The 72,089-nt window shown below is 37.9% G+C and overlaps 1 long non-coding RNA gene, 4 other non-coding genes and 6 pseudogenes across 5 annotated transcripts; 7 read left to right on the forward strand and 4 right to left on the reverse strand.

Moving 5' to 3' along the window:
- The first annotated feature begins 8,332 nt into the window (after positions 1 to 8,332).
- Positions 8,333 to 9,794, forward strand: LOC131364827 (uncharacterized). The gene is made up of 3 exons (XR_009206530.1): positions 8,333 to 8,394; positions 8,516 to 8,602; positions 9,155 to 9,794. It is a non-coding gene; the product is annotated as an uncharacterized LOC131364827 (long non-coding RNA).
- An 8,768-nt stretch (positions 9,795 to 18,562) lies between these two features.
- LOC131365359 (U2 spliceosomal RNA) lies at positions 18,563 to 18,726 on the forward strand (annotated as a pseudogene).
- Positions 18,727 to 18,989: 263 nt separating this feature from the next.
- On the forward strand, positions 18,990 to 19,104 carry LOC131365312 (U5 spliceosomal RNA). Its single transcript, XR_009206618.1, has one exon. It is a non-coding gene; the product is annotated as a U5 spliceosomal RNA (small nuclear RNA).
- Positions 19,105 to 19,456: 352 nt separating this feature from the next.
- On the forward strand, positions 19,457 to 19,620 carry LOC131365362 (U2 spliceosomal RNA; annotated as a pseudogene).
- A 303-nt stretch (positions 19,621 to 19,923) lies between these two features.
- Positions 19,924 to 20,038, forward strand: LOC131365313 (U5 spliceosomal RNA). Its single transcript, XR_009206619.1, has one exon. It is a non-coding gene; the product is annotated as a U5 spliceosomal RNA (small nuclear RNA).
- A 544-nt stretch (positions 20,039 to 20,582) lies between these two features.
- LOC131365310 (U5 spliceosomal RNA) lies at positions 20,583 to 20,697 on the reverse strand. Its single transcript, XR_009206616.1, has one exon. It is a non-coding gene; the product is annotated as a U5 spliceosomal RNA (small nuclear RNA).
- Positions 20,698 to 20,947: 250 nt separating this feature from the next.
- LOC131365364 (U2 spliceosomal RNA) lies at positions 20,948 to 21,112 on the reverse strand (annotated as a pseudogene).
- A 478-nt stretch (positions 21,113 to 21,590) lies between these two features.
- On the forward strand, positions 21,591 to 21,803 carry LOC131365361 (U2 spliceosomal RNA; annotated as a pseudogene).
- A 3,703-nt stretch (positions 21,804 to 25,506) lies between these two features.
- On the reverse strand, positions 25,507 to 25,622 carry LOC131365315 (U5 spliceosomal RNA). Its single transcript, XR_009206621.1, has one exon. It is a non-coding gene; the product is annotated as a U5 spliceosomal RNA (small nuclear RNA).
- Positions 25,623 to 25,880: 258 nt separating this feature from the next.
- LOC131365363 (U2 spliceosomal RNA) lies at positions 25,881 to 26,046 on the reverse strand (annotated as a pseudogene).
- Positions 26,047 to 26,570: 524 nt separating this feature from the next.
- Positions 26,571 to 26,736, forward strand: LOC131365360 (U2 spliceosomal RNA; annotated as a pseudogene).
- The last annotated feature ends 45,353 nt before the right edge of the window (positions 26,737 to 72,089 follow it).

Raw genomic sequence — 72,089 nt, forward strand, 5'->3', positions numbered from 1 at the left:
CATCGACCCCTTGTCTTTATGCTGATTGCCCTTGTTCATTTAAAACATTTAATGCTCTTTGAATACATTTGTCCCAACACCACACAGAATCAGACAAACCAACAGAGGTGCTTTCATTTAGTTGTCTTGTATGCAGTTCATTTTCATTCTCTTCAGAGAAGCAATATTTTGAGCACCTTAGCAACCATCTGAGGAGGTATGAGGTCGTTACTTGTGTATTCAAAAACTGCAGCTTCAGCACAAGCATTTATTCAACCTTTGCTACCCATAAACACAGGAAGCACAATAAACACTCCCTTGAAGATTTTAAAACGGAAGTCTTGAAAAAATTCCAAAATCCCACTGTTTTGCAAAATGACTCAGAGGTCTCTGATAATGACACAGAACTGGATGAAACTTTGGTTGAAGCACAAGATAATTTGTCTGAAGTTATAAAGAAGTTTGGTCAGCTTTTTCTAAAGTTGGAAAGTAATTTTAACATGTCAAACATGTGCACTGATCAAATTGTTCATGAGCTTCAGTCCATATCCTCCTCTGCATCTGCTCCAGTTTTGAAAGATGATGTTGAGTTCACTTTAAAGAGCCATAACTGTGACACAGACCCAACAGTTATCTCAGATTTGGTGAAAAATCTGTCTGAATCAAACCCTGTCAGTTCAGCTTTAGGGAAAGATGGACCTTTTTCAACAGCGTATAAGAGGAGAGAATTTATGAAAGCACATTTTTCAGTTGTTGAACCAGTAGAATACATACTGGACAATAAAGACAGCAGAACATTCTAGTATGTTCCGGTACTCCAGTCTTTGTTGCAAGTCTTGAAGAATATTCAAGAAAAGGACCTAGTCACTCAAAAAAATACTGGATGGGCATCACAATACAAGTCATTCCATGATGGATCTCGCTTTCAAGTAAATGATTTTTTCGCAGGAGATGTAGAGAGGTTAAGTCTTATTCTGTACATTGACGACTTCGAAGTGTGCAATCCCTTAGGAACTTCTCGCAAGATTCACAAAATCACCGCTGTCTACTGGGTGTTAGGAAACTTTCCGGCACATGCACGATCAACATTGGCATCTATCAGTTTAGCCATTCTTTGTAAGGCAGATGACCCAAAGCAATTTGGATTTCAGAAAGTTATAGAGCCACTGTTAACTGATCTTCAAAGCTTGGAAAAAGATGGCATTTTTATTCCAAGTTTAGGAAAAGTCATGAAAGGCACTATAGTGAGCGTGGTGGCTGATAATTTGGGAGCCCATTCTGTGGGAGGATTCATTGAAAACTTCACGGGATCTCATGTCTGCCGATTTTGTCTTGCAGACAGGTTCCAGTTTCAGACCACAGAAGTAAGATCTGGACTTTTTCAGAGGAGAGATAAAGAGCAGCACACTCTGCATGTTGAGACAGTTTTGTCAAGTTCTACTCCTACTCCTTGCTATGGTGTGAAAAAACAGTGTGCACAGTCTGAAAAACTTCATCATTTTCATGTAACATCTGGTTACCCACCAGATGACCTTCTTGAAGGGCTTGTTCCAGTGGAACTGGCATTGTCATTTCAAGCCTTTATCAAGAAGAAATATTTTTCTCTTGAGGACCTTAATAATTGCATTCAGCTGTTCCCTTATAAGTGGAGTGACCAAACAAATCGTCCACATTTGATTCCTGCTCATTTTGCCACAAAAAGATCTGTAGGAGGTAATGCACATGAAAATTGGTGTCTGTTACCTCTCATGATGGGCTTGAAAGTACCTGAGGAAGATGAAGTGTGGCAGATGTTAATGACCTTAAACGATATTGTGGAACTTGTGATGGCACCAGTTCATACAGAGTAGAGCATTTGCTACCTTGACTCTTTGATTTCTGAGCACCGACGCAGATTTCTGGAAGCTTTTCTTCAAGAAAGACTTCTTCCCAAACACCACTTTCTCGAGCACTACCCTGAACTCATTCAGGAATTTGGTCCTCTGGCAGCCTTGTGGACAATGAGATTTGAAGATAAACATGACTTTTTCAAAAAAGCTGTCAGACAAACAGGCTGTTTCAGGAACATACTGCTGTCACTTGCAAAAAAACACCAGCTCATGATTGCATTGCATCTCCATGAATCAAATGTGAACAGGTCATCACTTTCGGTCACAACAACTTCACAAGTCTGTGTGGATGTCTTGAAGGATGACAAAAGATTTGGTGCAACATGGGTATCCACATGTCACAGTGGTACATGTTTTAAACAATGTATGCGTATTAGGCACCAGTTACAAACCTGGAATGTTGCTATGTCATGGTTTCACTGCAGACTTGCCAGACTTTTGTGAGGTGTTCCAGTATATCTTGGTTTGTAATGAACTGGTATTAGTAGTGAGACTACTAAGTTTTGTAGTGAGACTACTAAGCTGTAGTGAGACAATGAGCACCTTAGATTAGATTAGATTAGATTAGGTTAGATTAGATTAGGTTAGAGTCAACTTTGTCACTGCACATGTGGGTACAAGGCAATGAAATACAGTTAGCATCTAACCAGAAGTGCATTTTCGCAGTGCAGATAATTGGCGTATATAATAAGTAGGGATGCCACAATGCTCAATATAATATTGAACCGTTCGGTATGACCTCCACGGTTCAATACACATATGTGAACCACGGTTTTTCGTATTTTCCTTAAAATAATAATAACCAGGCGTTTTATTACTCTCTGAACTGCCTGTTTGTGTTTGCCTGTACTGTATATCTACGCGCTGAGACAGACACTCCTCCCCGCAAGTAAATATCCAATCGGTGAGCGCTAAAGTTAGGAGCGGTAACCATGCTAGCGGTGCTGGTGTCAGATTTCCATGGAGAGCGGTGAAGTGTGACAGAAACACGAGGAAGCAGTGCTGTCTTTCAGACCTGTGGTGTGGGAACATTTTGGATTTGTTGTTGACTATGATGCCCATGAAACAAAAATGCTAAACAAAAAATAATGACTGTGTTTAAGCACTGTTACACACGAGTTACCCACTGACATGGAAATACTTCCAACATGACCACACATCTGCAGCTCCATCACCCAGAGATATCACTGTGTGGAAGCAGGATGGCAGAGCAAGTAACACAGGCATCCAAAAAGCAACAGTCCCTAACTGATTCCTTCCAGCATTCAGACCCAACTGGTTCCCAGAGACACAAAAAATAATTATAATATAATAATTGCTAAAGATTTGCAGCCATTTTCTGTGATCGGTGATGTGGGCTTTCGGCAACTTATGAAAGTGCTTGAACCGCGTTACACACTACCGACACATCCTTTTTTCCCGACCTCTACAAAAAAAACGCGCAAAAAATCGGAACCGAATCGGGCTAAAGCACAAAGCCTTGCTCTAATAACAGATAGTTGGACCTCGCAGATAAGAGTTCTCACTCTTACTGTTCATTACATAGCAGATTGGGAAAAAAGAGCGCCATACTCCAAACCCTTCCCCTGTAATAGTCATACAAGTGCTAATATTTATCTCTCATTATTTTCTTTACACTGAATGTGTACAAGTTGATTTTTGCATTTAAGTAAAATAAAGAGAATTGCAACTAAAACCAGTTTTTTCTTCTTAACAAACTTACTGTTCCTATCACCTAAGCAAAGAATAATGGGAAAAAAACTTTTTTGCCAAGCCATCCGAACCGAACCGAAAACTGTGGTTAAAAACCACGGTACGTATTGAACCGTGGGTTAAGTTTGGTGACTAACTTGGAAGGGATGACGGTGTTAAACTGTAAAGTAAACTGAACTAAAGTCCAGGAAAAGCATTCTGGCATAGGTGTCTTTATTGTCCACGTGAGAGAGGACCGAGTGCAGCGCTGTGGAAACTGCGTCCTCCGTGCTCCTGTTCTGACGGTAAGCAAATTGATGAGGGTCAAGGGTGGCAGGAAGACAGGTTTTGAGGTGTGCCAGGACCAGCTGCTCAAAGCACTTAGTGATGATGGGGGTGAGCGCTACTGGGTGGTAGTCATTAAGGCAGGATGCAGTGGAGTTTTTTGGTACAGGCACAATGGAGGTGGTTTTAAGGTAGGTGGGCACAATAGCTTGGGCTAGAGACAGGTTGAATAAGTCTGTTAGGACCCCCGCCAGCTCCCCAGCACATGCTCTGAGGACACGCCCAGGGATACCGTCAGGCCCTGCTGCTTTCCTTGCATTGATCCTGCTTAGTACTGCACTGACATCATTAGTGGAGAATGTGAGTGGCTGGGAGTCTGCCGGGAGCTCGATTTTGATTGCTGGCAGATTATCCCTTTCAAAGCAAGCATAGAAGTTGTTTAGCTCATTGAGAAAGGAGATATCCGTAGACGGGGGTGAAGGGTTGATGGGCCTGTAGTTGCTAATGGCCTGAATGCCCTGCCACATCTGCTGGGGATTGGAGTTGGAGAAGTGTTCTTCAATACTCAGCTTTAGCAGTACTTGGCCATCTTAATGCCCCACTTTAGATTGGCCCTGGCTGTACTGTAGGCCTGTGCATCACCAGATCTAAAGGCAGCGTTGCTGGCCTTCAGTAAGAGGCGAAACTCTTTGTTCATCCAAGGCTTCTGATTTGGGTACATGGTGATCTGTTTCTGGGAGGTGACGCTGTCTGTCGTGGTGTTAATGTAATCCAGTATAGAGGAAGCGTAGCCTTCAATATCCAAGTGGGAACCACAGGTTGTCTGAGTGGCAAACATGCTTCAGTCGGTGTGTTGAAACCGGTCCTGAAGTTCAGTGTCTGCCCCCACTGGCCACACTTTGATTGTCTTTACTGTTGGCCCCACACGTTGGATGAGTGGTAAATATGCAGGGGAGAGGAACAAAGAGAGGTGATCCGATTGTCCCAGGTGGGGGAGGGGGGTAGCCTTGTAAGCTCCAGGTATGTTGGAATAAACATGGTCCAGGGTTTTATTTCCTCTGGTGTGGAAGGAAACGTGCTGGTGAAATCTAGGGAGCACTGTTTTTAAGCTGGAGTGGTTAAAGTCACCCGCAACAATAAAAGCAGCATCTGGATGAGTTGACTGTTGTGTGCTAATGGCTGCATGTAGTTCTTTGTAGTTCATGTAGTTCTTTGTTTCTCCAGGTCGGCTGACTTGCTCATGGGGTCTGTTGCATCCTTCTCAAAAACTCAATTAACCATTACATAGTTCACAACTGACCTATTTCGCTTATAGTTATTTCATTTTGACTCAACCGACATACTGTAACTCATGGGAGCCAGGCTCCGGGATGTCTGATGGCTCTGGATAACCAATGACCCCCCCAATGAGACTGGAGACAAAGGAGGAATCCTGCCTCCATGAATGTTGTAGTTCTGCAGACCATCAGTACTGATAGCCCAGCCTCACACCCCTGGAACTCCCCATCAACTTGTGACCTGAACATGCAAATCACCCTGCGCCTAGCAGTTTTACTGCCACTAAAAGTCAACAAGAATTCCCTAATCTAAACTGAATCAATGCCTTGACCGGGGGATGAGCAAAGTTCTGACTAAAGATACACACACACACACACACCCACCCACACACACACACACACCCCCAAAATAGCTGGAAACGTTCATCCTGACCCTCATACATACACACATAAGGAGAGTTCCTTTATTCAAGTTTCAATAAAACAATAGTAAAACCCTACCTGACCCATGCCTAACACACCTGTGTATATGTATTCCCCTTTTGCCTTTATATTTTTGTTGTTGTATTACCACTTATGACCTGTTCTGTGTTTTGCATGAAACAGAACATGTTTTATAAGATAAGATTATATGTTTAACTGCCTATACCCAGTTTCCTCTCCTCTCATACTGTCTCTTTCGTGTCTACTATCAAAATGATCCGCTTTTACTTTTATAAGCAATAGTGTATGCCATGTGGTCATTCAAGTACATAACATGAGCCTACTATACATTAATTTAAACTTTATCTATTCCCTGACTTCACCATAAAGTATGCAAATGAGTGCCTGAGCAGAGACGAAGAAACTTTTTCCCAAAAGTTTTGTGTCATTAAATGCATTTTATTCACGAGTGATTGTCTCTGTGCTTTGCTCACAATTTCGGGGTCCCTGAACATTGACCTTGCTACATGCTAAATTACAGCTAGTACTTTATAAAGTAGTTATTCTTTCTTGGCCAGGAAGGTAACTTTCCCTGGAATTAATAAACAATTATACTGCCTGTTTGGTGGACGAACAAATCAAATAATTGTTATTGATTCTCTGACAGTTAGTTCTAAAACCCCCATTTGAATATTTATAATTAATTATAACCAGTTATAATTACACTTAAATATTTAAATTTTGAGCTAATTTCGTTACATCTTTCATTGCAATCTTGGCATTAGCATCTGGTGGAATGTACGCTGTGTATCAATGGTAACAATGGTTACCACCTCTGGTCTTACCGGTGTCCTCTGCTGTCCTTTCTGCCCGTAAAACATAGCGTTCGGCTAGCTCAATAGTGCTATCCGGAATGCCGCTATTCAACCATGTTTCTGTGAAAATCATGATGTTTGAGTCCATAATCCTCTTATTGCTGAAGATGTGCAGTCGTAGCTCGTCCATTTTGTTGACCAGTGACCGAACATTAGCGAGGGAAATGCTGGGTAAAGAGAGCCGATGCAGCGTAAGCTTTAGCTTAGCCCTTAGCCTGCCACGCTTCCCCCGCCTTTGTTTACGGTCTCGACGCCGCCTGCGAGCACTTCCACCTGGCCGGGCAGAGTGAGCAGCTTCCGGTGTTCTGGAGATCTCTGGGATGAGTCGGAGATCAGCGATAGAAGTAACAGAATGGCGTAATCCAATGTCTAAAAGTTCTTGCCTGCTGTAGGATGTTAAAGCAAGGCTATTCTTAGTGAACAAACCAGCAAGGAATAAAAAAATAACTGCTAAAACGCAAAAACTGGTGAGATGCTGAGCCTCGCGTTGTGCACGCGCTGCCATCTTAGTCCACTTAGGAGCTATGAGTTAGAACACACAGCCAACATTCAGTTACTTGAGCAGAGAGAAATGGTTGACTACTATTCCCTGGCTGCTTACACTGTTGGTGGAAGACGACAGACACAACTGATAAATCTGATGAGGAGGACACTGGTGCTGAAGCTGCTCCCGCTCCTGCTGAAACATTCAAATCCAAAAGTTGTAACATCTGTTGGAGCTCAGTACTTTCTGGCTTACATGGAAGGGCAACTGATGCAAATGTCATCAAAACTGACCCAAGTTTTGCTCTGACGAGAGTAAGTGACATCAAGACATGTTTTGGTCTGTTTATGCCATTGTCACTAAAAAAAAATCATCATTGCTATGATAAATCTTGAAGGGAAAAAAGTCCATGGTGACATCTGGAATGACATTGATGAGGAATATCTAGATGCTTATATTGGTGTTCTTTTTGCTGGAGTGTACAGATCCAGCAATGAAGCCACTGATGGTCTCTGATCGACAGGCAGAAATATTTTCCGGGCAACAATGTCACTTCAGACCTTTCAAATGATATCAAGAATCTTCAGATTTGACAATGGAGATACTAGAGCAAAATCTGACTAGCTTGCTCCCATCAGGTATGTCTGGGAGAAATGGGTACAGCTCCTTCCACTGATGTTCAACCCAGGGCCAGAGGTGAGAGTAGATGAATGTTTTGTCCCTTTCCATGGAAAATGCCCTTTTCGGCAATACATCCCCAGTAAGCCAGGCAAATATGGCAGCCTTTGATGCAAAAACCAGTTATGCATGAAATCATACACAAGCAAACCTACGAGTGGCATTACTGAGAAAAATCAAGGAAAACGTGTAGTCCTCAGTATGATTACTGGACTGCGGGGTCACATCACCACATGTGACCATTTTTTTTACAAGCTATGACCTTGTACAAGAACTTCTCAGGAGTAAAGAACAAAAAAAAAAAAAGAATTTTTGCCTTTTTCTTGAAGTAAATATATATGGGTCAAAATTGACCCGTAACACCATAGATGTTACTATAGTTAATATTATTAAAATTAAAATAAAATAAAACAAATTTGTTTTAGAGATGTGTTCTAATACCTCTCAGTAATAGTCAGGTAAAATAACCTTTTATTAATTTATATAATTCTCTTGAGGTTCATTTTACCATTATTTTTTCAGTTGAAAGCGACAGGTATGCTGTGAAAAGAAAGGCCCAGAGGGCACACCAAAATTCTTAAAACAAATCTTTTCATGGATAAGGAAGCCTAACAAGGTAACCAAGAGGTAGAAAACAAATTGGATGCTAAATCATTGTTTTGATTGTATTTTATGACTGATTTAAGACACGGGTCAAAACCAACCCGTTATCATAAGGGATGGTAACAGAAAGCTAACACAATAGGAAGGTTAAAATGAAGGGTGGGGATGCAGGCATAAAAATTCGAAGTGTGCTAGATTCACTCAGCCAGGTAAATGTATATATTACACATCTGATATCTTGCTGCTTCCTGACTTTATAGATATGCAGTTGAATGTAGATAGAAGTGCACAGTTTTAATGTCCGCTGCAATTTACTTTTGTTTTTAACAGCAAGTTGAAGATCAGCGAGATGCTGTGATTCTCTGCCTGCTTTCCTACCTGGGAGAATCATCTGAGGAGCTCATTGAATCCTACCAGGTACATTAGTAGATAAACTCAAATTTTGATTTGACTTCGGATATGTACAGTACATGTATACCGTATATGTTTGTGCTGTAGTTTGTCATTATGAAGTATCAGTTCACATTCCTAAACATTCATTTTGCCATTATTTGTAATAATCCAGTGAGATTTTTGTATGCACAGAGAGTCTGATAACAGTTGGTGCTTCACAGAAGATCTGGTCTCACAGTCATTGAGACTATCTATTATAATGTGAAGGAAGAGAAAACTGATTTATGAGTCAGTTTATGAAAGCATTTTGAAGGCATCTCCACTTTACATAATTTTTACACAAGTGCCTAAAACTTTTTACAGTACTGTAGCTTTACAGGTAGTTTTTTTAAGCGTCTTGCAGTCACAGTTCTTCTGTATTTAGTCTGTTTTTATTTCTTCGTGTAAAAACATATTTTATAGATGGCGACACCAAATCTCTGTGTGGGGCACTTATCACATAAAATTAAAGAGAATGTGCAACTAATTTACTGTACAGTATTGTAACCACTTTGCACTTATTTGTGTATTTGACAGGATGTCAGCAGAGACATGATTAAAGATCTTTAAAGAAGATTAAAGCTTCACCAATCATGTAATGAAGATCATTGTACTGGGCAGCACTGCAGGAGAGAAAGATGCCAACATAGCTGACGTCATCATCGTCATTGAGGGAACTGAGGTGCTGTTGGGATGTAAGAATCTCACAAATGCGATCCTTCTGCTCATGGGCTTCATTTACTCCCTGAACTTAAGCTATCCCCCAAAGCTGAGAAACACTTCTGAAGTCTTTCAGAAAACCTTTCTTGGGCTGGATGCTTTAAAATTTTCTCCAAAAGTTAGCTCTTTGCATAGAAAGCTACAAAAGTAGTTACTTTTTGTATTTGTTCATTTGCTTAGCAAGTGAGAATGTTCTTAAAAAGCTTGTTAATGTAACTTAGAGCAAAGTTTGTACTATACTGTGCTGTTTAACAGAAACATTGTAATGCAGTGTTATGTAAGTAATGCAGTGCTGCTAAAGAAAACAGAACCAGAGGTTTATTTGTTTTATCACAGTGTTGTATGTGCTCTGTTTTTATACAAAAATACAATGAAGCATCTGTGAAAGGATAAAGATGTTGAACCATTTTGGCCAAGAGCATTTAATCTCAATTCATGTTTGTCCATGTGTTTTAGCATTCCCTTTGTTTTTTTTCATAAGTTTAATTCAAATTAAAATGAATGTCTGTCAGTGTTTTGTTATTGAAAACATCAGTAGTAATACAACACAAATTATATTAAGTAATGTTTAAGTAATATTTAAAGTAAAGGTTACTCAGGATAAAACGATAACTAGGACTCCTATGTAAAAAATGGCAATAAATCATAATATATTTATAAGCATTATTTAAGTAAAATTTACAAACAAATGTCAATAATTTTTACTGGGAATTCCCAAGTAAACTTAACTTAAAAAATTTTTAAAGTTAGTAAAAATTAAGTTAAAAAAATTAAGCTTTTACTTGGCAAATTTTTGTAAATTTACTTGCCTTTTCTGAGTGAAAATTGTTTCCAAGCTTTTTTCAAGTAAATCCTACTCCAAATCCTACTCCAAAGTGTACATAGAGATGCTTGAGATGATTTTACTTTCAATTAAGGCAATATTTCTTACTGTCTTTGTTTAGCATTCTGTAAAGTGGTGAACAGTGTCACCATACAATTTACAGTAAAATTCTGGCAACCCAGCTGCCAGTATTTTACCGTAAAATATACAGGGGTTTTTTTTTTTTACAGTGCGGTTATTTTAAATTTAAACACCTAATAAATTGACAAAACAAAAAAAAATACAACAGTATAAATCCCGTGAAAATCAAAGACAGGAAAAAATGAACATTATAGAACAATGACTAAATAAAATATCACAATTCAAATTCCATTAAATATATACACAGTTCTGAAATAATTATCCAGGAGGAAAGACAAAAACAATTCAACACAAGGAATCCGCTGAAATCCGTTGTTTTAGTAACTCGCTGGGTGGCTTGCCATCACAGGACACACGGTGGTATCTGTCAGTGTTGTTGCCGAATCCAAGGTCAAAACACTGAAAACCCGCTCAATATCACCAGTGAAACAGAGGACTGTATTACCCGTATGTCATGATCCCTGCTCCACTGCCTCACCCAGATCCTGCTACTCCAGTTCCTGGGTTTCACCTGCTCTCTTTCCCCCTCCCTCTCCTGTCTCCTCACTCTGCCACTCTAATTACCTGATGACTTTTACCTGTGCTCCTTTCTCTGTCCTATGTAAACAGCTACTCTGGGCCTGTTTCTCTGCCAGATTGTGCCTTTGTGCCTGAGAGCCAACACCTTCCAGGAACTGGAACTGGAACTGGAACCTAATCGGAGACTTGGACCTGATCTGTTATCCTGTGAGCTTCTGAATCCTGCTATATTTCTGACCTATCTTCTGCCTGATCTCTGCCAGCCATGAGTACCTGATTTGACTCTGGAACTGTTCCTGGATTAAGCCTTGGACCCTGTTTACTATCTGAAAGCCTGTTCTGTCTGATAACTGGATCTGACCCCTGCCTGTATTATTAGACCTGACCTTATTAGGTCTGCCTGCCTGAATCTGTCTGGAGCCTTCGGGAGCCCTCAGCTCTCTCCGGTTCTCAGCCCCAGTGCGCTTCACTCAAGAAACTGACGAGCCGCTGCCGTTACCACCTGCACGCTGAAGAACCCTCACCCTGAAGACTGTCCAGTTAATAACTCGTTGTTCAATAAACCTTTTTTAATTTCACCCCTGGTGTTATCACTGAGTTTTTTTAAGAGTCCTCAAACCACTGCTACAAGCGTTACACCGTATCTATATCGACTTTTAACTAAACTTTCCGTCTAGTTATAACTATAGATTGCGATTGTTTTCGCAAATCCTATATCAAAACCAACTGCGCTTCTCTCTCTTCTTCTGTCTCCCTTCTTCTTCTGCTCACCTGACATCGTGTGACTCTTTTTCCTTTTGTTGATTCCTCAACACTTGAATAAAAGGAACTTACAACAAAACATTTCTTGTAATTTCAACATGAAAAAGAAAAATACAACATACCATTCTTATATTTACACCTAAAGTAAAAACACTAATTGAATGACAAATATATTAATGTATTCATTTTAATTCTCCCTAACTCTATTTATTCCTATTTATTTTCTATTTATGTAAACCCTGGGTTACAAATGAATAAGAAACTTTTTGATCTATACCACTCCTGGACCGTCATTTAAGTATGACCTGGTAGTGATGGATAAATCGATATCACACTGACTAGAGTGATTGATGAAACAGAAACAGCCTTTATTTGTCACATATACATTACAGCACAGTGAAATTCTTTCTTCGCATATCCCATCATTGGAGGTTGGGGTCAGAGCGCAGGGTCAGCCATGATACGGCACCCCTGGAGCAGAGAGGGTTAAGGGCCTTACTCAAGGGCCCAACAGTGGCAACTTGGCGGTGCTGGGGCTTGAACCCCTGATCGTCTGGTCAATGACCCAGAGCCTTAACCACTTGAGCCACCACTTGAGCTCCATAAATAAGGAGACAAAGTGTGAATGAGATATAAGTTCCAAATAAGGTGATTGAAGAGCTCTGTAGAAGGAGACAATGTATGAATAATGAGCTCCAAAGCTAATTTGGAGACAATCTGATTGCATGGTTGCATTAATTAAACTTGTTTTCTTGACTTGCTTTTAAATAAGAATAATATTCCAAGTGAGAGTGGCAGTAATAGGTGTAAGCCATAATAGTTCTGTCAACTGTTGCTGGGTAGAATGTGGAACTTTGAGATTATTTATCGTGCCCCACGTGTACTTGTATAGCGCACACACATTCATCCATCATGCACCTCGTTCATCCCACACACATAAAGACAGCAGTAGTGCCCCCTAGGGGAAATAGCAACAATTCTGGTGGTGCAATAATATTAAGTAGTTATTGCGGTTATTGAATGGAAAGAGTATACTGAATTAAAGTATTGATTCCTGATTCCTATTGTATTGATTCCTGCTTGTTGATTGATTCCTTATTAAATCCTGTATGATTTTTTTCCTTTTTGTTTTATTAACCAGCTTTTGATTTATTGATTTTATTATTGTCTCTTGGAAGGGATGCATTGCATTGATTTGAGTGCTGTTGATTACTGCTGATTCATTGCATTGGTTTGATTACTGCTGATTTATTGCATTAGATTCATCGCTGGTGATGCACTGCATGGGTTACTGATATTTCTATTCCTACTTCTATTTCTATTCTATTACACTATTATATTTTGTTTGTCATTTGTTTGCTTGTAAGTATATACCATACACTATTATGTGATACATGAGCTGCTGAACTGCTGGTTGGTGAATTAGCATTGAATTATTGATTTAATTATAGAAGTATGATTAACTGTTGATTACTGAATTATTAATTGATTGGGGTTTTTTTTATAATTTTGTTATAATTTTTGTATTTCAGTGAATTTTAATGGCTCTACTTGATTGACCTTTTGACTCTTTGTGGATTTGCTGCACATAAAGCTTACATTTTCTAAGCTTTTTTAGCCTTTTTCTAATGCTTAAGATTGTGGTGATAAATTGACTACTAGTGTTAAAGCATTATAACATTGTAGTGTACTTGTGTTGTAATACAGTATTTTATTATAGTACCTGGCAATATTATTAGCATTATTTTTATATTATATTATTTTGTGATATTCTACTATATTGATAAACCTGCTAAGTATAAGGGCAGTTAAAAAGTGCTCAGAAAAACCAGTAAGGCGGATAAACACACCCATCAAACGTGGTCCATCATAAACAAAAACCCAGGTCTAATATTTAGTGATAAGAAGATCTAAACCCAATAAAACATTACATCTCCAACATCATGGAGACAGGAACGAGTGTTTTCACACCTGCTGGAGTTGTAATGGCAAAACACATGGATGCAAGCATGGATGCAAACATGCAAGACATCAAAAAATACAAGAGGAAATGGCATGATCGGACAAGAGGAGAGTTGCAGTGGCCTGCAGAGGGAACATTTGATGTGATCAAGTGCATGAAAATAAATCCAGAATAGAGTGCTGCGGAAGAGCTAAAAAAGGAAATAGAGATTATACAGTGGTTTGAGAGCAAAGGACAAGAATGAAAGGAAAGGAAAGGAAAAGAGAAATTGAAAAAACTGAAAAAGAAGAGTGGAACTTGGACAGAAATATGGACAGTTATGGACAAAACATTCAGCAGATGTAACGAATTTAGCTCAAAATTTAAATATTTAAGTGTAATTATAACTGGTTATAATTAAGTATAAATATTCAAATGGGGGGTTAGAACTAACTCTCAGAGAATCAATAACAATTATTTGATTTGTTCGTCCACCGAACAGACAGTATAATTATGTATTAATTCCAGGGAAAGTTATCTTCCTGGCCACAAAAGAATAACTACTTTATGAAGTACTAGCTGTAATTTAGCACGTAGCAAGGTCAGTGTTCAGGGACCCCGAAATTGTGAGCAAAGCACAGAGACAATCACTCGTGAATAAAATGCATTTAATAAAACAGAAACACACAACACATACTAACTACGACACACATATATAAAAGACAGGATAAGGATCATAGAGAGGGGATAAGTAGGCAAAGAGAGATAGAGATTAAGGAAGGGAATACGGAGGAAATCAGAACGAGAGAGAGAGAGAGAGAGAGAGAGAGATAAGCAACTAGAGAAGAGATCAAATATGGCAAGTTTCAAATCGAGTTTTGATTACACCCGTGTGAGAATCGTCAGGGTAATTAGGATTCGCCTTAATAAAGGGGCTTCAGCTTAAAATTGCGGATCTAAAATAATTAGTAACTTTTACTTGCATTGGTTCGTTGATAAGAGTCCTGATGTAGTGGATTCAAGGAGGTTCGGAGATTCGAAGTCCTCGGAGTAAGCAAGAGATTCTGCTGGATCGAAAAAGGTTTCGGTGGTGCAAACAAAAGTTCTTCGATTGAAGCTGCCGGCAAAGTCTCAGAAGAAAGTGAAAGTCTTGTCCCGCAGAAAGATCGGAGTCGAGTCGGACGATAGAACAGGTCGTGCCGGGAAGAAAAGGCGCACGGGGGCCCCCCGACCGCAGAGCGGAGAGGGGGTTGCCACCCATGGGGCCGAGCTGAGCTGAGCCGAGCAGAGCAAAAAGCTGAGCAACGATAGATGGGTGCTTAGGGTTTTTATTGATCCCTTGGTCGCGCCCAGTTTTTCAGCGTGACCAATCCAACACCTGAAACTTTTGGAGGGAAAGAATTTCTTTGTCTCCGCTCGGTCACTCATTTGCATACTTTATGGTGAAGTCGGGGAATGGATAAAGTTTCAATTAAAGTATCGTAGGCTCATGTTATGTAATTGAATGACCACCTGGCCTACACTATATATATATATATATATATATATATATATATATATATATATATATACACTATTTATTGCTTATAAAAGTAAAAGCGGATCATTTTGATAGTAGACACGAAAGAGACAGTATGAGAGGAGATGAAACTGGGTATAGGCAATTAAACATATAATCTTATCTTATAAAACATGTTCTGTTTCATGCAAAACACAGAACAACAGGTCATGAGTGGTAATACAACCATTACCACACGTGTGTGTGTGTGTGTGTGTGTGTGTGTGTGTCTTTAGTCAGAACTTTGGTCATCCCGCGGTCAAGGCATTGATTCGGTTTAGATTAGGGAATTCTTGTTGACTTTTAGTGGCAGTAAAACTGCTAGGCGCAGGGTGATTTGCATGTTCAGGTCACAAGTTGATGGGGAGTTCCAGGGGTGTGAGGCTGGGCTATCAGTACTGATGGTCTGCAGAACTACAACATTCATGGAGGCAGGATTCCTCCTTTGTCTCCAGTCTCACTGGGGGGGTCATTGGTTATCCAGAGCCATCAGACATCCCGGAGCCTGGCTCCCATGAGTTACAGCATGTCGGTTGAGTCAAAATGAAATAACTATAAGCGAAATAGCTCAGTTGTGAGCTGCATAATGGTTAATTGAGTTTTTGAGAAGGATGCATCTGACCCCATGAGCAAGTGAGCCAACCTGGAGACGCTACACAGATGTAGAATTAGTAAAATCATCAGTATTAGTAGATTCAATTCAAACCAAACATTCAGCTACCATATCAGTGGCAGTACCCACTGCCACAGCAAGCTATAGAAGGAATACAATCTACGATAGAAGGACTAGTGGCAGTGGTATTTCAAGTGGTTAAGGCTCTGAGTCGTTGACCGGAAGATCGGGATTCAAGCCCCAGCACCGCCAAGCTGCCACTGTTGGGCCCTTGAGCAAGGCCCTTAACCCACCCTGCTCCATGGGCACTGTATCATGCAAAGAAAGAATTTCACTGTACAGTAATGTATGTGTGACAAGTAAAGGCAACTTAACAAGACTTAACTTAACTTATTTAGTGTCCACAAGTCTTTCTGTTTTGCTCTTTGTTAAAGCAGTGTTGTTGTTGGGCAGTCATACAGCTACAGCTACAATTGTGTACCTGGGTTTTAAAGCTTAAAATGATTTTCCTTATACCTGTCTTCTTTGTCAAATCGATCATTTAATTGCTATAGGTTTTGTAACATTCTAAAAGCTCTTAATTAACATTTGTAAGCATTTACAGTTACGGTACAGTTAGTTTATTTCTTGCCAAGTACTATACTCCTATGCTTTTACTTAAGGAAAAATCTGCCGTTATAATTCTTACTTGTAATGGAGTATTGCTGAATAAGCAGTATTTGTACTTACACTCAAGTAGGGAAGTGGTGTACTTTGAGCCAGTAGTGGAGATTGTTTAGACCAGAGTAAGTAGTGTTAGTGGATTAAAGGCTGCTGTTACGGTCGAACCCAGGGTGGTAGTAGTGCTGTGCATTATTGATTGATATAATTGAATAAATTTGTTGGAAGAACAATCTAGACTAAATCCAGTAAAGCTGTGTGTGACTGAAGGCAAAATTTATGTGCAGTTGTCCTGGATACAGCTAAATAGTAACCTAGGTCATAAAAGTGAAGCCCATAGGGCTGGACAAGGGTGTGTCAGGAGTAAAGAAGAGATACCAACCATGCCCCTAGGCGTAATTATATTAAAGCACAAGGAAGCAGAGAAAGAGATTAAAAAGTATATAAAAAAATGGAATGCCTGGACAAATGGAGAGTTGCAGTAGCCACTAGAGGGCACATTCAATAATGACAGGTGTCAAAAAATGAAGGCAAGACTAGAATGTTGGGGAGAGACAAAGAAAGAAAATAGTGAAAAAACAAACAGGAAGAAAGAAATTGTAAAATGGTTCCAATTGGAAGGAGAACGGTAGAGAGCGCTCAGAGAGCTCAGAGATGACAGGGAAAAAAAGGCTACAGCCCCACCGGCAGAGGAGCTTGTGGAGCAGGAGAAACCACCACCCCCATACAGAGAAATGCCCACCACACAGACAGCAGGACTCTATCCTCTCCTAGAGGAAGATAGTGTGTAGTAATTTGGAGATAGTGGAAGGCTAATTCGAGGGCAAAGTAATATATAGGCCAAGTGAAGATGCAGCAGCCGCACAGAGCTCAAAGAGAGAGGGGATCTGGAAAAGGGGGAACCTGGAAGGAAGTGAGGAAAGTCTGACGTGGGAGCCAGAACCCTACAAGAGACTGGATACGGAAAACGGGATATGGAAAGAATATCAGACGAATTTGGCATTTTAAAGTAAACAATCACATTTCATATCATAGTCGACCCCAAACGTGTGAAAAAAAGTCAAAGAAAACTGCCCCATTCAGCTGCACACATGCGTTTGTCTGAAAAACCGCTTTCCCTTGCTCGTAGAGCGCTGAGAGTTGCGGAATCGCATTTTCAGCACCAGAGAAGCACATTGCAGAGAGCACACCGCGCTGAAGCAGGAAACGAGCCAGTTCGATGAAAAATTATGAAAGTTGACTTTGTTAAGTGAATTTTCATGGAATATCACTGTTTCCATGTTTCTTATGAATTTTTGCACTTTAATGTAGAAAATCATATTTCATGAAAATTCATATTTTTTATCACTTTCCCATATTTCTTTTGAATTTTGGCATTTTAATGTAAACAATCACATTTCATATCATAGTTGACCCCAAACATGTGAAAAAAGTCAAAGAAAACTGCCCCATTCAACTGCAAACATGCGTTTATCTGAAAAACCGCTTTCCCTTGCTCGTAGAGCGCTGAGAGTTGCGGAATCGCATTTTCAGCGCCAGAGAAGCACAATGCAGAGAGCACACTGCACCGAGGCAGGAAACAAGCCAGTTCGATGAAAAATGATGAAAGTTGACTTTGTTAAGTGAATTTTCATGGAATATCACCGTTTCCATGTTTCTTATTAACTTTATGCATGCCTGTATAGGTGTGGCCTGGGGCTGTCCGTTAAGCAGAGGAGATAAAAGTTTATTGCTTCTTGGCCTTTTGGCTATGATCAAGTTTTCTCTGGTCTGGCTTTGGGCTGTGACTGTATTCACATTTCACTTCTTAGTCTGGCTTTGAGAAGGCAAGTGTGACAGAAAGGATATACAAAAAAAAAAATTCTTTCGGCTTTTACTAAAGTTTTCCGTGGAGAGGAACATCAATGAGTTTGATGTATTTTTGTGAGCTTTGCTCTGGCAAAGCTGTGTATGCTTCAATGTTAAATGGGTAGTTTCCAGGAGTTGTGTCTTATTTGGCTGTGTGATTTTATGCATGCCTGTATAGGCGTGGCCTGAGCTGGGTTTGAGAAGGAGAATAGATGGAATGGGGTTTGTGTAGGATCGCTTCTCAGGCTTTTTGCTAGGATCTATTGTGTTCACTGGTCTGGCTTTTTGGCCTTGGTCTGGGTTCATGTTACAATCCTTGGTCTGGCCTTCAGAAGGTGAATGGTTAGGAATGGATATGGGTAGGATTTGGATTGGAAAAACAATCTGTTCTCATCAGTTTAATATCTCATACATCCTTTATATTAACCAGATTTTTAGAGCTGGGAGCCGGAAAAGGGGCTTGCTACGTCCGCTCCATGGATTGGCCTGGTATTGCAGTATGTCCAGGCTTGGTGCACCGTCTTCTGATGTACAATGAAGGAGAAAAAATTACTGACTTACTGACTTACTTACTTACTTACTTATCAAATTATGTCTGCATTCAACCTGCCCTGTTCACTAGCCTATCTTCACCTCTTTCTGCTCACCACTGTCAGTTGTTGCTCCTCAACCTTTCCCCACCCTTTTTCCACTCAACCAAACCAAAGGGGCCGGCCTTACCCTCATCGGGCATTGTGTTTCTCTGACAAGGGTTTCCCGGTGCTGCTTGGTTTTTTTTTTTCTTTATAGCTCTGGTTTCTCTTCAGTCACACATCAATCTTTCACCTTTTACTAAAGATTTTCATGGAGAGGATCATCAATGAGTTTGATGTATTTTTATGAGCTTTGCTCTGACAAAGCTGTGTATGCTTTAATGTTAAATGGGTAGTTTCCAGAAATTGGGTCTTATTTGGTCATGTGATTTTATGCATGCCTGTATAGGTGTGTCCTGAGGCTGTCCGTTAAGCAGAGGAGATAAAAGTTTATTGCTTCTTGGTCTTTTGGCTAAGATCAAGTGTTCTCTGCTCTGGCTTTGGGCTTTGACTGGGTTCCAGAAGGAGAATAGATGGAATGGGGTTTGTGTAGGATCGCTTCTCAGGCTTTTTAGCTAGGATGTATTGTGTTCACTGGTCTGGCTTTTTGGCCTTGGTCTGGGTTCATGTTACAATCCTTGGTCTGGCCTTCAGAAGGTGAATGGTTAGGAATGGATATGGGTAGGATTTGGATTGGAAAAACAATCTGTTCTCATCAGTTTAATATCTCATACATCCTTTATATTAACCAGATTTTTAGAGCTGGGAGCCGGAAAAGGGGCTTGCTACGTCCGCTCCGCGGATCGGCATGGTATTGCAGTACGTCCAGGCATGGTGCACCGTTTTCTGATGTAAAATGAAGGAGAAAAAATTACTAACTTTCTGATTTTCTTACTTACTTACTTACTTACTTATTTACTTATTTACTTACTTACTTACTTACTTACTTATCAAACTATGTCTGCATTCAACCCGACCTGTTCCCTAGCCTATCTTCGCCTCCTTCTGCTCACCACTGTCAGTTGTTGCTCGTCAACCTTTCCCCACCCTTTCTCCACTCAACCAACCCAAGGGGCCGGCCTTACCCTCATCGAGCATTGTGTTTCTCCGACAAGGGTTTCCTGGTGCTGCTCGCCATTTTTTCTTTATAGCTCTGGTTTCTATTAAGTCATGCGTTAATCTTTTGCCTTTTATTAAAGATTTCTGTGGAGAGGAGCATCAATGAGCTTGATGTATTTTCATGAGCTTTGCTCTGGCAAAGCTGTGTATGCTTCAATGTTAAATGGGTAGCTCCCAGGAGTTGGGTCTCATTTGGTTATGTGACACACCTATACAGGCATGCATAAAGTCACATAAGCAAATAAGACCCAACTCCTGGAAACTACCCATTTAACATTGAAGCATACACAGCTTTGCCAGAGCAGAGTTCATAAAAATACATTAAACTCATTGATGTACCTCTCCAAAGAAAACTTTACCAAAAGGCGAAAGATTAATGCATGACTTAAGAGAAACAAGAACTAAAAAGGAAAAAAAGGCAAGCAGCACCAGGAAACCCTTGTTGGAGAAACACGATGCTCGATGAGGGTAAAGCCGGCCCCTTTTATTTTTTTTTATATCCTTTCCGTCACGCTCGCCTTCTCAAAGGCAGACTAAGAAGTGCAATGTGAATACAGTCACAGCCCAAAGCCAGACCAGAGAACACTTGATCTTAGCCTCAGGCCACACCTATACCAGCATGCATAAAGTCAAATAAGCAAATAAGACCAAATTCTGGAAACTACCCATTTAACATTGAAGCATACACAGCTTTGTTAGAGCAAAGCTCATAAAAATACATCACGCTCATTGATGTTCCACTCCATAGAAATCTTTAATAAAAGGCGAAAGATTTATGCGTGACTTAAAAGAAACCAGAGCTATGAAGAAAAAAAGCCAAGCAGCACCAGGAAACCCTTGTCGGACAAAATGCTCAATAAGGGTAAGGCCGGCCCTTGGGTTGGATGAGTGGAGAAAGGGCGGGGAAAGGTTGACGAGCAACAACTGACAGTGGTGAGCAGAAGGAGGTGAAGATAGGCTAGGGAACAGGGCGGGTTAAATGCAGACAAAATTTGGTAAGTAAGTAAGTCAGTCAGTAATTCAGTAATTGATTTTCCTTCATTTTACATCAGAAAATGGTGCAGCAAGCTTGGACATACTGCAATACCTGGCCGAGCCGCGGAGCGGATGTAGCAAGCCCCTATTCCGACTCCCAGCTCTAAAAATCTGTTTAATATAGAGGACGTATGAGATATTTAACTTATTAGAACAGATTTTTTTTTCCAATCCAAATCCTATCTATTCCTAATCATTCACCTTCTCAAGGCCAGACTAAGGATTGTAACGTGAACCCAGACCAAGGCCAAAAAGCCAGACCAGTGAACACAATAGATCCTAGCTAAAAAGCCTCAGAAGCGATCCTACACAACATCAATGAGTTTGATGTATTTTTTTGAGCTTTGCTCTGGCAAAGCTGTGTATGGTTCAATGTTAAATGGGTAGTTTTCAGTACTTGGGTCTTATTTGGTTATGTGACTGCATGCCTGTATAGGTGTGGCCTGGGGCTGTCCGTTAAGCAGAAGAGATAAAATTTTATTGCTTCTCGGCCTTTTGGCCAAGATCAAGTGTTCTCTGGTCTGGTTTTGGGCTGTGACTGGGTTTGAGAAGGAGAATAGATGGAATGGGGTTTGTGTAGGATCGCTTCTCAGGCTTTTTAGCTAGGATCTATTGTGTTCAGTGGTCTGGCTTTTTGGCCTTGGTCTGGGTTCACGTTACAATCCTTAGTCTGGCCTTGAGAAGGTGAATGGTTAGATATGGATATGGGTAGGATTTGGATTGGAAAAAAAAAATCTGTTCTTATTAGCGTAATATCTCATACGTCCTCTATATTAAACAGAGTTTTAGAGCAGGGAGCCCGAAAAGGGGCTTGCTACATCCGCTCCGCAGATCGGCCTGGTATTGCAGTACATCCAGGCTTGGTTCACCATTTTCTGATGTAAAATGAAGGGGAAAAAATTACTAGCTTACTGATTTACTGATTTACTGACTTACTTACTTATTTACTTACTTATCAAATTATGTCTGCATTCAACCCGACCTGTTCCCTAGCCTATCTTCGCCTCCTTCTGCTCACCACTGTCAGTTGTTACTCGTCAACCTTTGCCCACCCTTTCTCCACTCAACCAACCCAAGGGGCCAGCCTTACCCTCATCGAGCATTGTGTTCCTCCGACAAGGGTTTCCTGGTGCTAATCAGTTTTTTTTTTTCCTTCTAGCTCTGGTTTCTATTAAGTCACACATAAATCTTTTGCCTTTTATTGAAGCTTTTCATGGAAAGGAACATCAATGAGTTTTGTTCTGGTAAAGCTGTGTATGTTTCCAGGAGTTGGGTCTTATGTGCTTATGTGACTTTATGCATGCCTGTATACAGGGGTTGGACACTGAAACTGAAATGCCTGGTTTTAGACCACAATATTTCATTAGTATGGTGTAGGGCCTCCTTTTGGGGCCAATACAGCATCAATTCATCTTGGGAATGACAGATACAAGTCCTGCACAGTGGCCAGAGGGATTTTGAGCCATTCTTCTTGCAGAATAGTGGCCAGGTCACTAAGTGATTCTGGTGGAGGAAAACGTTTCCTGACTAGCTCCTCCAAAACACCCCAAAGTGGCTCAATAATATTTAGATCAGGTGACTGTGCAGGCCATGGGAGATGTTCAACTTCACTTTCATGTTCATCAAACCACTCTGTCACCAGTCTTGCTGTTTGTATTGGTGCATTATCATCCTGATACACAGCACTGCCTTCATGATACAATATTTGAACCATTGGGTGCACATGGTCCTCCAGAATGGTTATGTAGTCCTTGGCAGTGACGTGCCCATCTAGCACAAGTATTGGGCCTAGGGAATGCCATGATATTGCAGCCCAAACCGTCACTGCTCCACCCCCATGCTTCACTCTGGGCATGCAACAGTCTGGGTGGTATGCTTCTTTGGGGCTTCTCCACACTGTAACTCTCCCGGATGTGGGAAAGACAGTGAAGGTGGACTCATCAGAGAACAATACATGTTTCACATTGTCCACAGCCCAAGATTTTCGCTGCTGGCACCATTGAAACCGACGTTTAGCATTGGCACGAGTGACCAAAGGTTTGGCTATAGCAGCCCAGCCATGTACATTGACCCTGTGGAGCTTCCGATGGACAGTTTTGGTGGAAACAGGAGAGTTGAGGTGCACATTTAATACTGCAGTGAGTTGGGCAGCTGTGGTTTTATGTTTTTTTGGATACAATCCGGGTTAGCACCCGGACATCCCTTTCAGACAGCTTCCTCTTGCATCCACAGTTACTCCTGTTGGATGTGGTCCGTCCTTCTTGGTGGTATGCTGACATTACCCTGGATACCGTGGCTCTTGAAACATCACAAAGACTTGCTGTCTTAGTCACAGATGCACCAGCGAGATGTGCACCAACAATTTGTCCTCTTTTGAGCTCTGATATGTCACCCATAATGTTGTGTGCATTGCAATATTTTAAGCAAAACTGTGCTGTTACACTGCTAATTAAACCTTCACACTCTGCTCTTACTGGTGGAATGTGCAATCAATGAAGATTGGCCACCAGGCTGGTCAAATTTAGCCATGAACCCTCCAACACTAAATTGGCCAGTGTTTCAGTTTCATCGTCCAACCCCTGTAGGTGTAGCCTGAGTCTGTCCGTTAAGCCAAAGAGATAAAAGTATATTGCTTCTCGGCCTTTTGGCTAAGATCAAGTGTTCTCTGGTCTGGCTTTGGGCTGTGACTGTATTCACATTGCACTTCTTAGTCTGGCTTTGAGAAGGCGAGTGTGACGGAAAGAATATAAAAAAAAAAAGAACGGGGCGGCCTTACCCTCATCGAGCATCGTGTTTCACCGACAAGGGTTTCCTGATGCTACTCACCTTTTTTTTTTTCTTTATAACTCTGGTTTCTCTTAAGTCATGTATAAATTGTTTGCTTTTTCCTAAAGTATTCTGCGTAAAGGAACAACAATGAGCTTGATGTATTTTCATGAGCTTTGCTCAGGCAAAGATGTGTATGCTTCAATGTCAAATGGGTAGTTTCTAGGAGTTGGGTCTCATTCGCTTACGTGTCTTTATGCATGCCTGTGTAGGTGTGGCCTGAGGCTGTCCGTTAAGCAGAAGAGATAAAAGTTTATTGCTTCTTGGTCTTTTGGCTAAGATCAAGTGTTCTCTGGTCTGGTTTTGGGCTTTGACTGGGTTTGAGAAGGAGAATAGATGGAATGGGGTTTGTGTAGAATCGCTTCTCAGGCTATTTAGCTAGGATCTATTGTGTTCACTGCTCTGGCTTTTTGGCCTTGGTCTGGGTTCACGTTACAATCCTTAGTCTGGCCTTGAGAAGACTAAAAATACCAAAATTCATATTTATATCACTTTCCTATGTTTCTCATGAATTTTGGTATTTTAAAGTTGGTATTTGAAATCACATATCATTTCAAAGTTCACCCCAAACATGTGAAATAAATCAAAGAAAACTGCCCCATTCAGTGTTTGTCTGAAAAACAGCTGGCCCTTGCTCGTAAAGCGCTGAGACATGCGGAATCGCATTTTCAGCGCCAGAGAAGCACAATGCAGAGAGCACACTGCACCGAGGCAGGAAACCTGCCAGTTCAATGAAAAATTTTGAAAGTTGACTTAGTTAAGTGAATTTTCATGGAATATCACTTATTCCATGTTTCTTATGAATTTTTGCATTTTGATGAAATTAATCATATTTCATATCAAAAGTCATTTTTTTATGACTTTCCTTTGTCTCTTACGAATTTTGGGATTTTGAAGTAAACAATCACATTTCATATCATAGTCGGCCCCAAACGTGAAAAAAGTCAAAGAAAACTGCCCCATTCAGCTGCACACATACGTTTGTCTGAAAAACCGCTTTCCCTTGCTCGTAGAGCGCTGAGAGTTGCGGAATCGCATTTTCAGCGCCAGAGAAGCACAATGCAGAGAGCACACTGCACCGAGGCAGGAAACGAGCCAGTTCGGTGAAAAATCCAGTCAAAGCCCAAACCCAGACCAGAGAACACCTAATCTGAGCCAAAAGGCCAAGAAGCAATAAAATTTTATCTCCTCTGCTTAACGGACAGCCTCAGGCCACACCTATACAGGCATGCATAAAGACACGTAAGCAAATAAGACCCAACTCCTGGAAACTACCCATTTGACATTGAAGCATACACATCTTTGCCTGAGCAAAGCTCATGAAAATACATCAAGCTCATTGTTGTTCCTTTACGCAGAATACTTTAGGAAAAAGCAAACAATTTATACATGACTTAAGAGAAACCAGAGTTATAAAGAAAAAAAAAAAGGTGAGTAGCATCAGGAAACCCTTGTCGGTGAAACACAATGCTCGATGAGGGTAAGGCCGCCCCGTTCTTTTTTTTTTTATATATTCTTTCCGTCACACTCACCTTCTCAAAGCCAGACTAAGAAGTGCAATGTGAATACAGTCACAGCCCAAAGCCAGACCAGAGAACACTTGATCTTAGCCAAAAGGACAAGAAGCAATAAACTTGTATCTCTTCTGTTTAACGGACAGCCTCAGGCCACACCTATACCAGCATGCATAAAGTCAAATAAGCAAATAAGACCAAATTCTGGAAACTACCCATTTAACATTGAAGCATACAAAGCTTGGTTAGAGCAAACCTCATAAAAATACATCAAGCTCATTGATGTTTCTCTCTACAATGAGCTTTAATAAAGGGCGAAAGATTTATACGTGACTTAAGAGACACCAGAGCTATGAAGAAAAAAGCCAAGCAGTACCGGGAAACCCTTGTCGGACAAAACACAATGCTCGATGAGGGTAAGGCCGGCCCTTGGGTTGGATGAGTGGAGAAAGGGTGGGGAAAGGTTGACGAGCAATAACTGACAGTTGTGAGCAGAAGGAGGTGAAGATAGGCTAGGGAACAGGGCGGGTTAAATGCAGACATAATTTGGTAAGTAAGTAAGTAAGTCAGTTAGTAATTCAGTAATTGATTTTCCTTCATTTTACATCAGAAAACGGTGCAGCAAGCCTGGAAGTACTGCAATACCTGGCTGATCTGCGGAGCGGATGTAGCAAGCCCCTTTTCCGGCTCCTAACTCTAAAAATCTGTTTAATATAGAGGACGTATGAGATATTTAACTTATTAGAACAGATTTTTTTTTTCCAATCCAAATCCTATCTATTCCCAACCATTCACCTTCTCAAGGCCAGACTAAGGATTGTAACGTGAACCCAGACCAAGGCCAAAAAGCCAGACCAGTGAACACAATAGATCCTAGCTAAAAAGCCTCAGAAGCGATCCTACACAACATCAATGAGTTTGATGTATTTTTTTGAGCTTTGCTCTGGCAAAGCTTTGTATGGTTCAATGTTAAATGGGTAGTTTTCAGTACTTGGGTCTTATTTGGTTATGTGACTTTATGCATGCCTATATAGGTGTGGCCTGGGGCTGTCCGTTAAGCAGAAGTGATGAAAATTTTATTGCTTCTCGGCCGTTTGGCTAAGATCAAGTGTTCTCTGGTCTGGCTTCGGGCTGTGACTGGGTTTGAGAAGGAGAATAGATGGAATGGGGTTTGTGTAGGATCGCTTCTCAGGCTTTTTAGCTAGGATCTATTGTGTTCAGTGGTCTGGCTTTTTGGCCTTGGTCTGGGTTCACGTTACAATCCTTAGTCTGGCCTTGAGAAGGTGAATGGTTAGGAATAGATAGGATTTGGATTGGAAAAAAAAAATCTGTTCTTATTAGCGTAATATTTCATATGTCCTCTATATTAAACAGATTTTTAGAGCTGGGAGTCCGAAAAGGGGCTTGCTATGTCCACTCCACAGATCGGCCTGGTATTGCAGTACGTCCAGGCTTGGTTCACCATTTTCTGATGTAAAATGAAGGAGAAAAAATTACTGACTTACTGACTTATTTACTTATCAAATTATGTCTGCATTCAACCCGACCTGTTCCCTAGCCTATCTTCGCCTCCTTCTGCTCACCACTGTCAGTTGTTACTCGTCAACCTTTGCCCACCCTTTCTCCACTCAACCAACCCAAGGGGCCTGCCTTACCCTCATCGAGCATTGTGTTTCTCCGGCAAGGGTTTCCTGGTGCTGCTCGGTATTTTTCTCCATAGCACTAGTTTCTCTTAAATGAAATGAAATGAAACAGCCTTTATTTGTCACATATACATTACAGCACAGTGAAATTCGTTCTTCACATATCCCATCCTTGGAGGCTGGGGTCAGAGCGCAGGGTCAGCCATGATACGGAGCCCCTGGAGCAGAGAGGGTTAAGGGCCTTGCTCAAGGGCCCAACAGTGGCAACTTGGCAGTCCTGGGGCTTGAACCCCTGATCTTCCGGTCAACAACCCAGAGCCTTAACTACTTGAGCCACCACTGCCCTCTTAAGTCACGCGTAAATCTTTTGCCTTTTATTAAAGGTTTCTGCGGAGAAGATCATCAATGAGCTTGATGTATTTTTATGAGTTTTACTCTGACAAAGCTGTGGATGCTTCAGTGTTCAATGTGTAGTTTCCAGGAGTTGGGTCTTATTTGCTTACTTGAGGTTATGCATGCCTATAAAGGTGTGGCCTGAGGTTGTCCGTTAAGCAGAGGAGATAAAAGTTTATTGCTTCTCGGCCTTTTGGCTAAGATCAAGTGTTCTCTGCTCTGGCTTTGGGCTTTGACTGGGTTTCAGAAGGAGAATAGATGGATTGGGGTTTGTGTAGGATCGCTTTTCAGGCTATTAGGCTAGGATCTATTGTGTTCACTGCTCTGGCTTTTTGGCCTTGGTCTGGGATCACGTTACAATCCTTGGTCTGGCCTTCAGAAGGTGAATGGTTAGGAATGGATATGGGTAGGATTTGGATTGGAAAAACAATCTGTTCTCATCAGTTTAATATCTCATACATCCTATATATTAACCAGATTTTTAGAGCTGGGAGCCGGAAAAGGGGCTTGCTACCTCCACTCCTCAGATCGGCGGTTTTGGGCTTTGACTGGGTTTGAGAAGGAGAATAGATGGAATGGGGTTTGTGTAGAATCGCTTCTCAGGCTATTTAGCTAGGATCTATTGTGTTCACTGCTCTGGCTTCTTGGCCTTGATCTGGGTTCACGTTACAAACCTTAGTCTGGCCTTGAGAAGACTAAAAATACCAAAATTCATATTAATATCACTTTCCTATGTTTCTCATAAATTTTGGTATTTTAAAGTTGGTATTTTAAATCACATATCATTTCATAGTTTACCCCAAACATGTGAAATAAATCAAAGAAAACTGCCCCTATCAGCTGCACACATACGTTTGTCTGAAAAACCGCTTTCCCTTGCTCGTAGAGCGCTGAGAGTTGCGGAATCGCATTTTCAGCGCAAGAGAAGCACAATGCAGAGAGCACACTGCAGCGAGGCAGGAAACGAGCCAGTTCGATGAATAAATGATGAAAGTTGATTTTGTTAAGTGAATTTTCAAGAAATATCACTGTTTTCATGTTTCTTATCAATTTTTGCACTTTGATGAAAAAAATCATATTTCATATCAAAAATCATATTTTTTTGACTTTCCTATGTTTCTTATCAATTTTGTCATTTTATAGTAATCACATTTCATATCATAGTCGACCCCAAACATGTGAAAAAAGTCAAAGAAAACTGCCCCATTCAGCTGCACACATACGTTTGTCTGAAAAACCGCTTTCCCTTGCTCGTAGAGCGCTGAGAGTTGCGGAATCGCATTTTCAGCGCCAGAGAAGCACAATGCAGAGAGCACACTGCACCGAGGCAGGAAACGAGCCAGTTCGATGAAAAATGATGAAAGTTGATTTTGTTAAGTGAATTTTCAAGAAATATCACTGTTTTCATGTTTCTTATCAATTTTTGCACTTTGATGAAAAAAATCATATTTCATATCAAAAATCATATTTTTTTTGACTTTCCTATGTTTCTTATGAATTTTGTCATTTTATAGTAAACAATCACATTTCATATCATAGTCGACCCCAAACATGTGAAAAAAGTCAAAGAAAACTGCCCCATTCAGCTGCACACATACGTTTGTCTGAAAAACCGCTTTCCCTTGCTCGTAGAGCGCTGAGAGTTGCGGAATCGCATTTTCAGCGCCAGAGAAGCACAATGCAGAGAGCACACTGCACCGAGGCAGGAAACGAGCCAGTTCGATGAAAAATGATGAAAGTTGATTTTGTTAAGTGAATTTTCAAGAAATATCACTGTTTTCATGTTTCTTATCAATTTTTGCACTTTGATGAAAAAAATCATATTTCATATCAAAAATCATATTTTATATGACTTTCCTATGTTTCTTATGAATTTCGTCATTTCAAAGTAAACAATCACATTTCATATCATAGTCGACCCCAAACATGTGAAAAAAGTCAAAGAAAACTGCCCCATTCAGCTGCACACATACGTTTGTCTGAAAAACCGCTTTCCCTTGCTCGTAGAGCGCTGAGAGTTGCGGAATCGCATTTTCAGCGCCAGAGAAGCACAATGCAGAGAGCACACTGCACCGAGGCAGGAAACGAGCCAGTTCGATGAAAAATGATGAAAGTTGATTTTGTTAAGTGAATTTTCAAGAAATATCACTGTTTTCATGTTTCTTATCAATTTTTGCACTTTGATGAAAAAAATCATATTTCATATCAAAAATCATATTTTTTTTGACTTTCCTATGTTTCTTATGAATTTTGTCATTTTATAGTAAACAATCACATTTCATATCATAGTCGACCCCAAACATGTGAAAAAAGTCAAAGAAAACTGCCCCATTCAGCTGCACACATACGTTTGTCTGAAAAACCGCTTTCCCTTGCTCGTAGAGCGCTGAGAGTTGCGGAATCGCATTTTCAGCGCCAGAGAAGCACAATGCAGAGAGCACACTGCACCGAGGCAGGAAACGAGCCAGTTCGATGAAAAATGATGAAAGTTGATTTTGTTAAGTGAATTTTCAAGAAATATCACTGTTTTCATGTTTCTTATCAATTTTTGCACTTTGATGAAAAAAATCATATTTCATATCAAAAATCATATTTTTTTTGACTTTCCTATGTTTCTTATGAATTTTGTCATTTTAAAGTAAACAATCACATTTCATATCATAGTCGACCCCAAACATGTGAAAAAAGTCAAAGAAAACTGCCCCATTCAGCTGCACACATACGTTTGTCTGAAAAACCGCTTTCCCTTGCTCGTAGAGCGCTGAGAGTTGCGGAATCGCATTTTCAGCGCCAGAGAAGCACAATGCAGAGAGCACACTGCACCGAGGCAGGAAACGAGCCAGTTCGATGAAAAATGATGAAAGTTGATTTTGTTAAGTGAATTTTCAAGAAATATCACTGTTTTCATGTTTCTTATCAATTTTTGCACTTTGATGAAAAAAATCATATTTCATATCAAAAATCATATTTTTTTTGACTTTCCTATGTTTCTTATGAATTTTGTCATTTTATAGTAAACAATCACATTTCATATCATAGTCGACCCCAAACATGTGAAAAAAGTCAAAGAAAACTGCCCCATTCAGCTGCACACATACGTTTGTCTGAAAAACCGCTTTCCCTTGCTCGTAGAGCGCTGAGAGTTGCGGAATCGCATTTTCAGCGCCAGAGAAGCACAATGCAGAGAGCACACTGCACCGAGGCAGGAAACGAGCCAGTTCGATGAAAAATGATGAAAGTTGATTTTGTTAAGTGAATTTTCAAGAAATATCACTGTTTTCATGTTTCTTATCAATTTTTGCACTTTGATGAAAAAAATCATATTTCATATCAAAAATCATATTTTTTTTGACTTTCCTATGTTTCTTATGAATTTTGTCATTTTATAGTAAACAATCACATTTCATATCATAGTCGACCCCAAACATGTGAAAAAAGTCAAAGAAAACTGCCCCATTCAGCTGCACACATACGTTTGTCTGAAAAACCGCTTTCCCTTGCTCGTAGAGCGCTGAGAGTTGCGGAATCGCATTTTCAGCGCCAGAGAAGCACAATGCAGAGAGCACACTGCACCGAGGCAGGAAACGAGCCAGTTCGATGAAAAATGATGAAAGTTGATTTTGTTAAGTGAATTTTCAAGAAATATCACTGTTTTCATGTTTCTTATCAATTTTTGCACTTTGATGAAAAAAATCATATTTCATATCAAAAATCATATTTTTTTTGACTTTCCTATGTTTCTTATGAATTTTGTCATTTTAAAGTAAACAATCACATTTCATATCATAGTCGACCCCAAACATGTGAAAAAAGTCAAAGAAAACTGCCCCATTCAGCTGCACACATACGTTTGTCTGAAAAACCGCTTTCCCTTGCTCGTAGAGCGCTGAGAGTTGCGGAATCGCATTTTCAGCGCCAGAGAAGCACAATGCAGAGAGCACACTGCACCGAGGCAGGAAACGAGCCAGTTCGATGAAAAATGATGAAAGTTGATTTTGTTAAGTGAATTTTCAAGAAATATCACTGTTTTCATGTTTCTTATCAATTTTTGCACTTTGATGAAAAAAATCATATTTCATATCAAAAATCATATTTTTTTTGACTTTCCTATGTTTCTTATGAATTTTGTCATTTTATAGTAAACAATCACATTTCATATCATAGTCGACCCCAAACATGTGAAAAAAGTCAAAGAAAACTGCCCCATTCAGCTGCACACATACGTTTGTCTGAAAAACCGCTTTCCCTTGCTCGTAGAGCGCTGAGAGTTGCGGAATCGCATTTTCAGCGCCAGAGAAGCACAATGCAGAGAGCACACTGCACCGAGGCAGGAAACGAGCCAGTTCGATGAAAAATGATGAAAGTTGATTTTGTTAAGTGAATTTTCAAGAAATATCACTGTTTTCATGTTTCTTATCAATTTTTGCACTTTGATGAAAAAAATCATATTTCATATCAAAAATCATATTTTTTTTGACTTTCCTATGTTTCTTATGAATTTTGTCATTTTATAGTAAACAATCACATTTCATATCATAGTCGACCCCAAACATGTGAAAAAAGTCAAAGAAAACTGCCCCATTCAGCTGCACACATACGTTTGTCTGAAAAACCGCTTTCCCTTGCTCGTAGAGCGCTGAGAGTTGCGGAATCGCATTTTCAGCGCCAGAGAAGCACAATGCAGAGAGCACACTGCACCGAGGCAGGAAACGAGCCAGTTCGATGAAAAATGATGAAAGTTGATTTTGTTAAGTGAATTTTCAAGAAATATCACTGTTTTCATGTTTCTTATCAATTTTTGCACTTTGATGAAAAAAATCATATTTCATATCAAAAATCATATTTTTTATGACTTTCCAATGTTTTTTATGAATTTTGTCATTTAAAGTAAACAATCACATTTCATATCATAGTCGACCCCAAACATGTGAAAAAAGTCAAAGAAAACTGCCCCATTCAGCTGCACACATACGTTTGTCTGAAAAACCGCTTTCCCTTGCTCGTAGAGCGCTGAGAGTTGCGGAATCGCATTTTCAGCGCCAGAGAAGCACAATGCAGAGAGCACACTGCACCGAGGCAGGAAACGAGCCAGTTCGATGAAAAATGATGAAAGTTGATTTTGTTAAGTGAATTTTCAAGAAATATCACTGTTTTCATGTTTCTTATCAATTTTTGCACTTTGATGAAAAAAATCATATTTCATATCAAAAATCATATTTTTTTTGACTTTCCTATGTTTCTTATGAATTTTGTCATTTTATAGTAAACAATCACATTTCATATCATAGTCGACCCCAAACATGTGAAAAAAGTCAAAGAAAACTGCCCCATTCAGCTGCACACATACGTTTGTCTGAAAAACCGCTTTCCCTTGCTCGTAGAGCGCTGAGAGTTGCGGAATCGCATTTTCAGCGCCAGAGAAGCACAATGCAGAGAGCACACTGCACCGAGGCAGGAAACGAGCCAGTTCGATGAAAAATGATGAAAGTTGATTTTGTTAAGTGAATTTTCAAGAAATATCACTGTTTTCATGTTTCTTATCAATTTTTGCACTTTGATGAAAAAAATCATATTTCATATCAAAAATCATATTTTTTTTGACTTTCCTATGTTTCTTATGAATTTTGTCATTTTAAAGTAAACAATCACATTTCATATCATAGTCGACCCCAAACATGTGAAAAAAGTCAAAGAAAACTGCCCCATTCAGCTGCACACATACGTTTGTCTGAAAAACCGCTTTCCCTTGCTCGTAGAGCGCTGAGAGTTGCGGAATCGCATTTTCAGCGCCAGAGAAGCACAATGCAGAGAGCACACTGCACCGAGGCAGGAAACGAGCCAGTTCGATGAAAAATGATGAAAGTTGATTTTGTTAAGTGAATTTTCAAGAAATATCACTGTTTTCATGTTTCTTATCAATTTTTGCACTTTGATGAAAAAAATCATATTTCATATCAAAAATCATATTTTTTTTGACTTTCCTATGTTTCTTATGAATTTTGTCATTTTATAGTAAACAATCACATTTCATATCATAGTCGACCCCAAACATGTGAAAAAAGTCAAAGAAAACTGCCCCATTCAGCTGCACACATACGTTTGTCTGAAAAACCGCTTTCCCTTGCTCGTAGAGCGCTGAGAGTTGCGGAATCGCATTTTCAGCGCCAGAGAAGCACAATGCAGAGAGCACACTGCACCGAGGCAGGAAACGAGCCAGTTCGATGAAAAATGATGAAAGTTGATTTTGTTAAGTGAATTTTCAAGAAATATCACTGTTTTCATGTTTCTTATCAATTTTTGCACTTTGATGAAAAAAATCATATTTCATATCAAAAATCATATTTTTTTTGACTTTCCTATGTTTCTTATGAATTTTGTCATTTTATAGTAAACAATCACATTTCATATCATAGTCGACCCCAAACATGTGAAAAAAGTCAAAGAAAACTGCCCCATTCAGCTGCACACATACGTTTGTCTGAAAAACCGCTTTCCCTTGCTCGTAGAGCGCTGAGAGTTGCGGAATCGCATTTTCAGCGCCAGAGAAGCACAATGCAGAGAGCACACTGCACCGAGGCAGGAAACGAGCCAGTTCGATGAAAAATGATGAAAGTTGATTTTGTTAAGTGAATTTTCAAGAAATATCACTGTTTTCATGTTTCTTATCAATTTTTGCACTTTGATGAAAAAAATCATATTTCATATCAAAAATCATATTTTTTTTGACTTTCCTATGTTTCTTATGAATTTTGTCATTTTATAGTAAACAATCACATTTCATATCATAGTCGACCCCAAACATGTGAAAAAAGTCAAAGAAAACTGCCCCATTCAGCTGCACACATACGTTTGTCTGAAAAACCGCTTTCCCTTGCTCGTAGAGCGCTGAGAGTTGCGGAATCGCATTTTCAGCGCCAGAGAAGCACAATGCAGAGAGCACACTGCACCGAGGCAGGAAACGAGCCAGTTCGATGAAAAATGATGAAAGTTGATTTTGTTAAGTGAATTTTCAAGAAATATCACTGTTTTCATGTTTCTTATCAATTTTTGCACTTTGATGAAAAAAATCATATTTCATATCAAAAATCATATTTTTTTTGACTTTCCTATGTTTCTTATGAATTTTGTCATTTTAAAGTAAACAATCACATTTCATATCATAGTCGACCCCAAACATGTGAAAAAAGTCAAAGAAAACTGCCCCATTCAGCTGCACACATACGTTTGTCTGAAAAACCGCTTTCCCTTGCTCGTAGAGCGCTGAGAGTTGCGGAATCGCATTTTCAGCGCCAGAGAAGCACAATGCAGAGAGCACACTGCACCGAGGCAGGAAACGAGCCAGTTCGATGAAAAATGATGAAAGTTGATTTTGTTAAGTGAATTTTCAAGAAATATCACTGTTTTCATGTTTCTTATCAATTTTTGCACTTTGATGAAAAAAATCATATTTCATATCAAAAATCATATTTTTTTTGACTTTCCTATGTTTCTTATGAATTTTGTCATTTTATAGTAAACAATCACATTTCATATCATAGTCGACCCCAAACATGTGAAAAAAGTCAAAGAAAACTGCCCCATTCAGCTGCACACATACGTTTGTCTGAAAAACCGCTTTCCCTTGCTCGTAGAGCGCTGAGAGTTGCGGAATCGCATTTTCAGCGCCAGAGAAGCACAATGCAGAGAGCACACTGCACCGAGGCAGGAAACGAGCCAGTTCGATGAAAAATGATGAAAGTTGATTTTGTTAAGTGAATTTTCAAGAAATATCACTGTTTTCATGTTTCTTATCAATTTTTGCACTTTGATGAAAAAAATCATATTTCATATCAAAAATCATATTTTTTTTGACTTTCCTATGTTTCTTATGAATTTTGTCATTTTATAGTAAACAATCACATTTCATATCATAGTCGACCCCAAACATGTGAAAAAAGTCAAAGAAAACTGCCCCATTCAGCTGCACACATACGTTTGTCTGAAAAACCGCTTTCCCTTGCTCGTAGAGCGCTGAGAGTTGCGGAATCGCATTTTCAGCGCCAGAGAAGCACAATGCAGAGAGCACACTGCACCGAGGCAGGAAACGAGCCAGTTCGATGAAAAATGATGAAAGTTGATTTTGTTAAGTGAATTTTCAAGAAATATCACTGTTTTCATGTTTCTTATCAATTTTTGCACTTTGATGAAAAAAATCATATTTCATATCAAAAATCATATTTTTTTTGACTTTCCTATGTTTCTTATGAATTTTGTCATTTTATAGTAAACAATCACATTTCATATCATAGTCGACCCCAAACATGTGAAAAAAGTCAAAGAAAACTGCCCCATTCAGCTGCACACATACGTTTGTCTGAAAAACCGCTTTCCCTTGCTCGTAGAGCGCTGAGAGTTGCGGAATCGCATTTTCAGCGCCAGAGAAGCACAATGCAGAGAGCACACTGCACCGAGGCAGGAAACGAGCCAGTTCGATGAAAAATGATGAAAGTTGATTTTGTTAAGTGAATTTTCAAGAAATATCACTGTTTTCATGTTTCTTATCAATTTTTGCACTTTGATGAAAAAAATCATATTTCATATCAAAAATCATATTTTTTTTGACTTTCCTATGTTTCTTATGAATTTTGTCATTTTATAGTAAACAATCACATTTCATATCATAGTCGACCCCAAACATGTGAAAAAAGTCAAAGAAAACTGCCCCATTCAGCTGCACACATACGTTTGTCTGAAAAACCGCTTTCCCTTGCTCGTAGAGCGCTGAGAGTTGCGGAATCGCATTTTCAGCGCCAGAGAAGCACAATGCAGAGAGCACACTGCACCGAGGCAGGAAACGAGCCAGTTCGATGAAAAATGATGAAAGTTGATTTTGTTAAGTGAATTTTCAAGAAATATCACTGTTTTCATGTTTCTTATCAATTTTTGCACTTTGATGAAAAAAATCATATTTCATATCAAAAATCATATTTTTTTTGACTTTCCTATGTTTCTTATGAATTTTGTCATTTTAAAGTAAACAATCACATTTCATATCATAGTCGACCCCAAACATGTGAAAAAAGTCAAAGAAAACTGCCCCATTCAGCTGCACACATACGTTTGTCTGAAAAACCGCTTTCCCTTGCTCGTAGAGCGCTGAGAGTTGCGGAATCGCATTTTCAGCGCCAGAGAAGCACAATGCAGAGAGCACACTGCACCGAGGCAGGAAACGAGCCAGTTCGATGAAAAATGATGAAAGTTGATTTTGTTAAGTGAATTTTCAAGAAATATCACTGTTTTCATGTTTCTTATCAATTTTTGCACTTTGATGAAAAAAATCATATTTCATATCAAAAATCATATTTTTTTTGACTTTCCTATGTTTCTTATGAATTTTGTCATTTTATAGTAAACAATCACATTTCATATCATAGTCGACCCCAAACATGTGAAAAAAGTCAAAGAAAACTGCCCCATTCAGCTGCACACATACGTTTGTCTGAAAAACCGCTTTCCCTTGCTCGTAGAGCGCTGAGAGTTGCGGAATCGCATTTTCAGCGCCAGAGAAGCACAATGCAGAGAGCACACTGCACCGAGGCAGGAAACGAGCCAGTTCGATGAAAAATGATGAAAGTTGATTTTGTTAAGTGAATTTTCAAGAAATGTGACTGTTTTCATGTTTCTTATCAATTTTTGAACTTTGATGAAAAAAATCATATTTCATATCAAAATTCATATTTTTTATGACTTTGCTATGTTTCTTATGAATTTTGTCATTTTAAAGTAAACATTCACATTTCATATCATAGTCGACCCCAAACATGTGAAAAAAGTCAAAGAAAACTGCCCCATTCAGCTGCACACATACGTTTGTCTGAAAAACCGCTTTCCCTTGCTCGTAGAGCGCTGAGAGTTGCGGAATCGCATTTTCAGCGCCAGAGAAGCACAATGCAGAGAGCACACTGCACCGAGGCAGGAAACGAGCCAGTTCGATGAAAAATGATGAAAGTTGATTTTGTTAAGTGAATTTTCAAGAAATATCACTGTTTTCATGTTTCTTATCAATTTTTGCACTTTGATGAAAAAAATCATATTTCATATCAAAAATCATATTTTTTTTGACTTTCCTATGTTTCTTATGAATTTTGTCATTTTATAGTAAACAATCACATTTCATATCATAGTCGACCCCAAACATGTGAAAAAAGTCAAAGAAAACTGCCCCATTCAGCTGCACACATACGTTTGTCTGAAAAACCGCTTTCCCTTGCTCGTAGAGCGCTGAGAGTTGCGGAATCGCATTTTCAGCGCCAGAGAAGCACAATGCAGAGAGCACACTGCACCGAGGCAGGAAACGAGCCAGTTCGATGAAAAATGATGAAAGTTGATTTTGTTAAGTGAATTTTCAAGAAATATCACTGTTTTCATGTTTCTTATCAATTTTTGCACTTTGATGAAAAAAATCATATTTCATATCAAAAATCATATTTTTTTTGACTTTCCAATGTTTCTTATGAATTTTGTCATTTCAAAGTAAACAATCACATTTCATATCATAGTCGACCCCAAACATGTGAAAAAAGTCAAAGAAAACTGCCCCATTCAGCTGCACACATACGTTTGTCTGAAAAACCGCTTTCCCTTGCTCGTAGAGCGCTGAGAGTTGCGGAATCGCATTTTCAGCGCCAGAGAAGCACAATGCAGAGAGCACACTGCACCGAGGCAGGAAACGAGCCAGTTCGATGAAAAATGATGAAAGTTGATTTTGTTAAGTGAATTTTCAAGAAATGTGACTGTTTTCATGTTTCTTATCAATTTTTGAACTTTGATGAAAAAAATCATATTTCATATCAAAATTCATATTTTTTATGACTTTGCTATGTTTCTTATGAATTTTGTCATTTTAAAGTAAACATTCACATTTCATATCATAGTCGACCCCAAACATGTGAAAAAAGTCAAAGAAAACTGCCCCATTCAGCTGCACACATACGTTTGTCTGAAAAACCGCTTTCCCTTGCTCGTAGAGCGCTGAGAGTTGCGGAATCGCATTTTCAGCGCCAGAGAAGCACAATGCAGAGAGCACACTGCACCGAGGCAGGAAACGAGCCAGTTCGATGAAAAATGATGAAAGTTGATTTTGTTAAGTGAATTTTCAAGAAATATCACTGTTTTCATGTTTCTTATCAATTTTTGCACTTTGATGAAAAAAATCATATTTCATATCAAAAATCATATTTTTTATGACTTTCCTATGTTTCTTATGAATTTTGTCATTTTATAGTAAACAATCACATTTCATATCATAGTCGACCCCAAACATGTGAAAAAAGTCAAAGAAAACTGCCCCATTCAGCTGCACACATACGTTTGTCTGAAAAACCGCTTTCCCTTGCTCGTAGAGCGCTGAGAGTTGCGGAATCGCATTTTCAGCGCCAGAGAAGCACAATGCAGAGAGCACACTGCACCGAGGCAGGAAACGAGCCAGTTCGATGAAAAATGATGAAAGTTGATTTTGTTAAGTGAATTTTCAAGAAATATCACTGTTTTCATGTTTCTTATCAATTTTTGCACTTTGATGAAAAAAATCATATTTCATATCAAAAATCATATTTTTTTTGACTTTCCTATGTTTCTTATGAATTTTGTCATTTTATAGTAAACAATCACATTTCATATCATAGTCGACCCCAAACATGTGAAAAAAGTCAAAGAAAACTGCCCCATTCAGCTGCACACATACGTTTGTCTGAAAAACCGCTTTCCCTTGCTCGTAGAGCGCTGAGAGTTGCGGAATCGCATTTTCAGCGCCAGAGAAGCACAATGCAGAGAGCACACTGCACCGAGGCAGGAAACGAGCCAGTTCGATGAAAAATGATGAAAGTTGATTTTGTTAAGTGAATTTTCAAGAAATATCACTGTTTTCATGTTTCTTATCAATTTTTGCACTTTGATGAAAAAAATCATATTTCATATCAAAAATCATATTTTTTTTGACTTTCCTATGTTTCTTATGAATTTTGTCATTTTATAGTAAACAATCACATTTCATATCATAGTCGACCCCAAACATGTGAAAAAAGTCAAAGAAAACTGCCCCATTCAGCTGCACACATACGTTTGTCTGAAAAACCGCTTTCCCTTGCTCGTAGAGCGCTGAGAGTTGCGGAATCGCATTTTCAGCGCCAGAGAAGCACAATGCAGAGAGCACACTGCACCGAGGCAGGAAACGAGCCAGTTCGATGAAAAATGATGAAAGTTGATTTTGTTAAGTGAATTTTCAAGAAATATCACTGTTTTCATGTTTCTTATCAATTTTTGCACTTTGATGAAAAAAAATCATATTTCATATCAAAAATCATATTTTTTTTGACTTTCCTATGTTTTTTATGAATTTTGTCATTTTAAATAAACAATCACATTTCATATCATAGTCGACCCAAAACATGTGAAAAAAGTCAAAGAAAACTGCCCCATTCAGCTGCACACATACGTTTGTCTGAAAAACCGCTTTCCCTTGCTCGTAGAGCGCTGAGAGTTGCGGAATCGCATTTTCAGCGCCAGAGAAGCACAATGCAGAGAGCACACTGCAGCGAGGCAGGAAACGAGCCAGTTCGATGAAAAATGATGAAAGTTGATTTTGTTAAGTGAATTTTCAAGAAATATCACTGTTTTAATGTTTCTTATCAATATTTACACTTTGATGAAAAAAATCATATTTCATATCAAAAATCATATTTTTTTTGACTTTCCTATGTTTCTTATGAATTTTGTCATTTTATAGTAAACAATCACATTTCATATCATAGTCGACCCCAAACATGTGAAAAAAGTCAAAGAAAACTGCCCCATTCAGCTGCACACATACGTTTGTCTGAAAAACCGCTTTCCCTTGCTCGTAGAGCGCTGAGAGTTGCGGAATCGCATTTTCAGCGCCAGAGAAGCACAATGCAGAGAGCACACTGCACCGAGGCAGGAAACGAGCCAGTTCGATGAAAAATGATGAAAGTTGATTTTGTTAAGTGAATTTTCAAGAAATATCACTGTTTTCATGTTTCTTTTCAATTTTTGCACTTTGATGAAAAAAATCATATTTCATATCAAAAATCATATTTTTTTTGACTTTGCTATGTTTCTTATGAATTTTGTCATTTTATAGTAAACAATCACATTTCATATCATAGTCGACCCCAAACATGTGAAAAAAGTCAAAGAAAACTGCCCCATTCAGCTGCACACATACGTTTGTCTGAAAAACCGCTTTCCCTTGCTCGTCGAGCGCTGAGAGTTGCGGAATCGCATTTTCAGCGCCAGAGAAGCACAATGCAGAGAGCACACTGCACCGAGGCAGGAAACGAGCCAGTTCGATGAAAAATGATGAAAGTTGATTTTGTTAAGTGAATTTTCAAGAAATATCACTGTTTTCATGTTTCTTATCAATTTTTGCACTTTGATGAAAAAAATCATATTTCATATCAAAAATCATATTTTTTTTGACTTTCCTATGTTTCTTATGAATTTTGTCATTTTATAGTAAACAATCACATTTCATATCATAGTCGACCCCAAACATGTGAAAAAAGTCAAAGAAAACTGCCCCATTCAGCTGCACACATACGTTTGTCTGAAAAACCGCTTTCCCTTGCTCGTAGAGCGCTGAGAGTTGCGGAATCGCATTTTCAGCGCCAGAGAAGCACAATGCAGAGAGCACACTGCACCGAGGCAGGAAACGAGCCAGTTCGATGAAAAATGATGAAAGTTGATTTTGTTAAGTGAATTTTCAAGAAATGTGACTGTTTTCATGTTTCTTATCAATTTTTGAACTTTGATGAAAAAAATCATATTTCATATCAAAATTCATATTTTTTATGACTTTGCTATGTTTCTTATGAATTTTGTCATTTTAAAGTAAACATTCACATTTCATATCATAGTCGACCCCAAACATGTGAAAAAAGTCAAAGAAAACTGCCCCATTCAGCTGCACACATACGTTTGTCTGAAAAACCGCTTTCCCTTGCTCGTAGAGCGCTGAGAGTTGCGGAATCGCATTTTCAGCGCCAGAGAAGCACAATGCAGAGAGCACACTGCAGCGAGGCAGGAAACGAGCCAGTTCGATGAAAAATGATGAAAGTTGATTTTGTTAAGTGAATTTTCAAGAAATATCACTGTTTTCATGTTTCTTATCAATATTTACACTTTGATGAAAAAAATCATATTTCATATCAAAAATCATATTTTTTTTGACTTTCCTATGTTTCTTATGAATTTTGTCATTTTATAGTAAACAATCACATTTCATATCATAGTCGACCCCAAACATGTGAAAAAAGTCAAAGAAAACTGCCCCATTCAGCTGCACACATACGTTTGTCTGAAAAACCGCTTTCCCTTGCTCGTAGAGCGCTGAGAGTTGCGGAATCGCATTTTCAGCGCCAGAGAAGCACAATGCAGAGAGCACACTGCACCGAGGCAGGAAACGAGCCAGTTCGATGAAAAATGATGAAAGTTGATTTTGTTAAGTGAATTTTCAAGAAATGTGACTGTTTTCATGTTTCTTATCAATTTTTGAACTTTGATGAAAAAAATCATATTTCATATCAAAATTCATATTTTTTATGACTTTGCTATGTTTCTTATGAATTTTGTCATTTTAAAGTAAACATTCACATTTCATATCATAGTCGACCCCAAACATGTGAAAAAAGTCAAAGAAAACTGCCCCATTCAGCTGCACACATACGTTTGTCTGAAAAACCGCTTTCCCTTGCTCGTAGAGCGCTGAGAGTTGCGGAATCGCATTTTCAGCGCCAGAGAAGCACAATGCAGAGAGCACACTGCACCGAGGCAGGAAACGAGCCAGTTCGATGAAAAATGATGAAAGTTGATTTTGTTAAGTGAATTTTCAAGAAATATCACTGTTTTCATGTTTCTTATCAATTTTTGCACTTTGATGAAAAAAATCATATTTCATATCAAAAATCATATTTTTTATGACTTTGCTATGTTTTTTATGAATTTTGTCATTTTAAAATAAACAATCACATTTCATATCATAGTCGACCCCAAACATGTGAAAAAAGTCAAAGAAAACTGCCCCATTCAGCTGCACACATACGTTTGTCTGAAAAACCGCTTTCCCTTGCTCGTAGAGCGCTGAGAGTTGCGGAATCGCATTTTCAGCGCCAGAGAAGCACAATGCAGAGAGCACACTGCACCGAGGCAGGAAACGAGCCAGTTCGATGAAAAATGATGAAAGTTGATTTTGTTAAGTGAATTTTCAAGAAATATCACTGTTTTAATGTTTCTTATCAATTTTTACACTTTGATGAAAAAAATCATATTTCATATCAAAAATCATATTTTTTTTGACTTTCCTATGTTTCTTATGAATTTTGTCATTTTATAGTAAACAATCACATTTCATATCATAGTCGACCCCAAACATGTGAAAAAAGTCAAAGAAAACTGCCCCATTCAGCTGCACACATACGTTTGTCTGAAAAACCGCTTTCCCTTGCTCGTAGAGCGCTGAGAGTTGCGGAATCGCATTTTCAGCGCCAGAGAAGCACAATGCAGAGAGCACACTGCACCGAGGCAGGAAACGAGCCAGTTCGATGAAAAATGATGAAAGTTGATTTTGTTAAGTGAATTTTCAAGAAATATCACTGTTTTCATGTTTCTTATCAATTTTTGCACTTTGATGAAAAAAATCATATTTCATATCAAAAATCATATTTTTTTTGACTTTCCTATGTTTCTTATGAATTTTGTCATTTTATAGTAAACAATCACATTTCATATCATAGTCGACCCCAAACATGTGAAAAAAGTCAAAGAAAACTGCCCCATTCAGCTGCACACATACGTTTGTCTGAAAAACCGCTTTCCCTTGCTCGTAGAGCGCTGAGAGTTGCGGAATCGCATTTTCAGCGCCAGAGAAGCACAATGCAGAGAGCACACTGCACCGAGGCAGGAAACGAGCCAGTTCGATGAAAAATGATGAAAGTTGATTTTGTTAAGTGAATTTTCAAGAAATATCACTGTTTTCATGTTTCTTATCAATTTTTGCACTTTGATGAAAAAAATCATATTTCATATCAAAATTCATATTTTTTATGACTTTGCTATGTTTCTTATGAATTTTGTCATTTTAAAGTAAACATTCACATTTCATATCATAGTCGACCCCAAACATGTGAAAAAAGTCAAAGAAAACTGCCCCATTCAGCTGCACACATACGTTTGTCTGAAAAACCGCTTTCCCTTGCTCGTAGAGCGCTGAGAGTTGCGGAATCGCATTTTCAGCGCCAGAGAAGCACAATGCAGAGAGCACACTGCACCGAGGCAGGAAACGAGCCAGTTCGATGAAAAATGATGAAAGTTGATTTTGTTAAGTGAATTTTCAAGAAATATCACTGTTTTCATGTTTCTTATCAATTTTTGCACTTTGATGAAAAAAATCATATTTCATATCAAAAATCATATTTTTTATGACTTTCCAATGTTTCTTATGAATTTCGTCATTTCAAAGTAAACAATCACATTTCATATCATAGTCGACCCCAAACATGTGAAAAAAGTCAAAGAAAACTGCCCCATTCAGCTGCACACATACGTTTGTCTGAAAAACCGCTTTCCCTTGCTCGTAGAGCGCTGAGAGTTGCGGAATCGCATTTTCAGCGCCAGAGAAGCACAATGCAGAGAGCACACTGCAGCGAGGCAGGAAACGAGCCAGTTCGATGAAAAATGATGAAAGTTGATTTTGTTAAGTGAATTTTCAAGAAATATCACTGTTTTCATGTTTCTTATCAATTTTTGCACTTTGATGAAAAAAATCATATTTCATATCAAAAATCATATTTTTTTTGACTTTCCTATGTTTCTTATGAATTTTGTCATTTTATAGTAAACAATCACATTTCATATCATAGTCGACCCCAAACATGTGAAAAAAGTCAAAGAAAACTGCCCCATTCAGCTGCACACATACGTTTGTCTGAAAAACCGCTTTCCCTTGCTCGTAGAGCGCTGAGAGTTGCGGAATCGCATTTTCAGCGCCAGAGAAGCACAATGCAGAGAGCACACTGCACCGAGGCAGGAAACGAGCCAGTTCGATGAAAAATGATGAAAGTTGATTTTGTTAAGTGAATTTTCAAGAAATATCACTGTTTTCATGTTTCTTATCAATTTTTGCACTTTGATGAAAAAAATCATATTTCATATCAAAAATCATATTTTTTTTGGCTTTCCTATGTTTCTTATGAATTTTGTCATTTTATAGTAAACAATCACATTTCATATCATAGTCGACCCCAAACATGTGAAAAAAGTCAAAGAAAACTGCCCCATTCAGCTGCACACATACGTTTGTCTGAAAAACCGCTTTCCCTTGCTCGTAGAGCGCTGAGAGTTGCGGAATCGCATTTTCAGCGCCAGAGAAGCACAATGCAGAGAGCACACTGCACCGAGGCAGGAAACGAGCCAGTTCGATGAAAAATGATGAAAGTTGATTTTGTTATGTGAATTTTCAAGAAATATCACTGTTTTCATGTTTCTTATCAATTTTTGCACTTTGATGAAAAAAATCATATTTCATATCAAAAATCATATTTTTTATGACTTTCCAATGTTTCTTATGAATTTCGTCATTTCAAAGTAAACAATCACATTTCATATCATAGTCGACACCAAACATGTGAAAAAAGTCAAAGAAAACTGCCCCATTCAGCTGCACACATACGTTTGTCTGAAAAACCGCTTTCCCTTGCTCGTAGAGCGCTGAGAGTTGCGGAATCGCATTTTCAGCGCCAGAGAAGCACAATGCAGAGAGCACACTGCACCGAGGCAGGAAACGAGCCAGTTCGATGAAAAATGATGAAAGTTGATTTTGTTAAGTGAATTTTCAAGAAATATCACTGTTTTCATGTTTCTTATCAATTTTTGCACTTTGATGAAAAAAATCATATTTCATATCAAAAATCATATTTTTTTTGACTTTCCTATGTTTCTTATGAATTTTGTCATTTTATAGTAAACAATCACATTTCATATCATAGTCGACCCCAAACATGTGAAAAAAGTCAAAGAAAACTGCCCCATTCAGCTGCACACATACGTTTGTCTGAAAAACCGCTTTCCCTTGCTCGTAGAGCGCTGAGAGTTGCGGAATCGCATTTTCAGCGCCAGAGAAGCACAATGCAGAGAGCACACTGCACCGAGGCAGGAAACGAGCCAGTTCGATGAAAAATGATGAAAGTTGATTTTGTTAAGTGAATTTTCAAGAAATATCACTGTTTTCATGTTTCTTATCAATTTTTGCACTTTGATGAAAAAAATCATATTTCATATCAAAAATCATATTTTTTTTGACTTTCCTATGTTTCTTATGAATTTTGTCATTTTAAAGTAAACAATCACATTTCATATCATAGTCGACCCCAAACATGTGAAAAAAGTCAAAGAAAACTGCCCCATTCAGCTGCACACATACGTTTGTCTGAAAAACCGCTTTCCCTTGCTCGTAGAGCGCTGAGAGTTGCGGAATCGCATTTTCAGCGCCAGAGAAGCACAATGCAGAGAGCACACTGCACCGAGGCAGGAAACGAGCCAGTTCGATGAAAAATGATGAAAGTTGATTTTGTTAAGTGAATTTTCAAGAAATATCACTGTTTTCATGTTTCTTATCAATTTTTGCACTTTGATGAAAAAAATCATATTTCATATCAAAAATCATATTTTTTTTGACTTTCCTATGTTTCTTATGAATTTTGTCATTTTATAGTAAACAATCACATTTCATATCATAGTCGACCCCAAACATGTGAAAAAAGTCAAAGAAAACTGCCCCATTCAGCTGCACACATACGTTTGTCTGAAAAACCGCTTTCCCTTGCTCGTAGAGCGCTGAGAGTTGCGGAATCGCATTTTCAGCGCCAGAGAAGCACAATGCAGAGAGCACACTGCACCGAGGCAGGAAACGAGCCAGTTCGATGAAAAATGATGAAAGTTGATTTTGTTAAGTGAATTTTCAAGAAATGTGACTGTTTTCATGTTTCTTATCAATTTTTGAACTTTGATGAAAAAAATCATATTTCATATCAAAATTCATATTTTTTATGACTTTGCTATGTTTCTTATGAATTTTGTCATTTTAAAGTAAACATTCACATTTCATATCATAGTCGACCCCAAACATGTGAAAAAAGTCAAAGAAAACTGCCCCATTCAGCTGCACACATACGTTTGTCTGAAAAACCGCTTTCCCTTGCTCGTTGAGCGCTGAGAGTTGCGGAATCGCATTTTCAGCGCCAGAGAAGCACAATGCAGAGAGCACACTGCACCGAGGCAGGAAACGAGCCAGTTCGATGAAAAATGATGAAAGTTGATTTTGTCATATTTCATATCAAAAATCATATTTTTTTTGACTTTCCTATGTTTCTTATGAATTTTGTCATTTTATAGTAAACAATCACATTTCATATCATAGTCGACCCCAAACATGTGAAAAAAGTCAAAGAAAACTGCCCCATTCAGCTGCACACATACGTTTGTCTGAAAAACCGCTTTCCCTTGCTCGTAGAGCGCTGAGAGTTGCGGAATCGCATTTTCAGCGCCAGAGAAGCACAATGCAGAGAGCACACTGCACCGAGGCAGGAAACGAGCCAGTTCGATGAAAAATGATGAAAGTTGATGTTGTTATGTGAATTTTCAAGAAATATCACTGTTTTCATGTTTCTTATCAATTTTTGCACTTTGATGAAAAAAATCATATTTCATATCAAAAATCATATTTTTTATGACTTTCCAATGTTTCTTATGAATTTCGTCATTTCAAAGTAAACAATCACATTTCATATCATAGTCGACACCAAACATGTGAAAAAAGTCAAAGAAAACTGCCCCATTCAGCTGCACACATACGTTTGTCTGAAAAACCGCTTTCCCTTGCTCGTAGAGCGCTGAGAGTTGCGGAATCGCATTTTCAGCGCCAGAGAAGCACAATGCAGAGAGCACACTGCACCGAGGCAGGAAACGAGCCAGTTCGATGAAAAATGATGAAAGTTGATTTTGTTAAGTGAATTTTCAAGAAATATCACTGTTTTCATGTTTCTTATCAATTTTTGCACTTTGATGAAAAAAATCATATTTCATATCAAAAATCATATTTTTTTTGACTTTCCTATGTTTCTTATGAATTTTGTCATTTTATAGTAAACAATCACATTTCATATCATAGTCGACCCCAAACATGTGAAAAAAGTCAAAGAAAACTGCCCCATTCAGCTGCACACATACGTTTGTCTGAAAAACCGCTTTCCCTTGCTCGTAGAGCGCTGAGAGTTGCGGAATCGCATTTTCAGCGCCAGAGAAGCACAATGCAGAGAGCACACTGCACCGAGGCAGGAAACGAGCCAGTTCGATGAAAAATGATGAAAGTTGATTTTGTTAAGTGAATTTTCAAGAAATATCACTGTTTTCATGTTTCTTATCAATTTTTGCACTTTGATGAAAAAAATCATATTTCATATCAAAAATCATATTTTTTTTGACTTTCCTATGTTTCTTATGAATTTTGTCATTTTATAGTAAACAATCACATTTCATATCATAGTCGACCCCAAACATGTGGAAAAAATCAAAGAAAACTGCCCCATTCAGCTGCACACATACGTTTGTCTGAAAAACCGCTTTCCCTTGCTCGTAGAGCGCTGAGAGTTGCGGAATCGCATTTTCAGCGCCAGAGAAGCACAATGCAGAGAGCACACTGCACCGAGGCAGGAAACGAGCCAGTTCGATGAAAAATGATGAAAGTTGATTTTGTTAAGTGAATTTTCAAGAAATGTGACTGTTTTCATGTTTCTTATCAATTTTTGAACTTTGATGAAAAAAATCATATTTCATATCAAAATTCATATTTTTTATGACTTTCCAATGTTTCTTATGAATTTCGTCATTTCAAAGTAAACAATCACATTTCATATCATAGTCGACCCCAAACATGTGAAAAACGTCAAAGAAAACTGCCCCATTCAGCTGCACACATACGTTTGTCTGAAAAACCGCTTTCCCTTGCTCGTAGAGCGCTGAGAGTTGCGGAATCGCATTTTCAGCGCCAGAGAAGCACAATGCAGAGAGCACACTGCACCGAGGCAGGAAACGAGCCAGTTCGATGAAAAATGATGAAAGTTGATTTTGTTAAGTGAATTTTCAAGAAATATCACTGTTTTCATGTTTCTTATCAATTTTTGCACTTTGATGAAAAAAATCATATTTCATATCAAAAATCATATTTTTTTTGACTTTCCTATGTTTCTTATGAATTTTGTCATTTTAAAGTAAACAATCACATTTCATATCATAGTCGACCCCAAACATGTGAAAAAAGTCAAAGAAAACTGCCCCATTCAGCTGCACACATACGTTTGTCTGAAAAACCGCTTTCCCTTGCTCGTAGAGCGCTGAGAGTTGCGGAATCGCATTTTCAGCGCCAGAGAAGCACAATGCAGAGAGCACACTGCACCGAGGCAGGAAACGAGCCAGTTCGATGAAAAATGATGAAAGTTGATTTTGTTAAGTGAATTTTCAAGAAATATCACTGTTTTCATGTTTCTTATCAATTTTTGCACTTTGATGAAAAAAATCATATTTCATATCAAAAATCATATTTTTTTTGACTTTCCTATGTTTCTTATGAATTTTGTCATTTTATAGTAAACAATCACATTTCATATCATAGTCGACCCCAAACATGTGAAAAAAATCAAAGAAAACTGCCCCATTCAGCTGCACACATACGTTTGTCTGAAAAACCGCTTTCCCTTGCTCGTAGAGCGCTGAGAGTTGCGGAATCGCATTTTCAGCGCCAGAGAAGCACAATGCAGAGAGCACACTGCACCGAGGCAGGAAACGAGCCAGTTCGATGAAAACTGATGAAAGTTGATTTTGTTAAGTGAATTTTCAAGAAATATCACTGTTTTCATGTTTCTTATCAATTTTTGCACTTTGATGAAAAAAATCATATTTCATATCAAAAATCATATTTTTTTGACTTTCCTATGTTTCTTATGAATTTTGTCATTTTATAGTAAACAATCACATTTCATATCATAGTCGACCCCAAACATGTGAAAAAAGTCAAAGAAAACTGCCCCATTCAGCTGCACACATACGTTTGTCTGAAAAACCGCTTTCCCTTGCTCGTAGAGCGCTGAGAGTTGCGGAATCGCATTTTCAGCGCCAGAGAAGCACAATGCAGAGAGCACACTGCACCGAGGCAGGAAACGAGCCAGTTCGATGAAAAATGATGAAAGTTGATTTTGTTAAGTGAATTTTCAAGAAATATCACTGTTTTCATGTTTCTTATCAATTTTTGCACTTTGATGAAAAAAATCATATTTCATATCAAAAATCATATTTTTTTTGACTTTCCTATGTTTCTTATGAATTTTGTCATTTTATAGTAAACAATCACATTTCATATCATAGTCGACCCCAAACATGTGAAAAAAATCAAAGAAAACTGCCCCATTCAGCTGCACACATACGTTTGTCTGAAAAACCGCTTTCCCTTGCTCGTAGAGCGCTGAGAGTTGCGGAATCGCATTTTCAGCGCCAGAGAAGCACAATGCAGAGAGCACACTGCACCGAGGCAGGAAACGAGCCAGTTCGATGAAAAATGATGAAAGTTGATTTTGTTAAGTGAATTTTCAAGAAATATCACTGTTTTCATGTTTATTATCAATTTTTGAACTTTGATGAAAAAAATCATATTTCATATCAAAATTCATATTTTTTATGACTTTGCTATGTTTCTTATGAATTTTGTCATTTTAAAGTAAACATTCACATTTCATATCATAGTCGACCCCAAACATGTGAAAAAAGTCAAAGAAAACTGCCCCATTCAGCTGCACACATACGTTTGTCTGAAAAACCGCTTTCCCTTGCTCGTTGAGCGCTGAGAGTTGCGGAATCGCATTTTCAGCGCCAGAGAAGCACAATGCAGAGAGCACACTGCAGCGAGGCAGGAAACGAGCCAGTTCGATGAAAAATGATGAAAGTTGATTTTGTTAAGTGAATTTTCAAGAAATATCACTGTTTTAATGTTTCTTATCAATATTTACACTTTGATGAAAAAAATCATATTTCATATCAAAAATCATATTTTTTTTGACTTTCCTATGTTTCTTATGAATTTTGTCATTTTATAGTAAACAATCACATTTCATATCATAGTCGACCCCAAACATGTGAAAAAAGTCAAAGAAAACTGCCCCATTCAGCTGCACACATACGTTTGTCTGAAAAACCGCTTTCCCTTGCTCGTAGAGCGCTGAGAGTTGCGGAATCGCATTTTCAGCGCCAGAGAAGCACAATGCAGAGAGCACACTGCACCGAGGCAGGAAACGAGCCAGTTCGATGAAAAATGATGAAAGTTGATTTTGTTAAGTGAATTTTCAAGAAATGTGACTGTTTTCATGTTTATTATCAATTTTTGAACTTTGATGAAAAAAATCATATTTCATATCAAAATTCATATTTTTTATGACTTTGCTATGTTTCTTATGAATTTTGTCATTTTAAAGTAAACATTCACATTTCATATCATAGTCGACCCCAAACATGTGAAAAAAGTCAAAGAAAACTGCCCCATTCAGCTGCACACATACGTTTGTCTGAAAAACCGCTTTCCCTTGCTCGTTGAGCGCTGAGAGTTGCGGAATCGCATTTTCAGCGCCAGAGAAGCACAATGCAGAGAGCACACTGCACCGAGGCAGGAAACGAGCCAGTTCGATGAAAAATGATGAAAGTTGATTTTGTCATATTTCATATCAAAAATCATATTTTTTTTGACTTTCCTATGTTTCTTATGAATTTTGTCATTTTATAGTAAACAATCACATTTCATATCATAGTCGACCCCAAACATGTGAAAAAAGTCAAAGAAAACTGCCCCATTCAGCTGCACACATACGTTTGTCTGAAAAACCGCTTTCCCTTGCTCGTAGAGCGCTGAGAGTTGCGGAATCGCATTTTCAGCGCCAGAGAAGCACAATGCAGAGAGCACACTGCACCGAGGCAGGAAACGAGCCAGTTCGATGAAAAATGATGAAAGTTGATGTTGTTATGTGAATTTTCAAGAAATATCACTGTATTCATGTTTCTTATCAATTTTTGCACTTCGATGAAAAAAATCATATTTCATATCAAAAATCATATTTTTTATGACTTTCCAATGTTTCTTATGAATTTCGTCATTTCAAAGTAAACAATCACATTTCATATCATAGTCGACACCAAACATGTGAAAAATGTCAAAGAAAACTGTCCCATTCAGCTGCACACACGTTTGTCTGAAAAACCGCTTTCCCTTGCTCGTAGAGCGCTGAGAGTTGCGGACTCGCATTTTCAGCGCCAGAGAAGCACAATGCAGAGAGCACACTGCACCGAGGCAGGAAACGAGCCAGTTCGATGAAAAATGATGAAAGTTGATTTTGTTAAGTGAATTTTCAAGAAATGTGACTGTTTTCATGTTTCTTATCAATTTTTGAACTTTGATGAAAAAAATCATATTTCATATCAAAATTCATATTTTTTATGACTTTGCTATGTTTCTTATGAATTTTGTCATTTTAAAGTAAACATTCACATTTCATATCATAGTCGACCCCAAACATGTGAAAAAAGTCAAAGAAAACTGCCCCATTCAGCTGCACACATACGTTTGTCTGAAAAACCGCTTTCCCTTGCTCGTAGAGCGCTGAGAGTTGCGGAATCGCATTTTCAGCGCCAGAGAAGCACAATGCAGAGAGCACACTGCACCGAGGCAGGAAACGAGCCAGTTCGATGAAAAATGATGAAAGTTGATTTTGTTATGTGAATTTTCAAGAAATATCACTGTATTCATGTTTCTTATCAATTTTTGCACTTCGATGAAAAAAATCATATTTCATATCAAAAATCATATTTTTTATGACTTTCCAATGTTTCTTATGAATTTCGTCATTTCAAAGTAAACAATCACATTTCATATCATAGTCGACACCAAACATGTGAAAAATGTCAAAGAAAACTGTCCCATTCAGCTGCACACACGTTTGTCTGAAAAACCGCTTTCCCTTGCTCGTAGAGCGCTGAGAGTTGCGGACTCGCATTTTCAGCGCCAGAGAAGCACAATGCAGAGAGCACACTGCACCGAGGCAGGAAACGAGCCAGTTCGATGAAAAATGATGAAAGTTGATTTTGTTAAGTGAATTTTCAAGAAATATCACTGTTTTCATGTTTCTTATCAATTTTTGCACTTTGATGAAAAAAATCATATTTCATATCAAAAATCATATTTTTTTTGACTTTCCTATGTTTCTTATGAATTTTGTCATTTTATAGTAAACAATCACATTTCATATCATAGTCGACCCCAAACATGTGAAAAAAATCAAAGAAAACTGCCCCATTCAGCTGCACACATACGTTTGTCTGAAAAACCGCTTTCCCTTGCTCGTAGAGCGCTGAGAGTTGCGGAATCGCATTTTCAGCGCCAGAGAAGCACAATGCAGAGAGCACACTGCACCGAGGCAGGAAACGAGCCAGTTCGATGAAAAATGATGAAAGTTGATTTTGTTAAGTGAATTTTCAAGAAATATCACTGTTTTCATGTTTCTTATCAATTTTTGCACTTTGATGAAAAAAATCATATTTCATATCAAAAATCATATTTTTTTTGGCTTTCCTATGTTTCTTATGAATTTTGTCATTTTATAGTAAACAATCACATTTCATATCATAGTCGACCCCAAACATGTGGAAAAAATCAAAGAAAACTGCCCCATTCAGCTGCACACATACGTTTGTCTGAAAAACCGCTTTCCCTTTCTCGTAGAGCGCTGAGAGTTGCGGAATCGCATTTTCAGCGCCAGAGAAGCACAATGCAGAGAGCACACTGCACCGAGGCAGGAAACGAGCCAGTTCGATGAAAAATGATGAAAGTTGATTTTGTTATGTGAATTTTCAAGAAATGTCACTGTTTTCATGTTTCTTATCAATTTTTGCACTTTGATGAAAAAAATCATATTTCATATCAAAAATCATATTTTTTATGACTTTCCAATGTTTCTTATGAATTTCGTCATTTCAAAGTAAACAATCACATTTCATATCATAGTCGACACCAAACATGTGAAAAAAGTCAAAGAAAACTGCCCCATTCAGCTGCACACATACGTTTGTCTGAAAAACCGCTTTCCCTTGCTCGTAGAGCGCTGAGAGTTGCGGAATCGCATTTTCAGCGCCAGAGAAGCACAATGCAGAGAGCACACTGCACCGAGGCAGGAAACGAGCCAGTTCGATGAAAAATGATGAAAGTTGATTTTGTTAAGTGAATTTTCAAGAAATATCACTGTTTTCATGTTTCTTATCAATTTTTGCACTTTGATGAAAAAAATCATATTTCATATCAAAAATCATATTTTTTTTGACTTTCCTATGTTTCTTATGAATTTTGTCATTTTATAGTAAACAATCACATTTCATATCATAGTCGACCCCAAACATGTGAAAAAAGTCAAAGAAAACTGCCCCATTCAGCTGCACACATACGTTTGTCTGAAAAACCGCTTTCCCTTGCTCGTAGAGCGCTGAGAGTTGCGGAATCGCATTTTCAGCGCCAGAGAAGCACAATGCAGAGAGCACACTGCACCGAGGCAGGAAACGAGCCAGTTCGATGAAAAATGATGAAAGTTGATTTTGTTAAGTGAATTTTCAAGAAATATCACTGTTTTCATGTTTCTTATCAATTTTTGCACTTTGATGAAAAAAATCATATTTCATATCAAAAATCATATTTTTTTTGACTTTCCTATGTTTCTTATGAATTTTGTCATTTTATAGTAAACAATCACATTTCATATCATAGTCGACCCCAAACATGTGAAAAAAGTCAAAGAAAACTGCCCCATTCAGCTGCACACATACGTTTGTCTGAAAAACCGCTTTCCCTTGCTCGTAGAGCGCTGAGAGTTGCGGAATCGCATTTTCAGCGCCAGAGAAGCACAATGCAGAGAGCACACTGCACCGAGGCAGGAAACGAGCCAGTTCGATGAAAAATGATGAAAGTTGATTTTGTTAAGTGAATTTTCAAGAAATATCACTGTTTTCATGTTTCTTATCAATTTTTGCACTTTGATGAAAAAAATCATATTTCATATCAAAAATCATATTTTTTTTGACTTTCCTATGTTTCTTATGAATTTTGTCATTTTAAAGTAAACAATCACATTTCATATCATAGTCGACCCCAAACATGTGAAAAAAGTCAAAGAAAACTGCCCCATTCAGCTGCACACATACGTTTGTCTGAAAAACCGCTTTCCCTTGCTCGTAGAGCGCTGAGAGTTGCGGAATCGCATTTTCAGCGCCAGAGAAGCACAATGCAGAGAGCACACTGCACCGAGGCAGGAAACGAGCCAGTTCGATGAAAAATGATGAAAGTTGATTTTGTTAAGTGAATTTTCAAGAAATATCACTGTTTTCATGTTTCTTATCAATTTTTGCACTTTGATGAAAAAAATCATATTTCATATCAAAAATCATATTTTTTTTGACTTTCCTATGTTTCTTATGAATTTTGTCATTTTATAGTAAACAATCACATTTCATATCATAGTCGACCCCAAACATGTGAAAAAAGTCAAAGAAAACTGCCCCATTCAGCTGCACACATACGTTTGTCTGAAAAACCGCTTTCCCTTGCTCGTAGAGCGCTGAGAGTTGCGGAATCGCATTTTCAGCGCCAGAGAAGCACAATGCAGAGAGCACACTGCACCGAGGCAGGAAACGAGCCAGTTCGATGAAAAATGATGAAAGTTGATTTTGTTAAGTGAATTTTCAAGAAATATCACTGTTTTCATGTTTCTTATCAATTTTTGCACTTTGATGAAAAAAATCATATTTCATATCAAAAATCATATTTTTTTTGACTTTCCTATGTTTCTTATGAATTTTGTCATTTTATAGTAAACAATCACATTTCATATCATAGTCGACCCCAAACATGTGAAAAAAGTCAAAGAAAACTGCCCCATTCAGCTGCACACATACGTTTGTCTGAAAAACCGCTTTCCCTTGCTCGTAGAGCGCTGAGAGTTGCGGAATCGCATTTTCAGCGCCAGAGAAGCACAATGCAGAGAGCACACTGCACCGAGGCAGGAAACGAGCCAGTTCGATGAAAAATGATGAAAGTTGATTTTGTTAAGTGAATTTTCAAGAAATATCACTGTTTTCATGTTTCTTATCAATTTTTGCACTTTGATGAAAAAAATCATATTTCATATCAAAAATCATATTTTTTTTGACTTTCCTATGTTTCTTATGAATTTTGTCATTTTATAGTAAACAATCACATTTCATATCATAGTCGACCCCAAACATGTGAAAAAAGTCAAAGAAAACTGCCCCATTCAGCTGCACACATACGTTTGTCTGAAAAACCGCTTTCCCTTGCTCGTAGAGCGCTGAGAGTTGCGGAATCGCATTTTCAGCGCCAGAGAAGCACAATGCAGAGAGCACACTGCACCGAGGCAGGAAACGAGCCAGTTCGATGAAAAATGATGAAAGTTGATTTTGTTAAGTGAATTTTCAAGAAATATCACTGTTTTCATGTTTCTTATCAATTTTTGCACTTTGATGAAAAAAATCATATTTCATATCAAAAATCATATTTTTTTTGACTTTCCTATGTTTCTTATGAATTTTGTCATTTTAAAGTAAACAATCACATTTCATATCATAGTCGACCCCAAACATGTGAAAAAAGTCAAAGAAAACTGCCCCATTCAGCTGCACACATACGTTTGTCTGAAAAACCGCTTTCCCTTGCTCGTAGAGCGCTGAGAGTTGCGGAATCGCATTTTCAGCGCCAGAGAAGCACAATGCAGAGAGCACACTGCACCGAGGCAGGAAACGAGCCAGTTCGATGAAAAATGATGAAAGTTGATTTTGTTAAGTGAATTTTCAAGAAATATCACTGTTTTCATGTTTCTTATCAATTTTTGCACTTTGATGAAAAAAATCATATTTCATATCAAAAATCATATTTTTTTTGACTTTCCTATGTTTCTTATGAATTTTGTCATTTTATAGTAAACAATCACATTTCATATCATAGTCGACCCCAAACATGTGAAAAAAGTCAAAGAAAACTGCCCCATTCAGCTGCACACATACGTTTGTCTGAAAAACCGCTTTCCCTTGCTCGTAGAGCGCTGAGAGTTGCGGAATCGCATTTTCAGCGCCAGAGAAGCACAATGCAGAGAGCACACTGCACCGAGGCAGGAAACGAGCCAGTTCGATGAAAAATGATGAAAGTTGATTTTGTTAAGTGAATTTTCAAGAAATATCACTGTTTTCATGTTTCTTATCAATTTTTGCACTTTGATGAAAAAAATCATATTTCATATCAAAAATCATATTTTTTTTGACTTTCCTATGTTTCTTATGAATTTTGTCATTTTAAAGTAAACAATCACATTTCATATCATAGTCGACCCCAAACATGTGAAAAAAGTCAAAGAAAACTGCCCCATTCAGCTGCACACATACGTTTGTCTGAAAAACCGCTTTCCCTTGCTCGTAGAGCGCTGAGAGTTGCGGAATCGCATTTTCAGCGCCAGAGAAGCACAATGCAGAGAGCACACTGCACCGAGGCAGGAAACGAGCCAGTTCGATGAAAAATGATGAAAGTTGATTTTGTTAAGTGAATTTTCAAGAAATATCACTGTTTTCATGTTTCTTATCAATTTTTGCACTTTGATGAAAAAAATCATATTTCATATCAAAAATCATATTTTTTTTGACTTTCCTATGTTTCTTATGAATTTTGTCATTTTATAGTAAACAATCACATTTCATATCATAGTCGACCCCAAACATGTGAAAAAAGTCAAAGAAAACTGCCCCATTCAGCTGCACACATACGTTTGTCTGAAAAACCGCTTTCCCTTGCTCGTAGAGCGCTGAGAGTTGCGGAATCGCATTTTCAGCGCCAGAGAAGCACAATGCAGAGAGCACACTGCACCGAGGCAGGAAACGAGCCAGTTCGATGAAAAATGATGAAAGTTGATTTTGTTAAGTGAATTTTCAAGAAATATCACTGTTTTCATGTTTCTTATCAATTTTTGCACTTTGATGAAAAAAATCATATTTCATATCAAAAATCATATTTTTTTTGACTTTCCTATGTTTCTTATGAATTTTGTCATTTTATAGTAAACAATCACATTTCATATCATAGTCGACCCCAAACATGTGAAAAAAATCAAAGAAAACTGCCCCATTCAGCTGCACACATACGTTTGTCTGAAAAACCGCTTTCCCTTGCTCGTAGAGCGCTGAGAGTTGCGGAATCGCATTTTCAGCGCCAGAGAAGCACAATGCAGAGAGCACACTGCACCGAGGCAGGAAACGAGCCAGTTCGATGAAAAATGATGAAAGTTGATTTTGTTAAGTGAATTTTCAAGAAATATCACTGTTTTCATGTTTCTTATCAATTTTTGCACTTTGATGAAAAAAATCATATTTCATATCAAAAATCATATTTTTTATGACTTTGCTATGTTTTTTATGAATTTTGTCATTTTAAAATAAACAATCACATTTCATATCATAGTCGACCCCAAACATGTGAAAAAAGTCAAAGAAAACTGCCCCATTCAGCTGCACACATACGTTTGTCTGAAAAACCGCTTTCCCTTGCTCGTAGAGCGCTGAGAGTTGCGGAATCGCATTTTCAGCGCCAGAGAAGCACAATGCAGAGAGCACACTGCAGCGAGGCAGGAAACGAGCCAGTTCGATGAAAAATGATGAAAGTTGATTTTGTTAAGTGAATTTTCAAGAAATATCACTGTTTTAATGTTTCTTATCAATATTTACACTTTGATGAAAAAAATCATATTTCATATCAAAAATCATATTTTTTTTGACTTTCCTATGTTTCTTATGAATTTTGTCATTTTATAGTAAACAATCACATTTCATATCATAGTCGACCCCAAACATGTGAAAAAAGTCAAAGAAAACTGCCCCATTCAGCTGCACACATACGTTTGTCTGAAAAACCGCTTTCCCTTGCTCGTAGAGCGCTGAGAGTTGCGGAATCGCATTTTCAGCGCCAGAGAAGCACAATGCAGAGAGCACACTGCACCGAGGCAGGAAACGAGCCAGTTCGATGAAAAATGATGAAAGTTGATTTTGTTAAGTGAATTTTCAAGAAATGTGACTGTTTTCATGTTTATTATCAATTTTTGAACTTTGATGAAAAAAATCATATTTCATATCAAAATTCATATTTTTTATGACTTTGCTATGTTTCTTATGAATTTTGTCATTTTAAAGTAAACATTCACATTTCATATCATAGTCGACCCCAAACATGTGAAAAAAGTCAAAGAAAACTGCCCCATTCAGCTGCACACATACGTTTGTCTGAAAAACCGCTTTCCCTTGCTCGTTGAGCGCTGAGAGTTGCGGAATCGCATTTTCAGCGCCAGAGAAGCACAATGCAGAGAGCACACTGCACCGAGGCAGGAAACGAGCCAGTTCGATGAAAAATGATGAAAGTTGATTTTGTCATATTTCATATCAAAAATCATATTTTTTTTGACTTTCCTATGTTTCTTATGAATTTTGTCATTTTATAGTAAACAATCACATTTCATATCATAGTCGACCCCAAACATGTGAAAAAAGTCAAAGAAAACTGCCCCATTCAGCTGCACACATACGTTTGTCTGAAAAACCGCTTTCCCTTGCTCGTAGAGCGCTGAGAGTTGCGGAATCGCATTTTCAGCGCCAGAGAAGCACAATGCAGAGAGCACACTGCACCGAGGCAGGAAACGAGCCAGTTCGATGAAAAATGATGAAAGTTGATGTTGTTATGTGAATTTTCAAGAAATATCACTGTATTCATGTTTCTTATCAATTTTTGCACTTCGATGAAAAAAATCATATTTCATATCAAAAATCATATTTTTTATGACTTTCCAATGTTTCTTATGAATTTCGTCATTTTATAGTAAACAATCACATTTCATATCATAGTCGACACCAAACATGTGAAAAAAGTCAAAGAAAACTGCCCCATTCAGCTGCACACATACGTTTGTCTGAAAAACCGCTTTCCCTTGCTCGTAGAGCGCTGAGAGTTGCGGACTCGCATTTTCAGCGCCAGAGAAGCACAATGCAGAGAGCACACTGCACCGAGGCAGGAAACGAGCCAGTTCGATGAAAAATGATGAAAGTTGATTTTGTTAAGTGAATTTTCAAGAAATGTGACTGTTTTCATGTTTCTTATCAATTTTTGAACTTTGATGAAAAAAATCATATTTCATATCAAAATTCATATTTTTTATGACTTTGCTATGTTTCTTATGAATTTTGTCATTTTAAAGTAAACATTCACATTTCATATCATAGTCGACCCCAAACATGTGAAAAAAGTCAAAGAAAACTGCCCCATTCAGCTGCACACATACGTTTGTCTGAAAAACCGCTTTCCCTTGCTCGTAGAGCGCTGAGAGTTGCGGAATCGCATTTTCAGCGCCAGAGAAGCACAATGCAGAGAGCACACTGCACCGAGGCAGGAAACGAGCCAGTTCGATGAAAAATGATGAAAGTTGATTTTGTTAAGTGAATTTTCAAGAAATATCACTGTTTTCATGTTTCTTATCAATTTTTGCACTTTGATGAAAAAAATCATATTTCATATCAAAAATCATATTTTTTATGACTTTGCTATGTTTTTTATGAATTTTGTCATTTTAAAATAAACAATCACATTTCATATCATCTTCGACCCCAAACATGTGAAAAATGTCAAAGAAAACTGCTCCATTCAGCTGCACACATGCGTTTCTCTGTAAAACCGCTTTCCCTTGCTCGTAGAGCGCTGAGAGTTGCGGAATCGCATTTTCAGCGCCAGAGAAGCACAATGCAGAGAGCACACTGCACCGAGGCAGGAAACGAGCCAGTTCGATGAAAAATGATGAAAGTTGATTTTGTTAAGTGAATTTTCAAGAAATATCACTGTTTTCATGTTTCTTATCAATTTTTGCACTTTGATGAAAAAAATCATATTTCATATCAAAAATCATATTTTTTTTGACTTTCCTATGTTTCTTATGAATTTTGTCATTTTATAGTAAACAATCACATTTCATATCATAGTCGACCCCAAACATGTGAAAAAAGTCAAAGAAAACTGCCCCATTCAGCCGCACACATACGTTTGTCTGAAAAACCGCTTTCCCTTGCTCGTAGAGCGCTGAGAGTTGCGGAATCGCATTTTCAGCGCCAGAGAAGCACAATGCAGAGAGCACACTGCACCGAGGCAGGAAACGAGCCAGTTCGATGAAAAATGATGAAAGTTGATTTTGTTAAGTGAATTTTCAAGAAATATCACTGTTTTCATGTTTCTTATCAATTTTTGCACTTTGATGAAAAAAATCATATTTCATATCAAAAATCATATTTTTTTTGACTTTCCTATGTTTCTTATGAATTTTGTCATTTTATAGTAAACAATCACATTTCATATCATAGTCGACCCCAAACATGTGAAAAAAGTCAAAGAAAACTGCCCCATTCAGCTGCACACATACGTTTGTCTGAAAAACCGCTTTCCCTTGCTCGTAGAGCGCTGAGAGTTGCGGAATCGCATTTTCAGCGCCAGAGAAGCACAATGCAGAGAGCACACTGCACCGAGGCAGGAAACGAGCCAGTTCGATGAAAAATGATGAAAGTTGATTTTGTTAAGTGAATTTTCAAGAAATATCACTGTTTTCATGTTTCTTATCAATTTTTGCACTTTGATGAAAAAAATCATATTTCATATCAAAAATCATATTTTTTATTTCTTTGCTATGTTTTTTATGAATTTTGTCATTTTAAAATAAACAATCACATTTCATATCATAGTCGACCCCAAACATGTGAAAAAAGTCAAAGAAAACTGCCCCATTCAGCTGCACACATACGTTTGTCTGAAAAACCGCTTTCCCTTGCTCGTAGAGCGCTGAGAGTTGCGGAATCGCATTTTCAGCGCCAGAGAAGCACAATGCAGAGAGCACACTGCAGCGAGGCAGGAAACGAGCCAGTTCGATGAAAAATGATGAAAGTTGATTTTGTTAAGTGAATTTTCAAGAAATATCACTGTTTTCATGTTTCTTATCAATTTTTGCACTTTGATGAAAAAAATCATATTTCATATCAAAAATCATATTTTTTTTGACTTTCCTATGTTTCTTATGAATTTTGTCATTTTATAGTAAACAATCACATTTCATATCATAGTCGACCCCAAACATGTGAAAAAAGTCAAAGAAAACTGCCCCATTCAGCTGCACACATACGTTTGTCTGAAAAACCGCTTTCCCTTGCTCGTAGAGCGCTGAGAGTTGCGGAATCGCATTTTCAGCGCCAGAGAAGCACAATGCAGAGAGCACACTGCACCGAGGCAGGAAACGAGCCAGTTCGATGAAAAATGATGAAAGTTGATTTTGTTAAGTGAATTTTCAAGAAATATCACTGTTTTCATGTTTCTTATCAATTTTTGAACTTTGATGAAAAAAATCATATTTCATATCAAAATTCATATTTTTTATGACTTTGCTATGTTTCTTATGAATTTTGTCATTTTAAAAGTAAACATTCACATTTCATATCATAGTCGACCCCAAACATGTGAAAAAAGTCAAAGAAAACTGCCCCATTCAGCTGCACACATACGTTTGTCTGAAAAACCGCTTTCCCTTGCTCGTAGAGCGCTGAGAGTTGCGGAATCGCATTTTCAGCGCCAGAGAAGCACAATGCAGAGAGCACACTGCACCGAGGCAGGAAACGAGCCAGTTCGATGAAAAATGATGAAAGTTGATTTTGTTAAGTGAATTTTCAAGAAATGTGACTGTTTTCATGTTTCTTATCAATTTTTGAACTTTGATGAAAAAAATCATATTTCATATCAAAATTCATATTTTTTATGACTTTGCTATGTTTCTTATGAATTTTGTCATTTTAAAGTAAACATTCACATTTCATATCATAGTCGACCCCAAACATGTGAAAAAAGTCAAAGAAAACTGCCCCATTCAGCTGCACACATACGTTTGTCTGAAAAACCGCTTTCCCTTGCTCGTAGAGCGCTGAGAGTTGCGGAATCGCATTTTCAGCGCCAGAGAAGCACAATGCAGAGAGCACACTGCACCGAGGCAGGAAACGAGCCAGTTCGATGAAAAATGATGAAAGTTGATTTTGTTAAGTGAATTTTCAAGAAATATCACTGTTTTCATGTTTCTTATCAATTTTTGCACTTTGATGAAAAAAATCATATTTCATATCAAAAATCATATTTTTTTTGACTTTCCTATGTTTCTTATGAATTTTGTCATTTTATAGTAAACAATCACATTTCATATCATAGTCGACCCCAAACATGTGAAAAAAGTCAAAGAAAACTGCCCCATTCAGCTGCACACATACGTTTGTCTGAAAAACCGCTTTCCCTTGCTCGTAGAGCGCTGAGAGTTGCGGAATCGCATTTTCAGCGCCAGAGAAGCACAATGCAGAGAGCACACTGCACCGAGGCAGGAAACGAGCCAGTTCGATGAAAAATGATGAAAGTTGATTTTGTTAAGTGAATTTTCAAGAAATGTGACTGTTTTCATGTTTCTTATCAATTTTTGAACTTTGATGAAAAAAATCATATTTCATATCAAAATTCATATTTTTTATGACTTTGCTATGTTTCTTATGAATTTTGTCATTTTAAAGTAAACATTCACATTTCATATCATAGTCGACCCCAAACATGTGAAAAAAGTCAAAGAAAACTGCCCCATTCAGCTGCACACATACGTTTGTCTGAAAAACCGCTTTCCCTTGCTCGTTGAGCGCTGAGAGTTGCGGAATCGCATTTTCAGCGCCAGAGAAGCACAATGCAGAGAGCACACTGCACCGAGGCAGGAAACAAGCCAGTTCGATGAAAAATGATGAAAGTTGATTTTGTTAAGTGAATTTTCAAGAAATATCACTGTTTTCATGTTTCTTTTCAATTTTTGCACTTTGATGAAAAAAATCATATTTCATATCAAAAATCATATTTTTTTTGACTTTCCTATGTTTCTTATGAATTTTGTCATTTTATAGTAAACAATCACATTTCATATCATAGTCGACCCCAAACATGTGAAAAAAGTCAAAGAAAACTGCCCCATTCAGCTGCACACATACGTTTGTCTGAAAAACCGCTTTCCCTTGCTCGTAGAGCGCTGAGAGTTGCGGAATCGCATTTTCAGCGCCAGAGAAGCACAATGCAGAGAGCACACTGCACCGAGGCAGGAAACGAGCCAGTTCGATGAAAAATGATGAAAGTTGATTTTGTTAAGTGAATTTTCAAGAAATATCACTGTTTTCATGTTTCTTATCAATTTTTGCACTTTGATGAAAAAAAAATCATATTTCATATCAAAAATCATATTTTTTTTGACTTTCCTATGTTTTTTATGAATTTTGTCATTTTAAAGTAAACAATCACATTTCATATCATAGTCGACCCCAAACATGTTAAAAAAGTCAAAGAAAACTGCCCCATTCAGCTGCACACATACGTTTGTCTGAATAACCGCTTTCCCTTGCTCGTAGAGCGCTTAGAGTTGCGGAATCGCATTTTCAGCCCCTGAGAAGCACAATGCAGAGAGCACACTGCACCGAGGCAGGAAACTAGCCAGTTCGATGAAAAATGATGAAAGTTGATTTTGTTAAGTGAATTTTCAAGAAATATCACTGTTTTCATGTTTCTTATCAATTTTTGCACTTTGATGAAAAAAATCATATTTCTTATCAAAAATCATATTTTTTTTGACTTTCCTATGTTTCTTATGAATTTTGTCATTTTATAGTAAACAATCACATTTCATATCATAGTCGACCCCAAACATGTGAAAAAAGTCAAAGAAAACTGCCCCATTCAGCCGCACACATACGTTTGTCTGAAAAACCGCTTTCCCTTGCTCGTAGAGCGCTGAGAGTTGCGGAATCGCATTTTCAGCGCCAGAGAAGCACAATGCAGAGAGCACACTGCACCGAGGCAGGAAACGAGCCAGTTCGATGAAAAATGATGAAGGTTGATTTTGTTAAGTGAATTTTCAAGAAATATCACTGTTTTCATGTTTCTTATCAATTTTTGCACTTTGATGAAAAAAATCATATTTCATATCAAAAATCATATTTTTTATTACTTTGCTATGTTTTTTATGAATTTTGTCATTTTAAAATAAACAATCACATTTCATATCATAGTCGACCCCAAACATGTGAAAAAAGTCAAAGAAAACTGCCCCATTCAGCTGCACACATACGTTTGTCTGAAAAACCGCTTTCCCTTGCTCGTAGAGCGCTGAGAGTTGCGGAATCGCATTTTCAGCGCCAGAGAAGCACAATGCAGAGAGCACACTGCACCGAGGCAGGAAACGAGCCAGTTCGATGAAAAATGATGAAAGTTGATTTTGTTAAGTGAATTTTCAAGAAATGTGACTGTTTTCATGTTTCTTATCAATTTTTGAACTTTGATGAAAAAAATCATATTTCATATCAAAATTCATATTTTTTATGACTTTGCTATGTTTCTTATGAATTTTGTCATTTTAAAGTAAACATTCACATTTCATATCATAGTCGACCCCAAACATGTGAAAAAAGTCAAAGAAAACTGCCCCATTCAGCTGCACACATACGTTTGTCTGAAAAACCGCTTTCCCTTGCTCGTAGAGCGCTGAGAGTTGCGGAATCGCATTTTCAGCGCCAGAGAAGCACAATGCAGAGAGCACACTGCACCGAGGCAGGAAACGAGCCAGTTCGATGAAAAATGATGAAAGTTGATTTTGTTAAGTGAATTTTCAAGAAATATCACTGTTTTCATGTTTCTTATCAATTTTTGCACTTTGATGAAAAAAATCATATTTCATATCAAAAATCATATTTTTTTTGACTTTCCTATGTTTCTTATGAATTTTGTCATTTTATAGTAAACAATCACATTTCATATCATAGTCGACCCCAAACATGTGAAAAAAGTCAAAGAAAACTGCCCCATTCAGCTGCACACATACGTTTGTCTGAAAAACCGCTTTCCCTTGCTCGTAGAGCGCTGAGAGTTGCGGAATCGCATTTTCAGCGCCAGAGAAGCACAATGCAGAGAGCACACTGCACCGAGGCAGGAAACGAGCCAGTTCGATGAAAAATGATGAAAGTTGATTTTGTTAAGTGAATTTTCAAGAAATATCACTGTTTTCATGTTTCTTATCAATTTTTGAACTTTGATGAAAAAAATCATATTTCATATCAAAATTCATATTTTTTATGACTTTGCTATGTTTCTTATGAATTTTGTCATTTTAAAGTAAACATTCACATTTCATATCATAGTCGACCCCAAACATGTGAAAAAAGTCAAAGAAAACTGCCCCATTCAGCTGCACACATACGTTTGTCTGAAAAACCGCTTTCCCTTGCTCGTAGAGCGCTGAGAGTTGCGGAATCGCATTTTCAGCGCCAGAGAAGCACAATGCAGAGAGCACACTGCACCGAGGCAGGAAACGAGCCAGTTCGATGAAAAATGATGAAAGTTGATTTTGTTAAGTGAATTTTCAAGAAATATTACTGTTTTCATGTTTCTTATCAATTTTTGACCTTTGATGAAAAAAATCATTTTTCATATCAAAAATCATATTTTTTATGACTTTCCTATGTTTCTTATGAATTTTGACATTTTAAAGTAAACAATCACATTTCATATCATAGTCGACCCCAAACATGTGAAAAAAGTCAAAGAAAACTGCCCCATTCAGCTGCACACATACGTTTGTCTGAAAAACCGCTTTCCCTTGCTCGTAGAGCGCTGAGAGTTGCGGAATCGCATTTTCAGCGCCAGAGAAGCACAATGCAGAGAGCACACTGCACCGAGGCAGGAAACGAGCCAGTTCGATGAAAAATGATGAAAGTTGATTTTGTTAAGTGAATTTTCAAGAAATATCACTGTTTTCATGTTTCTTATCAATTTTTGCACTTTGATGAAAAAAATCATATTTCATATCAAAAATCATATTTTTTTTGACTTTCCTATGTTTCTTATGAATTTTGTCATTTTATAGTAAACAATCACATTTCATATCATAGTCGACCCCAAACATGTGAAAAAAGTCAAAGAAAACTGCCCCATTCAGCTGCACACATACGTTTGTCTGAAAAACCGCTTTCCCTTGCTCGTAGAGCGCTGAGAGTTGCGGAATCGCATTTTCAGCGCCAGAGAAGCACAATGCAGAGAGCACACTGCACCGAGGCAGGAAACGAGCCAGTTCGATGAAAAATGATGAAAGTTGATTTTGTTAAGTGAATTTTCAAGAAATATCACTGTTTTCATGTTTCTTATCAATTTTTGCACTTTGATGAAAAAAATCATATTTCATATCAAAAATCATATTTTTTATGACTTTGCTATGTTTCTTATGAATTTTGTCATTTTAAAATAAACAATCACATTTCATATCATAGTCGACCCCAAACATGTGAAAAAAGTCAAAGAAAACTGCCCCATTCAGCTGCACACATACGTTTGTCTGAAAAACCGCTTTCCCTTGCTCGTAGAGCGCTGAGAGTTGCGGAATCGCATTTTCAGCGCCAGAGAAGCACAATGCAGAGAGCACACTGCACCGAGGCAGGAAACGAGCCAGTTCGATGAAAAATGATGAAAGTTGATTTTGTTAAGTGAATTTTCAAGAAATATCACTGTTTTCATGTTTCTTATCAATTTTTGAACTTTGATGAAAAAAATCATATTTCATATCAAAAATCATATTTTTTTTACTTTCCTATGTTTCTTATGAATTTTGTCATTTTATAGTAAACAATCACATTTCATATCATAGTCGACCCCAAACATGTGAAAAAAGTCAAAGAAAACTGCCCCATTCAGCTGCACACATACGTTTGTCTGAAAAACCGCTTTCCCTTGCTCGTTGAGCGCTGAGAGTTGCGGAATCGCATTTTCAGCGCCAGAGAAGCACAATGCAGAGAGCACACTGCACCGAGGCAGGAAACGAGCCAGTTCGATGAAAAATGATGAAAGTTGATTTTGTTAAGTGAATTTTCAAGAAATATCACTGTTTTCATGTTTCTTATCAATTTTTGCACTTTGATGAAAAAAAATCATATTTCATATCAAAAATCATATTTTTTTTGACTTTCCTATGTTTTTTATGAATTTTGTCATTTTAAAGTAAACAATCACATTTCATATCATAGTCGACCCCAAACATGTTAAAAAAGTCAAAGAAATCTGCGCCATTCAGCTGCACACATACGTTTGTCTGAAAAACCGCTTTCCCTTGCTCGTAGAGCGCTTAGAGTTGCGGAATCGCATTTTCAGCCCCAGAGAAGCACAATGCAGAGAGCACACTGCACCGAGGCAGGAAACGAGCCAGTTCGATGAAAAATGATGAAAGTTGATTTTGTTAAGTGAATTTTCAAGAAATATCACTGTTTTCATGTTTCTTATCAATTTTTGCACTTTGATGAAAAAAATCATATTTCATATCAAAAATCATATTCTTTTTGACTTTCCTATGTTTCTTATGAATTTTGTCATTTTATAGTAAACAATCACATTTTATATCATAGTCGACCCCAAACATGTGAAAAAAGTCAAAGAAATCTGCCCCATTCAGCCGCACACATACGTTTGTCTGAAAAACCGCTTTCCCTTGCTCGTAGAGCGCTGAGAGTTGCGGAATCGCATTTTCAGCGCCAGAGAAGCACAATGCAGAGAGCACACTGCACCGAGGCAGGAAACGAGCCAGTTCGATGAAAAATGATGAAGGTTGATTTTGTTAAGTGAATTTTCAAGAAATATCACTGTTTTCATGTTTCTTATCAATTTTTGCACTTTGATGAAAAAAATCATATTTCATATCAAAATTCATATTTTTTATTACTTTGCTATGTTTTTTATGAATTTTGTCATTTTAAAATAAACAATCACATTTCATATCATAGTCGACCCCAAACATGTGAAAAAAGTCAAAGAAAACTGCCCCATTCAGCTGCACACATACGTTTGTCTGAAAAACCGCTTTCCCTTGCTCGTAGAGCGCTGAGAGTTGCGGAATCGCATTTTCAGCGCCAGAGAAGCACAATGCAGAGAGCACACTGCACCGAGGCAGGAAACGAGCCAGTTCGATGAAAAATGATGAAAGTTGATTTTGTTAAGTGAATTTTCAAGAAATGTGACTGTTTTCATGTTTCTTATCAATTTTTGAACTTTGATGAAAAAAATCATATTTCATATCAAAATTCATATTTTTTATGACTTTGCTATGTTTCTTATGAATTTTGTCATTTTAAAGTAAACATTCACATTTCATATCATAGTCGACCCCAAACATGTGAAAAAAGTCAAAAAAACTGCCCCATTCAGCCGCACACATACGTTTGTCTGAAAAACCGCTTTCCCTTGCTCGTAGAGCGCTGAGAGTTGCGGAATCGCATTTTCAGCGCCAGAGAAGCACAATGCAGAGAGCACACTGCACCGAGGCAGGAAACGAGCCAGTTCGATGAAAAATGATGAAGGTTGATTTTGTTAAGTGAATTTTCAAGAAATATCACTGTTTTCATGTTTCTTATCAATTTTTGCACTTTGATGAAAAAAATCATATTTCATATCAAAAATCATATTTTTTTTGACTTTCCTATGTTTCTTATGAATTTTGTCATTTTATAGTAAACAATCACATTTCATATCATAGTCGACCCCAAACATGTGAAAAAAGTCAAAGAAAACTGCCCCATTCAGCTGCACACATACGCTTGTCTGAAAACCGCTTCCTTTGCTCGTTGAGCGCTGAGAGTTGCGGAATCGCATTTTCAGCGCCAGAGAAGCACAATGCAGAGAGCACACTGCACCGAGGCAGGAAACGAGCCAGTTCGATGAAAAATGATGAAAGTTGATTTTGTTAAGTGAATTTTCAAGAAATATCACTGTTTTCATGTTTCTTATCAATTTTTGCACTTTGATGAAAAAATCATATTTCATATCAAAAATCATATTTTTTATGACTTTCCTATGTTTCTTATGAATTTTGTCATTTTAAAGTACACAATCACATTTCATATCATAGTCGACCCCAAACATGTGAAAAAGTCAAAGAAAACTGCCCCATTCAGCTGCACACATACGCTTGTCTGAAAACCGCTTCCTTGCTCGTAGAGCGCTGAGAGTTGCGGAATCGCATTTTCAGCGCCAGAGAAGCACAATGCAGAGAGCACACTGCACCGAGGCAGGAAACGAGCCAGTTCGATGAAAAATGATGAAAGTTGATTTTGTTAAGTGAATTTTCAAGAAATATCACTGTTTTCATGTTTCTTATCAATTTTTGCACTTTGATGAAAAAAATCATATTTCATATCAAAAATCATATTTTTTTGACTTTCCTATGTTTCTTATGAATTTTGTCATTTTATAGTAAACAATCACATTTCATATCATAGTCGACCCCAAACATGTGAAAAAGTCAAAGAAAACTGCCCCATTCAGCTGCACACATACGCTTGTCTGAAAAACCGCTTTCCCTTGCTCGTAGAGCGCTGAGAGTTGCGGAATCGCATTTTCAGCGCCAGAGAAGCACAATGCAGAGAGCACACTGCACCGAGGCAGGAAACGAGCCAGTTCGATGAAAAATGATGAAAGTTGATTTTGTTAAGTGAATTTTCAAGAAATATCACTGTTTTCATGTTTCTTATCAATTTTTGCACTTTGATGAAAAAATCATATTTCATATCAAAAATCATATTTTTTTGACTTTCCTATGTTTCTTATGAATTTTGTCATTTTATAGTAAACAATCACATTTCATATCATAGTCGACCCCAAACATGTGAAAAAGTCAAAGAAAACTGCCCCATTCAGCTGCACACATACGCTTGTCTGAAAACCGCTTTCCCTTGCTCGTAGAGCGCTGAGAGTTGCGGAATCGCATTTTCAGCGCCAGAGAAGCACAATGCAGAGAGCACACTGCACCGAGGCAGGAAACGAGCCAGTTCGATGAAAAATGATGAAAGTTGATTTTGTTAAGTGAATTTTCAAGAAATATCACTGTTTTCATGTTTCTTATCAATTTTTGCACTTTGATGAAAAAATCATATTTCATATCAAAAATCATATTTTTTTGACTTTCCTATGTTTCTTATGAATTTTGTCATTTTATAGTAAACAATCACATTTCATATCATAGTCGACCCCAAACATGTGAAAAAGTCAAAGAAAACTGCCCCATTCAGCTGCACACATACGCTTGTCTGAAAACCGCTTTCCCTTGCTCGTAGAGCGCTGAGAGTTGCGGAATCGCATTTTCAGCGCCAGAGAAGCACAATGCAGAGAGCACACTGCACCGAGGCAGGAAACGAGCCAGTTCGATGAAAAATGATGAAAGTTGATTTTGTTAAGTGAATTTTCAAGAAATATCACTGTTTTCATGTTTCTTATCAATTTTTGCACTTTGATGAAAAAATCATATTTCATATCAAAAATCATATTTTTTGACTTTCCTATGTTTCTTATGAATTTTGTCATTTTATAGTAAACAATCACATTTCATATCATAGTCGACCCCAAACATGTGAAAAAGTCAAAGAAAACTGCCCCATTCAGCTGCACACATACGCTTGTCTGAAAACCGCTTTCCCTTGCTCGTAGAGCGCTGAGAGTTGCGGAATCGCATTTTCAGCGCCAGAGAAGCACAATGCAGAGAGCACACTGCACCGAGGCAGGAAACGAGCCAGTTCGATGAAAAATGATGAAAGTTGATTTTGTTAAGTGAATTTTCAAGAAATATCACTGTTTTCATGTTTCTTATCAATTTTTGCACTTTGATGAAAAAATCATATTTCATATCAAAAATCCTATTTTTTTTGACTTTCCTATGTTTCTTATGAATTTTGTCATTTTATAGTAAACAATCACATTTCATATCATAGTCGACCCCAAACATGTGAAAAAAGTCAAAGAAAACTGCCCCATTCAGCTGCACACATACGTTTGTCTGAAAACCGCTTTCCCTTGCTCGTAGAGCGCTGAGAGTTGCGGAATCGCATTTTCAGCGCCAGAGAAGCACAATGCAGAGAGCACACTGCACCGAGGCAGGAAACGAGCCAGTTCGATGAAAAATGATGAAAGTTGATTTTGTTAAGTGAATTTTCAAGAAATATCACTGTTTTCATGTTTCTTATCAATTTTTGCACTTTGATGAAAAAATCATATTTCATATCAAAATCATATTTTTTGACTTTCCTATGTTTCTTATGAATTTTGTCATTTTATAGTAAACAATCACATTTCATATCATAGTCGACCCCAAACATGTGAAAAAGTCAAAGAAAACTGCCCCATTCAGCTGCACACATACGCTTGTCTGATAAACCCCTTTCCCTTCCTCGTTGAGCGCTGAGAGTTGCGGAATCGCATTTTCAGCGCCAGAGAAGCACAATGCAGAGAGCACACTGCACCGAGGCAGGAAACGAGCCAGTTCGATGAAAAATGATGAAAGTTGATTTTGTTAAGTGAATTTTCAAGAAATATCACTGTTTTCATGTTTCTTATCAATTTTTGCACTTTGATGAAAAAATCATATTTCATATCAAAAATCATATTTTTTTTGACTTTCCTATGTTTCTTATGAATTTTGTCATTTTATAGTAAACAATCACATT

Source organism: Hemibagrus wyckioides, linkage group LG14, assembly GCF_019097595.1.
Source record: "Hemibagrus wyckioides isolate EC202008001 linkage group LG14, SWU_Hwy_1.0, whole genome shotgun sequence".
Classification (NCBI taxonomy): domain Eukaryota; kingdom Metazoa; phylum Chordata; class Actinopteri; order Siluriformes; family Bagridae; genus Hemibagrus; species Hemibagrus wyckioides.